Source organism: Raphanus sativus, chromosome 8, assembly GCF_000801105.2.
Source record: "Raphanus sativus cultivar WK10039 chromosome 8, ASM80110v3, whole genome shotgun sequence".
Taxonomy (NCBI): Eukaryota; Viridiplantae; Streptophyta; class Magnoliopsida; order Brassicales; family Brassicaceae; genus Raphanus; species Raphanus sativus.
Genome location: NC_079518.1, coordinates 23745746 through 23799983, shown reverse-complemented (window position 1 = coordinate 23799983; position 54238 = coordinate 23745746). Strand labels below are relative to the sequence as shown.

General features: G+C 31.7%; 5 protein-coding genes and 1 long non-coding RNA gene across 6 annotated transcripts; 3 read left to right on the top strand and 3 right to left on the bottom strand.

Moving 5' to 3' along the window:
* Window positions 1–5440: 5440 nt before the first annotated feature.
* On the bottom strand, window positions 5441–7266 carry LOC130498641 (uncharacterized). Its single transcript, XM_056992170.1, has 3 exons — window positions 6452–7266; window positions 6319–6364; window positions 5441–6202 (listed from the first exon to the last, which is right to left on the bottom strand). Exons 1-3 carry the CDS (start codon window positions 6624–6626, stop codon window positions 6070–6072), a joined length of 354 nt encoding a protein of 117 aa, XP_056848150.1. The 5' UTR covers window positions 6627–7266; the 3' UTR covers window positions 5441–6069.
* Window positions 7267–28228: 20962 nt separating this feature from the next.
* Window positions 28229–28895, bottom strand: LOC130498433 (uncharacterized). The gene has a single exon (XM_056991788.1). The coding sequence runs from the start codon at window positions 28873–28875 to the stop codon at window positions 28495–28497; it is 381 nt and encodes a 126-aa protein (XP_056847768.1). The 5' UTR covers window positions 28876–28895; the 3' UTR covers window positions 28229–28494.
* A 3704-nt stretch (window positions 28896–32599) lies between these two features.
* LOC130498460 (uncharacterized) lies at window positions 32600–33695 on the top strand. The gene is made up of 2 exons (XR_008937356.1): window positions 32600–32926; window positions 33386–33695. It is a non-coding gene; the product is annotated as an uncharacterized LOC130498460 (long non-coding RNA).
* A 283-nt stretch (window positions 33696–33978) lies between these two features.
* Window positions 33979–34455, top strand: LOC108820331 (receptor for activated C kinase 1A-like). The gene has a single exon (XM_018593286.1). It carries the CDS (start codon window positions 33979–33981, stop codon window positions 34453–34455), a length of 477 nt encoding a protein of 158 aa, XP_018448788.1.
* A 5012-nt stretch (window positions 34456–39467) lies between these two features.
* On the top strand, window positions 39468–43691 carry LOC108819543 (putative DNA-binding protein At1g48610). The gene is made up of 4 exons (XM_018592601.2): window positions 39468–39748; window positions 39891–40335; window positions 40794–40862; window positions 43304–43691. Exons 2-4 carry the CDS (start codon window positions 39898–39900, stop codon window positions 43388–43390), a joined length of 594 nt encoding a protein of 197 aa, XP_018448103.1. The 5' UTR covers window positions 39468–39748; window positions 39891–39897; the 3' UTR covers window positions 43391–43691.
* Window positions 43692–49389: 5698 nt separating this feature from the next.
* LOC108821312 (protein C2-DOMAIN ABA-RELATED 5) lies at window positions 49390–51115 on the bottom strand. Its single transcript, XM_018594355.2, has 4 exons — window positions 51027–51115; window positions 50538–50678; window positions 49892–49987; window positions 49390–49810 (listed from the first exon to the last, which is right to left on the bottom strand). The coding sequence occupies exons 2-4, from the start codon at window positions 50661–50663 to the stop codon at window positions 49520–49522; spliced, it is 513 nt and encodes a 170-aa protein (XP_018449857.1). The 5' UTR covers window positions 50664–50678; window positions 51027–51115; the 3' UTR covers window positions 49390–49519.
* Window positions 51116–54238: the final 3123 nt, after the last annotated feature.

The following is a 54238-nucleotide window of genomic DNA, read 5'->3' as shown; positions in this document are numbered from 1 at the left end:
GCTCGGATTCCAAGTCTAGGACCATGGATGTTGGGGCGGTCATAAGTGCCAATGGGGCGAGCTGGTCGCTGTTGAGGTCCATTGGGGTTCTGAGGATTTTGTTGTTCTTCCATTGCAGCTTCCAGTGGCTGCAGTTGAGCTTGTTGCTCTTCTTCTCTTCTTTTTCTAGCACACTCTCTCTCTAAAGCTCTGATGTCTGCGGCTCTTGGAACAAGGTTTGATGTACCCTTGCTCCTCAAGTTCATACACCTGAAAATCACAAAGAGGTGAAGAAGAGAATCAGTAACTTACAAAAATAAAAATGACTTAGTCTCAAGCAAATGACTAAATCTCAATGTTCAAATCAAACTCAGAATTTGGCAACGGCGCCAATTTGATGTTAGGAGTTTGGAGGCTCCTAAGTCAAATGATAGTATAGTGGTAGTAAGTTGTCGAACCAAATCTGAGGGATTCAAATACAGAGAGAATGCAAGTATTTGCCTAATCTAAGTGCAATCAGTGAAATTGATGGTTTTTAAACTAAGACTAGAATGCAAGTAATAGAAATGATACTTTTAAGCTATTGGAAATGAGAACTCATGGGTATAGGGATTTCAGACCTTGGGTGATCAAGTTTCGAACTAAGGATGACAAATGAATCAATCAAACTATTAACCTTAAGCCTAGACACAATTCTAAGCAAGCTCTATGTCTAGATGAATGCTCATTTGCTAACATGTCTCAAACATCAAATGTCTTTGGTTGAATAACATGCAAGCAATCATTACTAACAAGTCTATTAGCTATCTTAGCATCTTTAACAACAAATCTCTTTGGCAAAGTACACTAAAAGCCTAGGAGAGTTGACTCAGACATTTCATCAAACACCTTTTGGGTGGGAAATGCCTAGAGATCACCCTTTGAGTGGCCTACTCAAATGATGCATTAAGATCACTCTACTAGCAAGGAACAAGTATGATCTACACCTAAAACATCCTAGAACTAGCCTAATCACCCTTAATCACCCTAACCCATGAATCCAAAAGGTGATTACTCACTAATCTCCATGATTCCTCTTAAACCCATGATGGATTTCAGATGAATCATATAGAGAAATAGAAGAGAAATCACAAGAACAATCACAAATCAAGCCAAAAATAAATCTTTTCTTGAGAGAGTTTGTGTTCTTCAATAGATCAAAGATTATCTGCCAAAAGGTGGCTACAACATACTTAAACATTAGGTTTTTCAGTGCAAAAACGTGCACAATAAATTGCAAAAAGGTCCTTCAAAAATAATAAAATCGTGCAGCTGGTGACGCGGAGCGACCCCAGAGAATCGCTCCAGCACGTCGCTCTGGCTTCGGGAGCGACCTCGGGTGGTCGCTCCGAGGGGTCGCTCTGACTTTGTTTCTTCGTGTCTCCGAGTGATGAGAACGCGAGCGACTTGGAGTTATCGCTCTGGGAAGGTCGCTCTGAGAGGTGGGGCACAGCGACTCCGTAGGGTCGCTCCGGGAAGGTCGCTCCAGTGCTTTGCTCGTCCAATGATCACCTTTTTCACCTCTTTTGAGCTCCAAACACATCCAAATGTCTCCAATAACTTCACTTGGCACTCCAGTACCTAATAGAGACTTATGCATGCAAAATGCAACCTAGACATGTCTAAATCCTATTCTATATGATGAAAATGCATATGAAAGAATAGCTAAAACAATGCAAATATGCAAGATATCAGTCGTAATCGATGTGGTAGTCCTCTTCTGTGTACGACTTGTAGATGTTCTTGTAGTACATGTACAAAGAAAAAATCGATATCAGTAAGCGATATCATCACTTGAAGAGATGCGGTGGACACCGGGTGAAAAGTTCTCTTGTGTTTGATTCGTTTTGATTTGCATTGCACTTGTCAAGGTCAAGATCAGATCATACTCGTTAAGCAAGCCGTAGTCTTAAATCAAATCTGTAATGCGAACTTGGATCTATACCTTAACAAGTGGTATCAGAGCCATGTTCTCAGTGAAGAGAGCCTGAAGGTTTGATCGGAGGAGGTTCGAAGGTTATAAGATTGATATTGATCTGATTGCTTAAAAGTGTTGTTGCGGTTTGAGTTTGCTGATGATTGATCAGGATGGAATCAGTTCACGGCAAGTTTGAGATGGAAAAGTTCGATGGTTCCGGTGACTTTGGTATGTGGAAGTTTAAGATGTTAATGCAGCTAGAGCTGTAAGGTCTGGGACACATCTTAGGCTCAGAAAGTGAATATTCGAAGAAGGAAGTTGATGGTGACTCTTGTGTCACTGATCAGGATTTCAAGAAAGATTCTTTGGTTAAGGATACATATATAAGAGCTCGAAATCTTATTTGCTCTAGTTTGACAAATATTGTTGTGAGAAAAGTCATGAAGGAGACCACAGCCATTGGGCGTGTGGAGAGCTTCAGAAGGTGATTATCAAACAAAGACTCTGCCTAATTGCATCTATCTAAAACAAAGTTTCGCAAGCTATAAGATGGATGAGAACAAGAGCATTGAGGAAAATCTTGACAAGTTTCTAAAGCTGGTGGATGATCTTGCTATTCTAAACATCAATGTATCATATGACAATCAGGCAATTCAGATCCTAACCAGTCTACCTGCTCAGTACGATTCATTGGTTCATACTCTCAAGTATGGAAATGGAAAGGAGACGTTAACCATCAAAGAAGTGACAACAATAGCATATGTGAAAGAAGCAGAACTCAAGGAAAAAGGATTGGGTAAACGGCCTAATCCTAATGATGAGGGTTTAACAGTCTCAAGAGGAAGAACATACAAGGGTTCTGACAACCAAGGGAAGAATAGGTGAAAGAGTAAAGGCTTCAGGTCAAAATCAAGAGGAAAGTCTCAAGCTAAAACTAGAGAATGTTGGGTGTGCGGAAAGGAAGGTCACTTCAAACGTGATTGTCCAGAAAGGAAGGATCAAAGAGCTTCAAATTCTACAAATGTTGCCCAAGAGAAAGAATTTTCTATGATTTTAACATCTACTATGCAAGATACTAAGGAAGAGTGAATTTTGGACTCAGGCTGTACTTCCCATATAACACCCAACAAAGTTATTTGATCTAGAGGAGTTTGAAGGTGGTAAAGTGCTAATGGGAAACAACACTGTCAGTGAGGTTAAAAGGACTGTAAAGTTGAAGATTGTTAATCCAGACCAGTCAACTGTAGTGTTGACTGGTGTGAGGATGCATTAAATGGTAAGAAATTTGATTTCATATGGTCAGATGGAGAAGAATGGTTGCAAGTATACTGGTGAAGACTACAAGGTTACATTTTTCAAAGATGGCAAGAAAGTGTTTTCATGGGATTATAAAGACAGCTTGTACTACTTACAAGGTTAAGCTGAAGCTAATGTTTCTAGAGCTGATGTGAATCTCACAAATCGTTGGCACTCTAGACTTGGTCACATAAGTTTAAAAAACTTGAATGTGTTAGTGAAGAATGGTTATCTACATGGGAAAGAGGTTCATACATTGGATTTCTGTAAAATATGTGTTCTTAGTAAAGCTCACAAGTTATCATTTTCGAGTGCTAAACATGTTACGACAGAGATTATTGGTTATGTTCATAGCGATCGGTGGGGTTCAATGTCAAATGAAGAAAGATTATCTGGTTGTAAGTTTTTTCTAACGATGATTGATGATTTCTCAATGAAAGTTTGGATCAGGTTTCTGAGATCTAAGGATGAAGTCTATGAGAACATTTCAGAGTGGAAGAAATTAGTTGAAACTCAAACCGGTAAGATGATTAAGTGTCTGAGAACAGATAATGGGCTCAAGTGTTGTAACAATCAGATGGACACTATGTGTAAGGAAGCTGCAATCAAATAACACAAAACTTGTACTTATAATCAACAACAAATGGAGTTTCACAGAGGATGAATAGAACTATTGATGACAATATCAGATGTATGTTGGCTGAATCAGGTTTGGAAAAGAAGTTTTGGGCTTAAGCTTCTTCTACGGCTGTCTACTTGATTAACAAAACTCCTAATGTATCTATCGAGTTTAAGATACCAGAAGAGGTTTGATCTGGGGTTAAGGTGGAGTTCAGTCATCTACGAAGGTTTGGTTGTGTTACTTACGTGCACACGGTACAAGATAATATGAGTCCTACATCTGTGAAATGTATTTTCATGGGTTATCCGCAAGGCACCAAAGCTTATCGTGTCAGGTTACCAGAAGATGGTAAGTCTACAATCAGTATAAATGTTGTATTTGATGAAGACAACTTATACATGAAGTCTAAAGGAAAAGTAGTTTAAACTGCTCCGAAGACTAAGCGTGTTACGTTCAAGGCTGATCTTATTCAAGGTCCTACTAGAAGAGGTTCTACTGTTGAGTTTGGTTCTACCTCGAGTTCAGGGAACACCAGTGAAGGTGGAGTGTCTTCCAACAGAGAAGACAACTCTGATTCAGAAAGTGAGGAAGATGAAGCTGAACAATAAGTGGAAAAAACTGATGTGTCATTGAACGACTATCTTTTGGCCAGAGACAGAGTTAGAAGGCAAACAAAGCCTCTTTTTATCTTTGAAAGTGGAGACTTTGTTGTGTATCCTTTAACCAGTGCTGCAGATATTGAGGTTGATGAACCTCAAACGTATGCTGAGGCAAAGAAAAGCAAGGATTGGGAAAAGTGGAATGCTTCTATGGGTGAAGAAAATGACTCACTTGATAAGAATGATATGTGGGATATTGTGGATAGACCTCTTAGACACAGAGTTATTGGTTGCAGATGGATTTATAAGTATAAGGAGGGTATACCAGGAGTGGAGGATCCTAGATACAAATCACGGCTACTAGCAAAAGGTTATACTCAAGTTGAGGGAATTGATTTCAATGAGATTTTTGCTCTAATGGTTAAGCATCTATTCGCATCATCTTGTCCTATGTGGTAAATTTTGATTCTGAGCTAGAAAAAATGGATGTGAAAACAGTTTTTTTCTGCAAGGAAATCTTAATGAGACAATATACATGGAACAACTAGAGGGTTTTATCAAGAAAGGAGAAGAAGGAAAGGTGTGTCGTCTGAAGAAATCCTTATATGGATTGAAACAATCTCCTAGGAAGTGGAACTTGAGGTTTGATATGTTTATGAAAATTGCTGGTTTTAAAAGGCGTGCAAAGGATCCATGTGTCTACCTAAAGGAAGGAAAGTCAGGTGATAATGTCTATCTTCTGCTCTATGTGGATGATATGTTAATAGCAACAAAGAGAAAGAAAGAAATTTCAAAGCTCAAGGAAAGCTTGAAGTCTGAATTTGGAATGAAGGATCTCGGTCCAGCCGCAGGATTCTTGGAATGGATATCGTGCGAGATAGAAAGAATGGAGTGCTGAAACTATCTCAAGGGAAGTACATAGAACAGACTTTGAGAACGTTTTGGAATGGAGTTTTGAAAGCCAGTTGTGACTCCATCTAACCGTCAGTTTAAATTGAAAAGCTTAACTGATAAAGAATGGTTCGTGGAAGCTAAGCTGATGGATTCTATTCCTTATGCTAGCGCTGTTAGGAGTGTGATGTATGCAATGGTTGGTTCAAGACCTGACTTAGTTTTTGCGGTTGGTTTGGTTAGCAGGTTTATGTCCAAACCAAATCGTGAGCATTGGGAAGCAGTTAAGTGTATACTAAGGTATCTTCAAAGCGCTATGGATGTGTGTTTAACATTCTCTAAATCTGATCATTTTGGGATTGAAGGTTTCAGTGACCCGGATTATTCTACTGACCTTGATAAGCGAAGATCAATGACAGGGTATGTTTTTCAAGTTGGTGGTAATATAATGATTTGGAGATCGGCTTTACAACATGTTATAGCTTTATCTACAACAGAGGCTGAGTACATGACTTTATCTGAAGCAACTAAGGAAAGGTTACGGTTGAGAGAATTCTGCAGTGAGTTGGGTTTTAGTTCATAGTATTTTAAGCTCAAATTAATTCAGAGAATGCTATTTGTTTAGCAAAGAATCCAGTTCACCACGACATGACTAAACATGTTGCTAACATGATTCATTTTATCAGAGACATTGTTGATTTCAGGTTGGTTAAGATCCTAAAGATTCATTCTACCCTAAATCCAGCAGATATCATAACTAAGAGTTTACCTGGTGACGCATTCGAGAAGCATCTCGTGATGCTGGGGGTCGTTTCCTGATCGCTCACTGAAGTACTTCGAGATGGTTCTGTTGTTTGACTGTCTCATCAGGATTCATGAAACAAGAGAGCAAAATGGTTAGTGGTTTGTTCTTTCGAAAACAACGAGGTTACTAATAATAAAAAGGGTATTGAGTAAGAGTCTCAAAAGCTTACTCAATGGTTATTTGTTTGTCGTTGAAGAGGTTCAGGTGCTTGTTATCTGTTGAAGTTAGTTTGAAGGTTTTCTATCAGTTACTAGTTTTCTCAAATGGGATTTAATAAGTAATGAAGAAGAAAAGAGACTTACAGATTTCGAGGGCAAACTTCGTCTCTAATGACTTGTCTGGTTTGGGAAGAGGTTGATTCTTCGGTTCTTCTATAGTCAGGTTCTGAGAAGGTACATGAGGTTCTGGCATTTTGAAGCCTTCTAGAAGAGTAAGAGTCGGGGATCTTGTCGCTTCGGTTGAAGATGAGAAGGTCATGATTTGGGGGATTTCAAAAGGTCGCTCCGTGCTTCTGCTTTGAAAACTTTTCAATGTCTTCCTTCCACCTGAACTATATATCGTGTTGTAGGCTATCTGTGCATCCTAACGCGTCTGCACAGGTGAACACATCGAAGATAACCAAGGTTGAAACCCTCACAATTTGTGAGATCGTTACCTTCGTCAACAATGAATCCGCTCAGGTACAGCCACATTTCACTCCCGCCTGAATAGTATACTTACACCCTAAGTTTATCTTTTCTTTTTTTTTTGTTCTAAAAAATGTTGAATGCTTTTTCCTACTGCATAGTGACAGTTGACGATGTCAAGAGAAATCCCAGGTGGTATTACAGAGGTCAGAGGGCCAACATCGTTGATTTGAGAATGTTACCGGAGTTGTGAAGTAATGTCACTCACACAGTCGCACTGACGAACCTCAATCTACTATTCTGATGTTGTAAAGTATTTTTGGTTCACCAACTCTTCTCTGTTTTTTTTTGGGTATAACATTTCCGTTATAATTACAGTTTCCGTGCTGAGATGTCTGTGTACGACAGTGGTGACAAAGCCAGCTTCGTACTCCTGGGAGACGCAGGCAATGGACGGACCAGAAGACAAGCTTCTGACTTACTCGACAATTACTTGGAGGTATCTTAAGTTGTGTTTAATATTCACCTCCCCCACCTATTGAAACTTTAAGACAATTGTCCTAAGCGTAGCACCTAAGACCTCCCTGCCTCACGTGCCGCTTTATGTCACCATTGGAACATTTATGTCATCTGCTGCTATGAATTTTTTTTTACTTTTGGTTACACTTTAATTGCGTGTTACAAAAAAAAAGGTTACACTTTAATTGCTGTTGATTGGAAGTTCCCATCTTAATTTCCAAAATCATAATCAATAAATGACTTCATCAAATTAAACCACAAACCTCCTATGATCAGTATGTATGATTTATTTCTCTCTTTCCTATTCTATTCATAAGGTCCAATTCTAATTCACTTTTGTAAGATTTAGTTAATATTGAACTTACAAGAAAGCTGTTTTAAAATTTTATTAAGAGAAAGAATATTTTGTCAAAAAAAAAAAAGCTGTTTCTTTTAAGGATGTGATGTAAATCCAGCTCAGGGCAAAGGAGATCATCAAGAAAATATTAATAAAAGGGCAATAAATTTCCAGCTACTTTCTAAACTCAAATTTTATAGGTGTTTTTGGACAAAATTTCCAAACAATATCATATTTTTATACTAAATATAAAAGAAATCTTGGTTAGTTGAATTCCCATGAAAAGAAATCGCTAGGTTGGCAAATGTTTCAAAATTTATTGTGTTATTGTTCTGTCTATAAGTTGCAAAATTTATTGAACCGATATGTTTAATTATTGCATTATTAAATAATATTGTAATTAGGACTTTAGAGAACTATATTTTGAGTTGTTTAGTCAAAATTGGAAAATTTAAATATGAACTGAAATAATATATTAAACTTACTCTTACTTAACTCGAACACGACGTACATAAAAATATTTTGTGCTCAGTTCAGGAAGACCAAAATTTAGTCCACATCTTAACTTTGTCACAAAAACAAATAATCTATGCTTTTGCATATATCTCAATGTTCTCATAGACTTTCAAAGAATATATTAGCTTAGTCTAAGTCAGTTAATTTTTTTTTTGCGAAAACAAAGTATCAGAGACTTTGACAATTGAACTCATATTATTGTAACTGTACACAAGAGTTTGAATCTCCAATAGACACCAATAGATATTGATATCGATCTTCAGAATGAGGTTTGATCTAAAGAGTCTATCCAAGTTATAGCAGAAGATTATAAAAACTCAAAGAAAATATTGATTTTCCTCTTTAGTGATATAAAAATCTTCACAAGAATTGTCAAAACAAATAGAATAGAGAGATATATTATGGGCTCAGACTCTTTAGATCAAACTTATTCTGGATATTAATTAATACACAACAAATTTCAAATTCAATTAATTTCAAAATGTAATAATGTATCTTTCTGAAGTTACATAAAATATCTTTCTGTATTACACTAGCAATATATATAGATTATATATACGCAAATAAATATAAATAACAACATAAGTTTGCTTTTTAACATAATTTACGACTTTAAATTAAACTATTTATTTACATTTCTACGGGTAGCGCGGAGAAAGGCTCTAGTTAAGATAGTGCAGTGATATGATTTAAGTAACAAGACATTAAGCAATAAAATAACAAGCTTCATATTAATAAGATAAAATATGACTCATTGGATTTGACATTTGACTTCAAGTGAGGAATATCCACTCTAAAGTGGTAAGATTTCAATCAATAAGTTTCCTTAAGTTTAGACAACAATCATAAATAAGTTTTTTTGTCAGGATAAATGTTCATTTGCTTTCATAAATCAAACATCAATTTTTTTTTTAATTCACTCAAGCAATCATTAAGAACAAGTCTACTAGCTATCTAAGCTTTCTTAACACCAAATGTCTTTGGTTAAGCAAGCAAAAAGCAAGACAGAGTTGGTTCAGACATTTCATCAAACAATTTTTGGGCATGAAATGTCTAGAGCTCTAGTTTATAGGAATCACTCTAAACTAGCATTAAGAACACTCAACAAACAAGAAAGCTTCACTTAATCACCGTAATCACCCTAACTCATGAATCCAAAAGAAATCTACTCACTAATATTCATGATTAACCTTGCACGCATAGTTGATTTAAGATAAATCATTTTTAGAAACAAATTCAATCCAACAAACACAAAAAAAGATGAAAAATACTAAAGATTCAATCTTTCTTCAAGATATCAATGTGTTTAGAGAGAAACCAAGATAAATCTCAAATTTAAGTCTAAAATGTATTTATACTAGTCCTAATAATAAGCTGGACCAACTCAACAAACCTGGATTGACCTGAAAATAAAAAGATAAAAACTTGGTTCGGATGCAAATCGCGGACTGCTCTTGGCCGCATTCCTCGTCCGCAATGCGCCTCCCCTTCATGTCGAGTTCCTGGTCGTATATTGCGGACTGCTCTTGGTTTTTCTGAAACCTCTCTCTGGTCATCTTTACTACTTTTTGAGTATTATAATCATAGGAGTATTCATTTTCCATGAAGTTAACATATACCCTATATTAGTTTATAGTCAGAATTGTTGAATGACTCAATGCTCTGTTATTGATTTGTATTGAGTATTTTTTAGGTGACTTTCCAACGTCCAGAGGAAAGCATGTGTCAATCCAACACCTATTATTGATGGCAGATGTGTGAATTGTAATCTGCTTCCCTTGATTCCTATGCAATATGCGGTGATTCCTGGTCAGTCTTGATTTCAGTTTATCTGTTCTTATTTCTTGCACAACTTACTGAGACTTTTGTTTGCATTGTTTTGTTTATGTTACAACGGATCAAGATTTTCTTTCGCACGCAGAGCATTGGTCATCTCAGTGGCTCATTTTTTGTAGTTTTCTCCAGTTAAGGTCACCGACGTGATCATGAAAAAAATCTACTCCGATACCATGTAAACTAACATATTTTTGATAAACTGAAAGACTTTCTTATTGATTTAGGTTAATATTACAATGTATATATGCACGGGATATTGGTGATATGCCAAAAGAATTTAGGAAGTATCGTAAGTTATAATTGGAATTATCCTATTGTGATTTGTGGATAATGTACACATTATATTGTATCCTTATCTTGATGGATTCATAATACAAGCAACGTTAGAAGTTTATCTATACTATTATTTGGAAGTGATTTTTTTGTAAAGGAGCACTCACGTCGAAAGTTATAGTGGTTAATGTCAACCTGTAATGAATAAATAAATTTCTGATATATAAGTTTAAAATTAATGAATCATTTTTAAATAAATAGACGTAGAAAAAGTGAATTTATCTTGTAGTATATATATAATTATCTTTTCAACTAATATTTTATTATATTTTATTTTTACTGTAAATGATGCTACATATCTAATATCGTATATTATAATATATAGTATGTAATTATCTTTCTAACTTATATTTTTTATTGTGGATGGAAATACAAAATATTAAACCTACCGCATGTGTCTATATACAGAAAGTGCATGTTACGTTAATTTCTATGATGAGCCCATATTTTACATGATGATTTTTGTTTATTTGTTTGAACGTAAACCCATATGATATGATAAAAAAAATTACACTATTTTACAAAATATTTTCCTTATAAAGGAAAATTCCTAAATGAGATATTATGAATGGATCTACTTGGTAATATTTACAAATTATATATAGATATTTAAAAAATATGTATCACCAATACATTTTCTTTTTATTAAATTGTTAGAGTCAAACATTTCCAAAACTTTCAAAATGTATTCCTTTTTTATCTTATTTATATAAAGATCTTCTCAATTCTCAAATACAATAACTAATTTAAAAAATATATTTTCTTAAACTTGTAAAATATACTTGGTAATAATATATACAAAATATACCATACATTTTATCAACAACTACCAAATCTATTATTTTTAGAATAATATCTGACTCATTTAGTAACGTATCAATGGCTAAGATACCCCTTATATTTAAGGGAAGAAATCTATAGAAATTATATTGGCAATTGTTTCACTTTTTAAATTGATATCCGTTACTCTTTTTTTTTTGTCGGCAACCGTCACACTATTTAATACTCCTCTTAAGAGTAACTTTTAATCACAAACTTCAAACACAACAAAACATAAATCATGAAAGAATTCTTGATTCTTTCTCTGCCTGAAGTAATTCTAGCATTAGTGGTTGAACGTGTAGCAGCTAACTCTTTCGAAGATCTCTATAGACTGAGAACAACATGCAAGTCTATGAAGGCTTTAACAGAACTTCCTGGAGTTTACGCATCTGTTGATGTGTTTAACTTCCCTCGGTACGTACCTATGTCCCGCTTGTTGCAAACTTGCTATGTTGAAGGAAACCCGAGTACACTTTACATCAAGGGTGTACAGTTTTTCTTCACGTTCGGCCTCCAAGAAGAAGGACTTGCTTTGATGAAGAAAGCAGCGGATGCAGGATTCGAGCGTGCTTTGTACACCTACGCTATGACACGCAAGATATTTTGGGATGATGAGGAATATTTCTCTCGAATAACAAGGAAATCTGTTGAAATGATAGGCAGGGTGGTTAGATCTCTACATTGGGGTAGAGGTATGTCTGACAACGTTGCATTTGTTAAGAAGAGGGATGAGTTCATTTCATCTGTCATCCCCTTGTTCTATAGTTGCCAGTGTACTCCTTGTTCGTACATAGATTCATATCTTTGGTACATTGAGAACAGTAAGGGTAAAAATATGTGTAACCGTTGCTTTTGGATTAGAGAGGTTAGTCTTTTTTACCGTGATTTTGAGCCACTGATAGTTTTTCCGGACAGTAGGCTTTGGTGATTTCGACCTAATTTCAGTTTCAAGTTTTCTCCTTTTGTTTGTAAAACATACTAGTTTCCTCCTCTCATTTTTAAAATACAATAATATCTAGTTAACTATTTTCTATTTCGCTTATTTTGTGCAATTTACTCAGTAATTTTCAGTTACAATCTTCACTGTTTAACAAACATCAAAATTCTACAATCTTTTTCGCTGTTATAACAAAAAACATCCTGTCATATCCACTATCACAAAACTATACTCAACGCGACTGTGTAAACTGGGAACATATGTAACTGGTTAAAATTCTAGAATTCTTCCTAATTATCACCAAACCAAACTCGGCGAATGCTGCTGAAGGGAACCAGTGAGACTAAAATCACCAGCAAAGATTCCCCGAAATCGATCGTGTTCGAGTTTAAGAAACAAGCTGCTATGACGAGAAATTTGGATTTTTAATCGGTGTTCTTGATTTGAAACAATCATTAGTAGATTCTCATCTCAATTTGGTTTGATTCTCAAACTTTCTCATTTTTATTTTTTCACCTGTTTAAATCGGATATATCCGAATAGGTTGGGTCGGTCGGTTTGGTCGGCTCTTAACTCACATAAACGAGTGTTGATTTTATATAAAATTGAATGGGTTTGTTTTTGAATTTGGTTTACCAGTTTGGTTCATTTGTTGGTTAACTTAGGAAATTTCTTAAAATTTTGATATACAAAACTGTATTTTACTACTCATTTCAAATGTAATATAATTTTTTGTTTGGTTTTATTAATTACTGAATTAAGAATAAGAGCAAAATTGAATTCATTATATACATTGAAAATGTAATACAAGACTTATAATGAAACATAATTTATATGTTAAAAACACTTAAGGGGGGTGTATTCAACCGAGAGTTTCAAGTGATTTGTATTAAAATGACAAATCCACTGTTATTCAAACATGAATTTAAAAAACTCATTTAAAATCCACTGTTATTAAACTTGACATTTCGTAAAGTACTCTGAAATCCACTATTATTGAAAATATTTTAAGTTGTGGGATTTTAAAGTTTTGAGGTGATTTTAGGGTGTTTGGGTGGAGTTTCTTAGTTAAAAAAAAAATAAAACTCAAATCTCATTGTTTTAGGTGATATTCTAGAGTAGTTTAACAAAAATCACCTAAATCTTTGCAACTTATTAAAATCATCTGAAATTCCATTAAAACTCAAATCACATCAAATGCTAAATTGAATACATCCCCTTAATACGAAAGGAGAGAGTATCAAATATCAATTTTAGTTTAAAAACATTCCTGGTGATCATCCTCTTCCCAGTCATTGACTCTCGGCTTTCAATAGTCTGCTTGTGTCTTTTTAGGTTTCTTCCAATTTCTCCACCTGAGCGCCACCACCGAAACTTCCAATAGTCTACTTATGTCTTAGGTTCTGAAAACATATAACTAACTGAAGTATATATACATGAATTAATCTAGCTGGTTTTTTCCTGCATATAGTTTAAACTTTTAATGTATTGGTACTTAATTTTTAGTTAAATGTGTATGTTAGCAATTTTGTATATTAAAATTGTTGAAATCTGTGGAACCCACAAATTTGGGGGCCCCATTCTATTGTTTCGTCTGCAATCCCTCAGGCCAGGGCCTGCATGCACAGGCTGTCTCATGTACACATTCCACCTTTTCTATGAGACGGTGAGTTTCTCTGTTGTGAATAATTATCATATATAAGTATGAATAAGTGTATCTTATCTTTTTTTTTTTAGAACTCTAAGTGTATCTTGTCTTTTGTCTTTTTGGTATGAATTGGTTGTCTTCATGAAGAACATGAGCAAAAGATAACTATCTACTTGTTAGTCTGTTCTGAGAATGAGCTCATGTACTAACTGATAAAATGTTGTTCAAACGTTGGGAATGCTTGAAAGCTTAAAATTTCATTTTGAGCATTTATTTAATGCCGAAAGGAAATTCTAGAATCTGCAGTACTAGGCTAAACCTGTTAAGCCTTACCATCTGCAATCTGACTGAGTGAAATCTGTAGCCTTTCCTGTTTACTACAGAAGGCCAGAAGAAGAACCCTATGTGCAACTTACCATAAAAGTTTGCTCTTCCCAATTTCCCCGTCTCCAATTTTTTTTCTCTTCCCTCGTACAAGGACTTTTGATGTAGGTCAATTGCCATCAAGGACAAGATTCAAGATCAGGCAGAGGGTCCCAAGAGTAAATCCATGCCTACGAACATATAGGATCTAAAGTGAACAATATCGTACTAATCGGACAATAAAGAGTTAGACATGGGCTCTCACAAACCCAACATGATTGTTGAATGACTCAGTGCTTTATTGATTTGTCCGGAGGAATTTTAGGTGACTTTCCAACATCCAGCGGAGAGCATGTTTGGATCCAACACCTATTATAGATTGCAGATGAATTGTAATCTCGCTTCCCTTGGGCTTCCTATGCAATATGCGGTGATTCTTCAGTATCCATGTGTTCCTTTTTCTTGCACAACTTACTGAGACCTTTGTTTACATTGTTTTTTGTTATGTTAGGACGGTAAAACCATAATCTGGAAGTATGCAGGGTCCTTGCTGTTCACTCCTATCACCAACAAACTGCTTATAGCTACCAGCAAGTAGTGATTTATCCTGATGGTTGAGTTATGCAACTCTGCTACCCATATAACTGTTTCCGTAGGTCTCATTGTGATAACAAATGAAGTGGTTTGTTTTTTTGTGCAGGTGAGTTTAGCTGTGAGATTAAATCAGGTGGAAAAGTTATACTAGAGGGATCAACTACGAGAGGCATTCTTGTGTGTGTTTCAAGATGAACTAGAGCTGAACCTGGGCTGTATTCGGAATACTTTTGATAAAAAATACATTTTTTGATTTGATTTCTAATGAAAAGTATATTTATGTAATGTGTCAATATTATTTAATTAGGTAAGAAATCTTTAGGATTGGATACATTTTTTAAACCCAATAATTCATAGTTAGGATATAGAAGCTAACTAAATAATATTCTGTATTTAAAAATTGCTAGAATTGTTAAACAAAAAAAAAGTAGCCACCATTTGTTATAGTTTAAAATCTGAATATTTATAATTGAAATTTATAAACTAAATAAGATTGACAACTCAAACTTGTAACCTTTTGAAGTCAAAACTTAGTTTCAGATTTGTTATGGACTTGAAGATGATTTAAAACTAACAAATCAGTTTTGGATATAATTTAAGAAGAGATTCTTCGTCCAAAATTTAAAAACGTATATAAATTTTTCCATAACCAATCATAGCTAATATATTTTGCTAAAAGTCATTTTTTGAACTAGTATAGTAAACCCCAACTATAATAGAAAAAATAGTAAGCCAAAAACCGTAAATATATTGGATAATCCTACCCAACTATAAATTACCTTTCTAACTATGAATGAACATAAAACCAAAACAATTAAATCGGTTGGTTTGACTAAGACAAAACAGTTAAAACTGACGCAAAATCATATGCGCTGTGATAACCATTGCTCAAGATTTGGGAAAACTGATGAACTAATCAATTATGCCATCTTCAAATGTCCCCCTACATTGCAAACATGGGTCCTAGTTTGGACACTATCGTGTCCGAGTATTTTTCCAATAGCAAGCGTATACTCGAACTAAAAATCATCCAACCCCCTTTTGCCCACAGAAAACCTCAATCTTCCAATTAATTTTTTCTATTTATAAATGTTGACACCTGCAGTTTTTGCAACAATCTTTTAATTAGTTTATTTATTATTATTATTTTTTTCATCAACTTAAAAATAGACTCATACTGACTCTGTAAACCAAATCGGAAGATCCGCATCATGTGAATTACGACAGACGGTTGTTTCCTGACATTGAGTGTTAGACTGTCCGCCTTTAAGTTTTGCGTCTATGGTACATGACTGATCTCTGAGGTGGGGAACTTTCTTTCAGGGTCTTGCTATTTTCCAATAACTTGCAAAATGTAGTCATTCTTCTAGTTCCGAAACCATCTTCACCAATTGAAAATAATTTGTTGCAAACGTGACCTGAAACTAACGTAAGTTCCTCATATACTCTATTTCCCAAAGTAGCGCTTCAACCTCCGCATGAAGAGGGGAGAGACTAGCCATGACATTTCACACCATCGTCCTGGAATTGACGGTAGGGTCGTAACCTCTACATGTGGTGCTGCCCTCTTTATGTTCAAAATATGTGCCTCAGCCCAAAGTGTTGATATTGTATCTGCCAATTTAAGCGTTTCCCTAGGATCAACATACAGATTACTGAAAACTTTATCATTCCGTCATTTCCAAATGTACCATAGTATCCACGCGAACCAAGGACAATCCATCCGCGAGCGAATCCTCCAAAAGAGATGATCCATATTTTTGAAGAGGGAACTAGTTGGAAAATAGTTGGATTTGATGGTATCTTCGAGAGCACCAAAACATGAAGTGTTGGAGGGCATTCAAAAAACACATGGTTTATCGATTCCTCGGAAGCCCCGCATCTGGCACAACAAATGTCACCTTGTATTCCTCTTGCTCGCATATTTTTCTTAACTACTATACACCCTGACACCAATTGCCATTAAAATGTTTTATCTTCGGTTGGCACCGTACTTTACAGCATAACGCCTTCAATAAAGCAAATGTGGCTCCAAACAATAGTGGTAGTTTGTCTTTATCTGGGTAAACCCATTCTGCCTGATATCCTTATTTAACCTTGTATTTCCCATTTTGTGTGAAATTTCATCCATCTTTATCTACCATCTGAGTCTTGCTCAGTGGTATACTTTATATGATTTTCACATCTGGGGATCCACCAAAGCCCGAATTTCCTGCAAGTTCCAAGTTCGCGAAGCTGAATCAATGAGAGAGTCCACTGTAATGTCTGGGTAAAGATTATGTTTGTTTTTATTTGCTGATCTCGGGAGAGTGGTTGGGAGCCATGGATCGTTCCATACGGATATAGATGATCTCGATCCCCCATTTTTATTAGTCTTTTCTTTATCAGATATTTAGCATATACAATACTCCACCAGCCATATGACGGACAATATTATCATTTTATTAGTCTTCTTCTATTTTCTTTTCTTTTTCTTAAATGGTTAGATAATCTATGAGTATCACCATTGGAGATGCTCTTAGGCAGGTTGCTGATGATGGATCATTTGCTGACCGGGTGAAGGTAACTTTCAAAGAAATTGTGAGTGATTTCTTTGACTTAATTGTTTCCCATCTGAAATCTTACTACATCACAGAACTCCTTTGACCAGAGCCATGCTTATACAATTACCAAAAAAGTATTAGCCTCAGGCCTCACTTGATTTGTCAAAATTTGGGGTCTAAAATCTCTAAAATTTAATTTTTGTTTAATCTCAATGAAACTCCAACTAGAAATATCATTTTTCTTATTTACTTATTCCAGTTCAGAAGTTTACTAAAGTTTTTTCTTTTTCAAAATTTTTACACAAAATCTTCTTACATTTGCATTTTATAACTAGATTTTTTCATATCTAGTGGTATGAATGGTAATGGTTAAGATGTTATTTTTTAGGGGCTCACAGTTATTTCAGATATGATTCATTAGGCTTAGGATCCTAAATGCGGGTGGTTTTGCTGAAACCTCTCTCCGGTCATATTTGCTATTTTGAGCATTATAACATAGGATTGTTGAACAACTCAGTGCTCAGTTATTGGGAAAAAAAGAACCAGCGTTTTAATATATTTTTATTGACCAATTAGAATTGCCACACAGAATCTATAATCAATAACAGTGCTCCAATGATTTGTATGGAGGATATTTTAGGTGACTTTCCAACGTCCAGAGGAAAGCATGTGTCGATCCAACACCTATTATAGATGGCAGAAGTGTGAATTGTAATCTGCTTCCCTTGGGATTTCTATGCAATATGCGGTGATTCCTGGTCAGTCTTGCTTTCAGTATCTATCTGTTCTTTTTTCTTGCACAACTTACTAAGACTTTTTTTACATTTTTTTTTGTTATGCTATGACGGATAAAGCTTTTCTTTCGGACACAGAGAATTTGGTCATCTCAGTGGCCCATTTGTTATAGTTTTCTCCTGTCAAGGTCACCGATGTGATAATGGCTCCGGATTGTCCGAGGCATACAAGGAATAAGGTGTTGTGCTGTGAAACTTCTGCTATCTGTCGTCCCTGACTTGGATGCCGGAGAAACTTCTCCATCACCCATGGTTACTGTAACTCACCCAGATCTTAACAACACACTTCTCAGAACTCTGAACTTCAAAGCTCAAAACTATGACAAATATTTATTTAGGTCTCAGAAAAATTCTGCTCTTATACCATGTAAACTAACATATTTTTGATAAACTGGAAGACTTTCTTATTGATTTAGGTTATGCACGAGATATTGGTGATACGGCTAAAGAATTTAGGAAATGTCGTAAGTTATAACTGGAATTATCCTATTGAGGATAGTGTAAACATTATATTGTATCCTTATCTTGACGAAGTCATAATACAAGCAACATTAGAAGTTTATCTATACTATTATTTGGAGGTGATTTTTGGTAACGAAGCTTTCATGTTAAAAGTTGTAGTGGTTAATGTCGTTGTTGCCCTTAATGAATTATTAAATTTCTGATATATAAGTTTAAAATTAATGAATCATCTTTAAATAAATCAATAAACGTAGAAAAAGTGAATTTATCTTGTATTATATATAGCATGTAATTATCTTTTCAAATAATATTTTATTTATTACTGTAAATCAAGTTACATATATATCTAATATTGTATAATATATATAGTATGTAATTATCTTTCTAACTTATATTTTTATTGTGGATGGAAATACAAAATATTAAACCTACCACATGTGTGTATATACCAAAAGTGCATATATAATCCATTAAATTTTGGACCTATTCATATTTCACTAGAAATAAATATTAATAAGATCTTTTGAAGTCTCTTAATTTACTTCAGTATTTCAAAATTTTCCCTCCTATTTTATGGCTAACAACATTAATTAGTTTTATCCTAATTACTTTATATTCATAAAACTTTCACCATTTATATTCATTTGAAACTATCGACATTTTATTGTATTTAACTGTTTCTTTTTTTTCTTAGTTATTCTTGCATTTAAACTTTTCAAATCCTAATATAGCTGATGTATTTAGTTGTGGTGCGTCATAAATATAGAACTACATTGCTTCCATTTTGACAACTAATATAATTTTAAGATTGGTAAATTATATTTTATACAACTATATAATTTTTTAATAAAAATAACTTTTAGTATTTTTATAGCTATGGTGCTATATAAATATATAAGTGCTATAATAAGTGATTTTAATTAAGGATAATTTTCAAAAATACCACTTTGATGGTACCACCACTAAAAACACATTTTCAAAAATATCTTATTCATTAAAAGGTTAAAGACTCTTATATCCTTATTTTTATATGTTTTTCAAAATTATAACCCCACACTCTAAATCCTAAATCCCAAACTCTAAGCCCTAAAACCTAAATCCTCAACTCTAAACCCTAAACCCTAAACTCTATATATAAAATATATCACTTTATATTAATAATGTCGAATAAGAAATCTAAACAATAAGATTATAAAGTTACACAATATAAAACAATTAAATGTAGATCATATATTTAAACCGTTTACGATAATATCAAAGTTGTACATTTATAAAAGAAAAAAAATATCCGCACAGACGTGCGGGTTCAAATTCTAGTGTTACGTTAATTTCCATGTTGAGCCCATATTTCACATGTCGATTTTGGTTTATTTGTTTGAACCTAAACCCATATGATATGATCAAAACAATTTCCACTATTTTACAAAATATTTTTCCTTATAAAGAAAATTTCCTAAATGAGGTATTATGAATGGATCTACTTGGCAATATTTACAAATTATATATAGTGAATGCCAACTTTTATCACCAATACATTTTCTTTCTATTAAATTGTTAGAGTCAAACTTTTCCAAAACTTTCAAAATGTCTTCCTTATGTATCTTATTTATATAAAGATCATCTCAAATCACAAATACAATAACTAATTTAAAAAAGATATTTTCTAAAAACTTTGAAAATATACTTGGTAATAATATATACAAAATATACCATACATTTTGTCAGCAACTGCCAAAATTATTTTTTTTAGAATAAAATCTGACTCGTTTAATAACATACTAGAGCTTGATCCGTGTGACCGCATGGATATTTATTTTCATTTTTATAAATAAATTTTATTTTATATAGACTAATATTTTACACGTATTTTATAATGGTATAATATAACATTTTAAACATAATAATTATGTTTATTACAGCGAGTGATTATATTTTGCTTTTAACTGTAAATTATATCACCCATATTTTTATCATATAAATTTATTGTATTTGATTTTCAATGGATTATTATTTATATGAAAATATGCGCCAATAATGCATTAACAAAAACATATTTTTTATATATTATACAGATAATATTTATGTAGTTTTTACTTTTTAGTTATTACTAATAAATAATGAAAATATATATTTATATAGTTTTAAAATAATATCATATTTAAAATTTAGCAAACGGATACCTAAATCGATATACGTGACCTTTACATGTAATTTTACGTTTATGTAAATAAATTATTATTTTATGTTTAAAATTATTCAATATATCATAGTTTCTTTATTTTACTATGTCATCAAAGTATATATTATAATGGTTTATAACAATTCATATTTTTATTATATAGTGAAATTTATTTTTGAGAAAATTTGTTACAAAGTAAAATTTTGGGAAAGTATATGACTATAAAGCAGATTTATTACTATATATGTTAAAAGTTTTTTGTAATGTTTTATTATTATTGAGACTTACCAATTACGACTATCCTAAGTATAAGGAATCTGAATTGTGAGATATTAGTTAAGTTTAAGATTTAAATGAAATTGTTGTGAATTGAGTTTAGATAATTATGTATTAAATTAAGAAAAGACAATTAATGCTTACAGTTAGGATCATTTATTACTTTAGTGCTATTGAGATGTAAATAAATTGAAATTCTAAGGGGTAAATATAAGTGTATTTCTATTTTAATAATATAGATGAATGGCTAAGATACCCTTTATATTTAAGGGAATAAATCAATTGAAAATATACCTCTAATTGACAATCGTTACACTTTTTAAATTGGTATCCGTTATATTTTTTTTCTTTTTTTTTGTCGGCAACCGTCACACTCTTTAATCCTCTTAAGAATAATTTTTAACCACAAACTTTAAACACAACAAAACAGAAATCATGAAAGAATTCTTGGTTCTTTCTCTGCCTGAAGTAAGTCAAGCATTAGTGGTGGAACGTGTAGCAGCTAACTCCTTTGAAGATATCTATAGAGTGAGAACAACATGCAAGTCTATGAAGGCACTAACAGAACTTCCTGGAGTTTACGCATCTTTTGATGTGTTTAACTTCCCTTGGTACGTACCTATGTCCCGCTTGTTGTTGCAAACTTGCTATGTTGAAGGAAACCCGACTACACTTTACATCAATGATGTACCGTTTTTCATCATGTTCGGCCTTCAAGAAGAAGGACTTGCTTTGATGAAGAGAGCAGCGGATGCATGATTCGAGTGTGCTATGTACACCAATGCTATGACACGCAAGATATTTTGGGATGATGAGGAATATTTCTCTCGTTTAACAAGGAAATCTGTTGAAATGATAGGCAGGGTAGTTAGATCTCTGCATTGGTGTAGAGGTATGTCTAACATCATAGTGTTTGCTACGAAGAGGGATGAGTTCATCCCCTTTTTCTATAGTTACCAGTGTACTCCTTGTTTGGACATAGATTGGTATTTTTGACACATTGAGAACAGTAAGGGTAAAAATATGTGTAACCGTTGCTTTTGGATCAGAGATGTTGGCCTTTTTTACCGTGAATTTGTGCCACTGATAGTTTTTCCGGACAGTAGGCTTTGGTGATTTCGACCTAATTTCAGTTTCAAGTTCAATCCTTTTGTTCGTAAAATATTTTAGTTTCCTCTTTTCGTTTGTAAAATAAAATAATATCTAGCTAACTATTTTATATTTCTTTTATTTTATGCAATTTACTCAGTAATTCTCTGTTCCAATCTTCACTGTTTAACAAACAATAGAATTTTACAAAAAAAAATCACTGTTATAACAAAAAAAACACCCTGTTATATCCACTATCACAAAACTATACTCCATGCGACTGTGTGAACTGAGAACATATGTAACTGGTTAAAATTCTAGAATTCTTCCTAATTATCATCGAACCAAACTCGACGAATGCTGCCGAAGGGAACCGGTGAGACTAACATCACCAGCAAAGATTCCACAAAATCGATAGAGTTCGAGTATAAAAAAACAAGCTGAGATGCCGAGAAATCTAGATTTTTAATTTGTGTTCTTGATTTGAAACAATCTTTAGTAGATTCTCATCTCAATTTGATTTAATTCTCAAACTTCATTTTAAGTTTTTCACCTGTTTAATCGGATATATCCGAATAGGTTGGGTCGGTCGGTTTGGTCGGCTCTAAACTCACATAAACGAGTCTTGGTTTTATATCAAATAACTGAATGGTTTTGTTTTCGAAGTTGGTTTACCAGTTTGGTTCAATTGTTGGTTTACTTAGGAAATTTCTTAAAATTTTGATGGACAAAACTGTCTTTAATAATTTCAAACTGTCTTCAGAAAGTGAGTACTTGAAGAATTTACAATGTAGATACTCCTCAGGGACTCCATTTAATCTGATATCAGAAACTAAATCCTTGAATCTCTCCAAATGGTCCATCGGATGCTCGTGTGGTAAACCACAGCAGGGTGTCTGTCCACGAGTGTAAAATATTGGAGCTTCAGCTCGAAATTGTGCCTCTGGATAGCTGGAGGACGAATAGCAGATATGTTGAGGTAGTATTGGTCTAGACGGTTATAATCAGCCAACATTCCTGGTCGAGCAGCCTCATCTACAGCATTAACAGCAGCTGTAGCTATATCAATAGGATCAGGGATTTCAGCCCCCTGATCATCTATCCTCTGACATGCTGCATTACGCAGATGACCATCCTGGTCATGCAGGTTTCCATTCTCGTCCCGTGTGAGAATAAGAGTCGCAACCATGTCTCGCGGCTGAGTATCGATCGGTGTAAGAGATGTAGTATCAATCGATGTCGAGTGGACGATGTCGGTCGACGGAATAGTAGTTTTGGTCGACGGTGAATGGCGAGTGTCAGTCAACAGTCGTATGCAAATGTCGGTCGACGATGTGGTGAGAGAATCAGTCGATGGTAGAGTGTTACTGTTGATCGATGCAGAACGTTTCCTCTTACGAATTGTGTGTTCCAAGATTACGGGATCTGATAAAAGTAGTGGTGATTTCCTATTTCTTCTGGTACTGCTTGGCATGCACATGCAAGACAAGAAAAAAAATTATGAGATTTTGCAGAATAAAAGAAAACCTAGACGAAATCAGACTAAACAGGATCTAACGGCGAACAAAGCTCCCCGTCAACACCGCCAAGTTTGATCTTACTCAAATTACCCTAAGGAGTAAATTACTCTCTCAAATAAGAGGATCAGTTGTAATACTTAGGAATCAAATCAACAGAGAGTTAGGGCACACAATAAATCCTAAAAGTAGTGATTAAACTATGTCGAATATGATTAATGAAAACAAGCAGTGATTGAACAAGTAATTGTTCAGAGGAATTGATTGGGGTTTAAGACAATGTTAATAAATAGTTAAGCCTAGGGTTTCTATTCAGGAAATCCGGATTATAGATATATAGATACAAATCATGCATGCAAGATATGTGAGAACACAACAAAAGCAAAAGTCGATCAATTTCCGTATTTTTAGACTATCTATTGTCTAGATCCTCAAACCCCAGCTTCCGCTTGTTGGTCTGAAGAAAGTGTCGATCGATTATTCTATAGGAATATCGATTGATAAACCTTTCATCACGTCGATCGATAGGACTATCGATCGATACGCTTCTAGAGAAACTTTAAGAATGGGTTCAATAATGTCCACTAGTCTTATTAGATCAACTTCCGCATGTTTCTAGCAATCCTAGCTCAAAGAATCTCTTCTGGTGAAAGACTAGGCATCCGCTTGCGTCTTACTATCCTATTACCAGGGTTCTAGTTAGCTACTCTATAACACAAGCATTAAACATAATTCTCAAGATGAATATCTCTAGCAACTTAGAAATTTTATAGTTTGGGCTAATCCTTCATATCTTATTTGAACCCTAAACTTCACAAGGTGAGTTACTCAGACATAGCAAAGCAAAACATAGCAATAGATAAATAAAACTGCATAGATAAATAAAACTGCATAGATAAATAGGTAACAAATCTGGAGTTTCAAGACAATCTATGAAGGAGTTATGTTCTTCTCTCCAACTCTAAACCTAAAAACTTTTGCTGTGAAATTATTAGAAAATAAGAAAGCGTGTATTACCCAATACAATGGCATTGTACATAAATATTATGTTAAAACTCGTCAGGGGCATTCTTGTAATTTTGTGAAGTCTTCGGCTTTAAGTCGGTTGTGACCAAAGTGGGTTTCTGCGCGCTCTTTATTGATCGATATCACTAGGTCTGAATCGATCGATTATAAACTCTCCTTGTCGATCCATATGTGTTGGTCGACGGTCTGCTTGAGTGAAATCTCTAAAATACTCTGAAATGCTCCAAAATCTCCATTTTACTTCGAATGACTCATGAATCTGTAAACATACTAAATAAACTCCAAAACAAAATAATTATATCTCAAAACACTTATATAACATGATTGAAATCAGGTAAATTTCATGGTATATCATTCACAAACCCAATAGAATTGTTGAATGACTCAGTGCTCTATTATTGATTTGTCTCGAGGAACTTTAGGTGACTTCCAACATCCAGTGGAGAGCACAAAAGTCCTTCTCGATTCCATATCTTTCCGATCTTATCATTATGATAGAGAACTTATCGATTCAATATTTTTTCGTAGATACCCGGATCCCATCCTTGAAGCAGCATCGAAACCCTAGAGGAGGAAAGTCGTCGTCGCCATGTTTAGTTTGGACATGGCCTGCGGGAGAAAATGTGATTTCTAACTAGTTTATTATTGTGTTAGGTTTAGACTTTAGAGAGCTTCATTTTCATTATCCTTATAAATATTGGCCTCCTATTATTGTGATATTCCCTAAACATTTTTTGTAAAGTGATTTGCATATATGTAAATATGTAATCACCACATTCAATATCAACAAAAAAATGATGACACCTTTTTGAAAAATGATAACATGGTATTAACCTAATTATGACATGTACAATTAACTCATATATCACCATTAATAAATTTTATTATATAAATATTTGTTTTGGAAAAATTACTTAAATATATTATTAATTAATAACTCATACGTCATATATATATGATATATCAGTTAGTGTGAAAAATGTATTTGTAATTATATTTAAGTTTTAATGTGATATATATATATATATATATTAAACTAACTTATATATCACATATATATTATAAAAACACATTTTTACACTAACTTATATATCATATATATGTTTTAATGTGATATATATATTACAAATACATTTTTACACTAACTTATATATCATATATGTATTATAAAAATTAGTTGTAAGTGTTGCATCAACATATACAAAACTATAGCAACACTAATCAAATAAATTTTTGAAACATTTTTGAAATACGAGAAGTTGAATTCCACTTTTCAGAAATACATTCAATAAAAATATATAACATTTGGAATTAAATTTTAGTGATTGTTGTTTAGGTTTTAGTAGTATTTAGGAGCTGGGGTTGAGTTTATAAACTTTAATAAATAATTATTAATCATTTATAAATAATTTAGGAAGGTTAATTTTATTTTATTTATACTAAACTTAAGGTATTTATGAAAATACTATCATTTAAATGTAAACTTGAAAAGTAATATCAATTTCAAGAAAAGTTAGAATTTTCCCTAAATTTTTTGACAGTTCAATGACTAGAATTTTATTTATTTATTGCTTCATTACGTTAATAATGTATTTTAAATAAAACCAAAAAAATAAAAGTTTATTAAAAATTATATATATATATACCTTTAAAATAAATAAACATTAAATAAAATGTAATATAGATTAAAATTTATTTTTTATAATATTTTACCTTAACTCTATTGAAATTTAAATAAAAAAAATTGAAATAGTTAAATGAAATCGAAAGAAATAAGACTACCAAAGAATACATTTATGGTTTTATTTTTCCCCAAACTGATGAAGTTTAAAATATTAAATAATAATGTCCAATGTAAACTAAATTTTATTTTAAAATAATATTCTATTTAAGATTAATGTTTATGTGCATGGTGCATGAATATTATATATATAATTAGGTGATAAGAAACATATAAAAATATTTTTTATAAAATGTAATTACTAGACCAAATCAAAAGGAATAAATCTACAAAAACAAATTATGGTTTTATATTTTCCAAACCAATCAAGATAAAATAAAAAACGATAATATCCCAATATAAACTAAAATTTATTTTGAAATAAATAATTATATTCACAATTTTATTTATGCTCAGGAAAACTCCTAATTAGTAATGATAAACACAATAAATTTTATTGTTTTATTGTTTTTGAAAAAAAAGCATAATAAATTTTGTCTTTTTGAAAGGAAATTCCTTACGTATAAACTTTTTAACTGGTTTCATATAATTGTTAGTTTATTTAAAGTATAAGAACTATAAGAACAATTTTGATACTGATTTTATCTACATCATAATTATGATATACAACTTGGGTGATTACTATGTAGGACCACTAACGATGGAAATTTTCTTTAAATCTGCCTCAAATTGCTAACTAAATAAAAAGCTTCGGCAATGAGTACCTGATCTCAGGTCTGACCGATCAATCTGGTCCGGTTGTCCTAATCATTTTCCATTGGCTTCCGGGCTATTATGCTGTTTTGATTAAGTAGTTAGGGTTAAACCAATTTTAGTTAGGGGCCTTACTGGATCATGGATTTGGAAAGACATGTTTCATAATTTCGTTAGTTAGGTGTCTGACACCATTTCTTTAATTAAGATGCTTAAGGGTGTCATTTCCTTATGCAATATGTCACGTTCGTACCGCGTCCATGATTAATGGGTCACCCTCACCTTTTCACTCGATTTATTAACTCTATCCCATTTGACAGGCGATGCGTCAATTTTTCGTCAATTTTTCTGAATGATCAAAGTCTTGTTTACTGACTTTTTAATCATCACATGACTTTTCTCTTTGCTTTGGCCTCACTCGCACGATATCGTGAATCACTTCTCGATAGATCACCCACCATTCTACTACTTCAGCCCAAACACATTTAATGCTAAAGTTCTAAATATATATGTATCCGAAAAGGTAAATGTACTTTGTTGACATATATAGTCAAATCTATTCTTAAGCTTTCTCATATACCAGAAACAAGGATCAACATTTTCAAAGAACGCAATTTACTCGTTGGACCCCAAGATTGTTATCCATGTTAGTGTAATTCCTCAGTCTTCACTGACTACACACTCGTCTAGGTCTGGATCTGATACCACCTGTAACGTTCTGACTATCAACGACTAATAGACCACCCACGCCCGCTCACTCGGTTCATAGACCCGATCCGTCTGACGGACGGTGTGTTAATTTTTCCAAAAACACAAATCTTATTTATTAAACCGGAAATCATCACATAACATTTTCCCGTGTTTTGGCTTCACTCGTACGATATCACGAATCACTTCTCGATAGATCATCTTCTTTCCACTACTCCAGCCCAAACCCAAACACGCTTAACTTTAGAGTTTTAAATAGAAATGTATCTGGAAAGATAAGTGCACATTGACAACACTGATAACCAAAATGAATTCCGTCGAGCCTTTGCATATAACACAAACCGGGAATCTATAAATTAAATCTATCTTTATCTTACTATAATATCTAAAAGATCTACATTTTTAGGTGATCATAGTTATTGTATCCAGTGAATTCTCTGTTATGTTATTTCCTACTTTTTATACAAATATCTGAAGAAGAAAAAGGGACAATCACAGCTTTGTTCCTTACTTCAGGCAATTTAAAAGAAGGAATTTAAGCCATACCAACTAATATAATTTATTTTATATAACAACCAAGTAATATCTCCATACATCTTTTTAAACCACCACAACAACATCTTCAAACTCTAAATTATCAAATAATATATGCAAAATACATCGTTGGAAAATCAGAACGTCTTCATCTACTCGTCATTAAGAAGTCAACTCCAACGTTTAGCGTCCGCGTTTAGGACAATCAAGTAGCAGATCAGAGAAAAAGGTATGAGAGAAAGTTTGGGAAATTCAGCCATTTCGTTTTAACCGACTATGAGCTTTGTATTTCACTTCGTCTGAATCAATATCCGAAAATGACGAATAATCTGCAGCCTTAATCTTCATGCTCAAGCTTCTGCCACAGCCGCTGCATCCGCTTAAGTGGCGTCCTGCTTTTTGGATGGCTCGCCATCCGATTGCACAAGGCAGTTTGATGCAGCACCAGAGAATGCAAAGAGGACAATAGACGCATAAGCAACAAACGTTAAACGCGACCTCTGATGGACCTGTTAGATCTACGTTTGAGTTTGCTATCACGAGTTGAGACCTTGTAGGCGAAGCGGAGATCGGTTTCCTTGCTCGATTTTCTTCTTGCATTCCTCTCTGGAGTAGAGTTCTGTGGTCGTTCATCGAGTTCTTGAAAAGAAAACTCAAAGATTCTTGATGGTATTAAATGTTAATGAGTTATTTCTTAGTGAGGACGGTTCTCGTTTTATAAATTATATATAATTTTAGCACTTGTTATTTTATTGGTTTCTTATTTGATACTTTCTTCTGTCGCTTTACAAACTACTAGATGATAACCCGCGCCTTGCACGGAGTGAACTTTTTTTTTAAATATGTTGTATCTAAATAAATAATACATTTTTTGTTATCAATAATTTTTTTTTACATTTGATTAGGGATGACATGTGGGTAGGTATCATTTGGTTTGGTTAGGTTCGGTTTGGATCTTTGCAAATTTGGTTCGAATCTTTATATGTTCGGTTTAGTTTTAGATTCAGATAACCCATTTAATTTTTTAAAAACTTAAAGTTCATATATACTTTAAATTTCTCAAAACATAAAAATAAAAATAATATGTTACATATAAATTTGAATAATGTATACCAAAATACTTAAATTTAACATAAAAATTGGTTTAACTTAAATATTTGGATAGAAAATGAATAGATATTTTCAGTATTTTGGTATTTTGAGTAATGTTTAGTTATTTTAAATATATAATTTTTACTATTTTTATATATTTCTAAATATTTTGGACAATTTAAAAACATCTTAAGTATTTTGTATATTTCTTTGAGATATTAATTTTTTAAATAATATATTTAAGTATATAAATTTGATTCGAATATACTCGGATACCCAAAATATTTTGGTCCGAATCGGGTTCGGTTCTGGTTTTTAGATACCAAAATTTTAAACATGTTCAGATATCTAACCAAATTGATTAAAGTTATATACTATTTTGTAGATTGGATTTGGTTCGGGTATTTGGATTCGGATTTTTTTTCCAACCATATATTTTTTATTGTAACCAAATTTTAAATGAAAGTGACGATGGTTCATACTGATTTTGGGTATGCAACAATTTTTAAACCAAAACACTTTCTTTTATGTACGTGATTTATTTAGTTAATCATTAAAAAATGTTTAAGACCATTAAAAACGATAGGCTGAACTGAAAAAAAGTTACCATTGATCACAAAATTTTCAATGTGAGGCTTGTACCATTTTTAGTAATTTATAATCGTTTAAAAAAATTCAAAATACAACATATAAGAAAAAATATAATTTTTTTTATTATATGCTTAATGTGATTGTTTAATTTATTTTAACAAATAAAATTAAACGAAATATAGAGGATAAAAAATTATTATCAAATCTTTATTATTCATAATCATTAATGGTGATATATATGTCAATCATATTAGGAAGATCCGTAGCTTTTATTTAAGGAAACAATAGAGAATATTCTTTTGTATATTAATAATTGATTTAATAGTTATTTAATAAAAACTATAATATATGTGTAGATGGACCAACTTATTTCTCTAACAATCCTCAGAATAATTCTCATGATGACACATGGCTACCAAACAATGTTGCAATGTTCCATGATTAATATATAGGGGATATAAAATTGCAGACGGTTTTACGTGGAAAGACTGACGAATTAGCTGACATAAATAAAAGGTCTCTTATAATATATACATTGAAGTCATGTCGCTATTATCCCCAATATTGATATAAATTTTTTGAATCATTCAAAACCACTTGAATTAAAAGAAAAGAAAAAAATCACTTGAATTGAAAATTATAATAATATAAACATAAACGAGAATCTGCAAAACCGTGGCGGCAAAGAAAACTTTTAATAAATCACTAACTTTCTCTACCTTTCGTTTTAGAGAAATTCCTTTTTACATCAACTTGGTAAATACCAAATGGAATAAATATGCGCAACACCTTTCACCGGTGCAGGTCCAGATTTAAGGACCTTTCGGTTTGGATTTTCGTAAAATCCTTAATCCGTAACTATATATACATATATAATATATACATACACATATATATGTATTAAGGACCCAAGAGTAAGGACCACCAATAATCTTGCTCTAAGATGCGTGGAATAAGCATCGTATATATAAATTACTTTAAGTACTATTACTTATTTTATTTTGTGTGTTTTACATCTTATAAAAATAATAAAAATAAATATATCTTATAACTATTATGTATATCATTAAATTAGTACGGGTATATAAGTTAAAACATTTACTCTTATTTATTTACAATTGCTTTTCTGGTAAATAGATTCACACAATCACTTTATCTATTTTATATAGTACATAATTAAATTTAAATGATACTAACATAGATATATAATATGTTCTAGTATAAATATCTCTTAAATGATGCTTTATACTTATATATTTTTATGGTCATTTTTATAAAAATGAATTATTGATAACAAAATTTTCAGTGTGGATTTTTAATAGTTTTAGTAATTTATAATCATTTAAAAAATTAATGCAACTTTGAAGTTAAAAATTAAGTTCTCAATACTTTTTAATACAAATTTTGAAAATAAAATATTTATGAATTTTATATGGAATATAATTAATTTAAGTGATATTAAAATAGATATATTTTTTACTTTGAATATCTGTTAAATGAAATTTTATATTCATCATGTTTTATGATTATTTTGCATTTTTTTATAACAAATTTTAAATCAATAATCACAATTTTTTTACTGTAGAAATTTTAACACTTTTAGAAATTTATATCATTTAAAAATTAAAATATAGCATATATGGAAAAATCTAAATTCTTATTATATGGTTAATGTAATTATCTACATTATTTAATAATATTAAAAAAATATGTATAAATTGTTATCATATATATATACTGTATTACATATTTCGTAGCTTTTATTTAAATAAGGAATAAAGAACATTTCTTATATATTGTAATTTAATTCTATGGTTTGTTTAGGGAGAAGTATAATATATACTTTTATGGATGAAATTAATTCTCTAATGAGGCATTTTAGTAATGACATGTGTTATATCTAAAATGGTTTAATGCTTATCAAATAATATATAAGGGAAATTTGAAACATTAAATAATTCGAAACGAAGAGAAAAAATAATAATAATAATTTTAAACAAAAAGACGAAAAAATCAAATCTATAAAATTAGTAAACACATAAGTTGGTGTAAACAAAAAAAAATTCTTATTCAAATCAATTAAAAAAAAAGCAAAGTCGAGAAAGAATTTATTTGTAATACATTATAGTTCTTACCATTATTTATTATTTTTAGTTTTAACCTTTTTGTTGATAATGTAAGAAAATTTCTTTAAAGCCCATAAACACTTTGGGTAGTATAATCCGGCCATAACATTGGGCCAAACTACAGAAGCCTATTAAAACCCTAATTACATCTATTTTCAGAGTAAGTAGCCTCGTTCCTTGTTACTTCCATCTTAGAGCATGATTATCGGCGTATATATTCCCGTATCTTAGCTAATAAAACGCGAAATTTAAATCGAAAATAGTTAAAAAACGTCGAAGACGTATGTTAATTAAGAAACGAAATAAACGTCTTTTAAAGACACGTGTTATTATCTTGGCTCCTCTCTCTCTCTCTCTCTCTCTCTCTCTCTCTCTCTCTCTCTCTCTCTCTCTCTCTCTCTCTCTCTCTCTCTCTCTCTCTCTCTCTCTCTCTTCTCTCTCTCTCTCTCTCTCTCTCTCTCTCTCTCTCTCTCTCTCTCTCTCTCTCTCTCTCTCTCTCTCTCTCTCTCTCTCTCTCTCTCTCTCTCTCTCTCTCTCAACGCCTCTCCTTCTTCTTCTTCTTCGTTAATTCTGCTGGAAGTTGAAATCGGTGTTTCGATGCATCGGAAATAAAATTGGAGTTTGAGTCAGGAGGAATAACCCCTAATTTCGTGATTCCAATCTGGAAGTAGGTGATTCGGAATTCCGATTGCGTCTGGGACGAGATTCCTTCACTGCCCTCCCCCGCACACACTCTCCTCATTCAAAGTTCAAGACTGTCACTTCGTCTCTTCACTCCCTCTTCCACTCCTCCGAAACTCCTCGTTGAGGTCGCTAGTTAGCAGAAGCAGAAGCGTGGTGGTTCATTCAATTGAATCTTCTAGGGATTTTTCTGGGTCTTTCTTCTTCCTTTGAAAAAAAATATATTTTTACTGTAATTGAATTGATTTTCTCTGATATTGTTGATGTTTTGAGGATGCTTTTGCCTCTGTTTGTCTATTATGATGACTTACGATTAATAAGAAGAAAAAAACTGAGCTTTCTCGCAAATGTGGGAAAGGTTATGACTTCTGCTTGATTGATCAATAGACTCTACTTGATTGATCGATAGATAATTGAAAATTATGATAGAATATTTGTAAAAGTTTGGTATCTGTTTCGAATTAGAATCACTATAATTCTTATACTTTTGGATTCTTGCTCGAGAGAGATTTCCAGGTTTGGATTACAATATTTGGTTCAAACATATGAAAACTTTATTTGTTTGATTGCTTCGGTTTGATGTCTGGTATGAGTTTCCAACATGCTGTTTTGTTTTTTGCTTATAGGTTTCTCTGTTTCATTATTGCTTATAGGTTTCTTTGTGCTTGAGGATTGGTGTCAAGCAAGGAGGTTGCTTGGGGATGTTTTACAGCATGGACTTTGAGATGGATGTCTGGTATGAGTTTCCACCATTAAGTACCAAAGCTTCGCTATAGGTTAGATTCTTCCCTTCGTTTGGTTGGTGTTATCAAAGCAGTAAACTTCACTGTATTAAACTGTGTATCAAGTAAGGAGATTGCTTTTACTTGTTTCTGTCTTAGTCGTGAGATGGATGAAATGAAATGAATTGATTATTGCTTCTGTTACTCTTTGAAATGCATTTAGCTCCTGTTCATCTATACATTTCTCAAGTTTTCAACTTGTGTTCTTGTAGATTGATCAAAGTTATGATTGATTCAGTTTGAGGTTCATATCTTTATGTGATTCTCATGGTTTAATTTATTAAGAAACAACAAAAGTATTTACCAATAATCTACACTTTTACTATTGTATCTTAGCTTTGTCTCTTAAACTTCAAATATTAATAAAGAATGCTAAGAGACATAATTTTTGTCCCAGCAATAATGATGCTCTTACTCTTCCACGGTGTCGCGTCTCTCTGAAGACGAAGAACAAACCTTAAACCATGGCTAAAGAACTCGTGGTGAAAGGCACAATGTGCGGCCACACGGATATGGTCACCGCCATCGCCACTCCCGTCGACAACTCCGACATGATAGTCACTTCGTCGCGCGACAAGTCAATCATCCTCTGGAAACTCAACATGGACGAGAAATCCTACGGCCTCGCTCAGCGCCGCCTCACAGGTCACACTCACTTCGTCGAGGACGTTGTTCTCTCCTCCGACGGACAGTTCGCACTCTCCGGAAGCTGGGACGGTGAGCTTCGTCTCTGGGATCTTTCCGCGGGAGTCACCACTCAACGTTTCGTGGGGCACACGAAATACGTTCTCTCCGTTGCTTTCTCCACAGATAACCGTCAGATCGTGTCTGCTTCTCGTGACGGTACGATTAAGCTGTGGAACATACTTGGCGAGTGTAAGTACATGATCTCCGACCAAGGTGAGGGACATAAGGATGTAGAAGCCGGAAAATCGAATTGAAATAACCATAATAAATAAACGTGATGTTAAGGAAAGAAACGGATGTAAAGACGAAATGAAGCCCGATAATAAAACGTTTTCACAAACGATCATGGAGTCGAGATATGATATCTCTTTCCTTAACTCTTTATATTCGCTTCGTAGTGAGACGGGACTGTACGAATATAGAGTCCCAGGATAAAACCATGGCGACAATTCACGCTTCACTCGTGAACGCCCTATCGAACTATAAATTCTAGGAAACACTCTCGAAACTAAAGACTTACGCTAAGGTATTTTGCTGTGATATCGATGTGAAAGTAGTGAGTAATGAATGAAGAGAAGAGACGATATTTAAAGAGAAGGAGACGAGCCACTTCCCGCAACAGCAGCTGCACGTGGACGGAAATCTCGCGGAGATCGAGGGAAGTTGAGTTGCGAACTTCCTCCGCAAGACTCTCTCTCTCTTATCTCTTATAAAATATCTGAAAGAACAAACTGCATGACGTTTTTATTTCCTAGACACACTATTTGTCGTTTCAAAATAAAATGCATGTTGTTTTTCGAAAAATTAAAAGGCAAAATGTTGAGCTTAACTTGGGCCTGAGGCCAAGACTAAGACCGCGCCGGCCGGCGGCGGCGGCGCGCGCGTTGGGAGCCTTTCCTTTCCCTGTCTCGTTTAAACATTTAATTAATAAATAGATATTATGGAAAATTTCCCGAATATGACTTAAAATTTGATTTTAACCCCAAAAGTATACATAAACTTGAATCAAATGCAAAAATAACCTAAAAGGTAAGTGAAATTACAACCAACCTCTTATGACTAAATAAAAACCAGATTTCGTTTTACGAATATGACCCCGTTAAGTTTTCTGAGTTTCTGTAAGTTTTCTGAGATTCTGTAAATCTTCTGGAAGATTTCTAGGAAACTTTCTCATATATTAGATCTTAAAAGTAATTTATAAATTTTATAGAAAAAATATTTTGATGTAAAAAGAATTGAAATCATGTAACTATAAATATTTATATATGATATAACTTAAGATCTAGTAAAATTGAATTGTTTTTAACATAGATGAGTGAATGTGTGTTATGGTATTCTTTGATTAAGTGATTGGTAATATATATTGTAGTATTGTATGTATTCTAAGGGTTATATTTCGGAAGCTTAACTTTTTTTTTGAAAAAGTAAATTTTGACTTATATGTGTTTAGTTTTGTATATATTAAACACTTTTAACGGATTTTAATTTTTATAAAGTGTTTGATTCTAGTTAGTTAGTTATTTTGAGTTTAGGGTTTATGTGAATTAAGTCTTCTAACAAATAATACACTAGAAAACTTCCGCGGAAGCCTTCTGGTCGAATAATAAATTTAGGAGGTCTTGAAAACACCGACCTTTATATCAATGCTTCTTATTTTAAAACTCTCCAACCTCAGCTCTCTCTAGTCTCTTTGAACTTAAAAACACCAAATTTTATATCAATTTCTAATTTTTATCTCATGTCTTTCTCATTGATTTATTGTGTTTTTGCAAATTTTTCATTACATGGTTTTCATATTTCACTCTTTCATTACGAACTTGCTGTTCATCTTGAGCTGCATGTTAAGTCGCAGAATTTGATGCCTCAGTGGTTTCCTTCGTTGATGGCAACAGTGTCATTCTTCCCGAAGAGTCCTGCAGTGAACACGCTGATGATTGATTCCAGCCTGACGATCTTGACTGTTGCTCAAACGACAAAGAAAGCCGATGAACTTCTCCGGTTGTGGCAGAATGAATTGTGCCATTGATGTCTGGAGTTCTGGCCGTAAGTCTCCAATGAAGCGTGATACCAGCTGAACTTGACTGTCATGGATCTTGTTGTGAGTCAATAACATGGGAAATTCCTCCGCATACTCATCGACACTGTAATTTCGCTGTCGGTGATTTTGTAATCTTTTATACATCAGGCGGTCGTAAATGTTGGGCAAGAAAGTAAGCCTGAGATGTTTTGGTAGTTTATCCCATGACTCGACTGGTGTATTCCCATTACGAGTACGTGTAGTCTTGAGTTGTTTCCACCATGTCGCTATATGTCAACGAAAACGCATGGCCACGAGAGAACTCGTCGAGCGGGAGGAACCCGTTTTAACTCGAGGAATATGGTTATGTTTAAACTTCAGAGAACACTAATTTTTTTTTTGTCGGGTTTATTATGCTATTAGAAATAATGAGAAACATTACATAGAAGATATTACAGTTGACCATTCTACCTGCCTTATTAGAATTCATGTCTGACTGCATCATCCTGAGCCGCCCTATGAGATCCATTCCTGACGGTATTCCTTGCGTCATGCTGAAGATCCCTTGTAAGACTTATCTCCAATATTCTGCATAATTTGTCTTCTCCGGGAATTGAAACCCAGACCTCCTGGTGTAGAAATTGTGTCGCCTGGGATCCGAACCCCAGACTTGGGTGTAGAAGCCTTTAAACCTTGACCACTAGGCCACGGTGCTTCCACATGAGAGAACACTAATTTGTATATGAAAAATACATATAATAGAACATTTATATCTACTAATTGAAAAATAAACACAAAAAACTTGTGATTGTAAGGGTACTATAACAACTATATATACATGTGTGATTGAGTTATATGGTTATGTTTTAGTGTTGGTAACAAAAGAATAATTAATCAACACACACATAAAATAATTATAGAAGAGACAATATGTGATGTCTTCCATCAATGATCACTTACGGATATAGAAGGCATAAGAGGAAGAAAAAATCAAGTTCATGATTTAAGTCTTCAATTTCAATTAAGCAAGATCGAAAGATTATTGTTTCTTTCTTCTTCTCTAAGAAGGTTCAATTCAACTAAATTTATATTATGGCTTGGATATATTTCATAATTGAAATTATTAAAGTATTCTAAAAGTTTAGTTTCATACAAAATTTTGTTTTTCCAGTGTAATCTTGCACTCAAATTTGTTTAATACAATGTAAACCTCAAAGAGAGAAAACTTACGAAAAACAATAAAGTGATAATATCTAAATGTGAGGACCAAAATACAATGAAAAATATAAAAATTCAAATTTGAAGTTATGCAATGAAAAATATAAAATTCAAATTTGAAATATTGAGTAGTGAAACTCTATATTTAAAGTTTCACTACTCAAAAACTTCAATTGAAGTTTCTTTTTGTAGAGTAAAAAAATTCATATTTGAAGTTACAAAGTGTCTTTTGGAGATGCTCTAAGTATTATCTTAAAACATCTCCAAAAGCATACTCTATTTTGAAGTTTGCAAAACTTCATATTTGAAGTTTTAAGCTATTTTTCTCCAAAAAAAAATTTCATACTTAACTTCAAAAAAAATTATATTTTATATTATGATCCTTATATTTATGATTCTTAATTTAAAATCATAGAAATTTATAAATAAATAGCACATATATAAAAATATTAAAGAAATATTACTTAATAGAATGATACAGTAAAAATATATAATTTTACATAGAAATACTTAGTCTTCTCTATTAAAAGAGAAGTACAGATTTTATCTACCATTTAAAAGTCACATTGTACCATTTTCTAGAAATCACAACTGATATTTATCTATTTGCATAATAATATCATAACAATAATTGTTATTGTAATTTATTATTTTCTTTCCATAACAACTAATTAAAAGTATTAAAATTTTAATTTTGTTTCTCCTTTAAATGGGTCAATTGTTAACAATTTTTTATATCTTTCTTATAAGATATACTATATTATGCTATATACATATATATAATTCTCCATTAGTGGTAATTTTATTAATAATGTTTTCTATATTTCTATGTTTTGTAAAAAAAAATCGATAAAATAACATTTATAAAAGAATGTCAATAAGATAACACAATATAATGTGATTAAAATGAAAATCCAAAAACTAATATAAATTTGTATTTTAGATATATTTTTATTGTGGTCATTTAGATAATCATACAAGTTAATAAATTGTATTAATAAATTTAATAGAATAGATGATCCGTTTAAAAAAGGATGTCGCTATCTATTATATATCAAACAAGGATACAAAATGAACACACTCTAACATATAGAAACACGTACTAAATAGTTTTACGATATATCCAAAACAGAAGAAATTATAAAGGGTATATTGTTGAAAAAAAATAACACCCGCCCAGTCGGGCGGGTTAGAATCTAGTTAAATATTAAATTACAAGTAAAATACTACATTATTCTACAAAATTTCGTAATACTTTCATATATGATCAATTAGTGCATTTGTTAAGTCTCTTTTCTAATGTTGTTATCTAAATCTAGTTTTGAAAAAAAACTTATTCTAAAGTTTTTATTTAGTTTTATTTGTAAAAATTAAAATTGTAAAACGAAATTTGAAATATTTATGAGTTATAAAATTTTTTAAAGATTAAAAAACTTAAAGAACAAAGTATTTAAGAATCAAAAGTATAATATGTAAATGTGAGGACCAAAATGCAATGAAAAATATAAAAGTTCAATTTGAAATTTTATGTAGTGACACTCTATATTTGAAGTTTCGCTACTCAAAACTCTAAATTTGAAGTTTTGAAGTTTTTTTTGTAGAGAAAAAATTTCATATTTAAAATTATATAGTGTCTTTTAGAAATACTCTTAAGACATAAGATTTTAACGTTGGTTATGTCAGTTAACTGATTTAACATCCGGTTTAAGTAATTATTGAAAAATTAGGTAGGAGGTAGACCGGTATTGTCTTCACTCACTTTAACAAGCTTTTTTTTTAACAACTAATTTTTTCCTCCAAAACAATTTGAATTTGAAAAAAAAGTTGGGTCATTTTCAGTTCTTTTTTGTTTTGTTCTTTTTCTGAAAAGTTAAAAGAATACGCAAAACTATGTATTTATAGTACACAAAATATTAGCACAGCTTTACAAGTACTTTTTTGTTGTCAATAAAGTACTTTAAAACATCACAGAACCAAAAATTAAATTAAAATTTCTTGTTATTTTGGTGACTAATTTGTTTGACCAAAACTTTTAGTTTCTTCTAAAACTGAATATTAAACAGATTATTGAAAGAAAACAAGATTTGCCGATAACATAAAAGAACGTCTCGAAGTGGACCCGTATCGGTTAGCACAACTGATTCTGAACCTTTCGGTCGTCGTCGTTTAGCTCTCTCCAAGCTCCAGACATGGTCTTGTAACCGCGAATCCATCTCTCTCTCTCTCAACTTTCGTCTCCGCCAAGTTTCTCAAGCCTTCTTCAGTATCTCATTTCGCAAAAATCTCACCTCCCTTAAGCTGAACAAACAAAGGTACGTACGCATTGCGAACCCTAGCTTCACCTCAAGATTCTTGTTTTTGCAACATTCAAATTTTGTTACTAGTTTAGTCTCTGTCCGTTATTTTAGGGCTTCGACATTTTCACAAGAGCTTTTCTTCTTAATCGAATCTTAGATTTCTCATGGCGACAACATCTGAAACTTCTCCCACGACTCACGGAACTGGTCTCGAACCTCCAAGATCCGATACACCCGGAGACGCGTCTGAAAACAAACTTCCTTCTGACCTCACCGCCGTCTCAGCCGCGACTGGCTCTCAGAAACGCGGCCGTGGTCGTCCGCCGAAACCCAAATTCGACGACTCTCAGCCAAACGGTGCCGTTCCAGCTAGGAAACCAAGAGGTCGCCCGAAGAGAAACAGAGATCCAGCGGCAGCTGTGAAGAGGGGCCGTGGTAGACCAAAGAGGTCGAACACTCTGTCTGTGGCGGAGTCTCTGGTTGAGAGATCTAGAAAGCGTGGGAGGCCAAAGAAAGATGACGTGGCGGCTCCAGCTAAGAAACGTGGGCGGAAACCTAAAAGTGAACAAGTTGCTAAGAGGACTGTGGGTAGGCCGAGGAAGGTAACTTCCTTCTCTTACTAATATGTTATTTGTCTCTGGTCTTGAATGTCGCATGTTTATCAGTGTGTAACAGCTATGAAACATGAGCATGTTTGGTCAGTATAACTTATCTGAATTTTTGCTGTAATAATTTAGAAATATAGATAGTTAGTCTAGTTTCAAAAAAAAAAAAAGAAAAAAAAAGAAAAGATAGTTAGTCTATATGGTAAGTCGTTATCATCTCGTGTGTTTAACAGTGTGTAATAATTTTGAAAAAAAATGTGCATGTTTGCTTGTCTTATCAAAGTTTTGTTGTAATAATGTGGAAATTTAAATGGTTGGTCTATTTGGTAAGTCGTTATTATCTCTCATATGAATCAATTGATACAAGTATCTAATTCATTTAACACATAACTATTGCTTATATACATACACCTGTGTATACTTAAAAGTGAAAAATCTGTTTTGCTCGCATGAAGGGAACAGAAGGTAGTACTGGGCAGGGAGCTGCAGACCCGAGAGAGCTCAAGAAGAAAGCTGCATTCTTAGTAAGTCAACACTCTCCTGTTTGCTTCTCTATACTGATATTAGTTTACATCAATTTGGTTTAGACTTATGTTGTGTGGGATAATGTAGATTATGTAGTTTCTTTTACTTCACTACAAGAAAACAGGCTCATACTGAGGGCATAAATCGTCGGTATATCGTCGGAATAAGCGAATTCGACACCATACCGAGGAAACATGTCTTCGGAAAAAACTCCTCGGAATTTTATTTTTCCTCGAAATTTCCTCGGAATTTTCTGACGGAATTTCGAAGAAACAAAATTCCGAGAAAACTGTGAGGACGAGAGTTCGTCGCACATTTCCTCAGAATTTTCCGAGGGATGTGGTCGTCGGAATATTCCGAGGGACCACCTTCCTCGGAATTTTCAAAAAAAATAATTAAAAAAAAAATTAAAATTATTTTTTTTATGAAATTCGAAAATATAAAATATAAAATAAAAATTGAAATTGAAAATATATTAGATAATATTATTCAAAGTTGTACAAACTAAAATATATTAAAAATTAGTTTTAATAAATAAAAATTTTAAAATTCAAAAACTAGTTCTTAATCACAAAAAATATAAATATATAAAAAAATAGTTTAATAATTACTAAAAATAGTTTTTAATCACAAAAATATAAATATAAAAAAATAGTTTAATAATTACAAAAAAAAATTAATCAAAAATATAAATATAAAAAATAGTTTAATAATTACTAAAAATAGTTTTTAATCACAAAAATATAAAATATATAAAAATAAATAGTTTAATAATTAAAAAAATACTTTTTAATCACAAAAAATATATATATAAAAAGTATATATAAAATAGTTTTTAAAATTCCAAAAATAGTTTTTAATCACAAAATATAAATATATTTTAAAAATATATATAAATAGTTTTAAAATTCCAAAAATAGGTTTTTAATCACAAAAATATAAATATATCTTTTAAAAATATATATAAATAGTTTTAAAATTCCAAAATAGTATAATATTTACAAAAAACGTTTCATAAATATTAAAAAAGTTTGATAAATATAGAAATGATTTTATATACAAAAACGTTTCATTTATAATTCATAAAATAGATTTTATATACAAAAAACGTTTTCAAAATTATTTATAAACACCAAACTATTATAAACTTAAAAAAAAATTCTACACAATCAAATAATCACAATCCTCAATAGAAAACCACAATCAAACTTCCATTATATAATCCTACCAATCACCCTAACAAAAATCTATCAAAAAACTTCTAAAATCATCAAATCTAACCTAACAAATAGATTGGGAAGGTTCTTACATGATTTGGGAATCAAATAGAGGAGGAATAGGTCGGATTGGCCGGAAATCGTCGAGAGAGAAGGGGATGTCGGCGGAGATGGCAAGGAAGAAGAAGAGAGAAATGAGGAAGAAGAAGAGATCTGTGTTTATAATTCCGAAGTTTCTGACGGAAACTATCCGTCGGAATTTCCTCAGTTTCGAAAATTTAATTTTCGCAAAATATTTCGCGAAAATTATGGCGGTTAAATGAAAAAATTCCGAGGGAAATTCAAATTCCTCAGAATTTCCTCGGTATATTCCGAGAAAATTCCGAGGGATATATGTTTGGGGTTTCAAAACTTCAATTTGTTTTGCCCAATATCATTTCTTATACTAATGTAATGATAAAATTGAATATTCTTTGTATAGATGATCATAAACCATGAAATAACAAAATTCCAAAATAAATTGTAAGTATTCCTTTTAACATTCATTAAAGTGTATAAGTGTTTGATCTTATGTTGTGGGAAATTCGTTCATACAATCGGAAAGTGTTTATTATCGGGTAACACATCTATTTTTGGTTTAAGACACTTAATAATCAGTTTAAGACACTTAATAAGATTTATATACGTGTTATTCAAACCGCAAAACGTTTTTTTCGGTTACAAAACCTTGTTCCTCGGAAAAGCTTCAGAATATTCCGAGGAAATTCTGAGGAAGCTAAACCTTATAGTAAAATCCCTAAATCACTCGGAATTTCCTCGGTAAATTCCGAGGAAATTCCGAAGAACCTAAACCCTAAAAGTTAAATCCCTAAATCCCTCGGAATTTCGTCGGTTTTTTTCGAAGAAAACTCTTTCTTCGGGATTTCCTCGGAAAATACCGACGGAAAGTGAATTCCTCGGAATTTCCTAGGTATTTTCCGAGGAAATCCCGAGGAAACGTAAAATATATGTTTCCTCGGAATTTCCTCGGAAATTCCTCGGAATATTCCGAGGAATTCACTTTCCGTCAGTATGTCCGTCAGTATTTCCCTGTTTTCTTGTAGTGCTTGAATTATTAGTTGCAAAGATGGGGTTTGGGTTTTCATTAGTTGAAAAGGGGATTTGCGCAAGAGAAAGATGCAGATACTCATTCTCATTTTCTGATGAAAATATATTTATTGCAGCAAAAGAAAGTGAAGCAAGCTGCAGAGAAGTTGAAGATAGCAGTTTCAGCAATCGAGGAGGTCCAAGAGCTAGCGGCAGGAATGTAGAACCTGCGATTTGACTTTTCTACATAACGGATAATGGAGAATAATCTTTATGCTGGTTTTAAGGGAAAATTGGGAAACATTCATTGGAGAATTTAAGACTGATTGTTTGATTTTCATTTAGGTTTGTCTGTTCGTTCGTAGGTATGGTACACCGTACCAGAAGAGAGAATAGTTAGTGGCAGGTGCTACTGGTTCGTAAAGCTTTTATGACAATATCTTGTGTAGCTATGAGATGGGAGCAAGTTACACTTTTGCATTAAAACTCTTGGTTATGAATTGAATTTCTTTGTCGTCAAGGATATATTATTAGTGTATCGATATGGCTGATTGTGTAGTCTGGATTCTAGAATAGCTCTTTTGGCTCATAGTCAATCAACAATCATATGGAACGTAGCTAAAGCTATAGATTGTTTTGCATTCTCATGATATAAACTAGGCATGGACATTAAGGTATTAAATTAAAGTGAGCATTTTCTTGAATGAATGTTAAATTATAATCACCAAAAAACATGTTTTGTACATCAAGCACAAACATAATCTGAAACTCTAGAAACTAAAAAAGCTTTACAATTTAGCGCCAAACCAAACTTGTAGAAGACATTCATGTTTCTTGTTGTCCATAGACCTCAGTAGGACAAGACGATTTCACACATTCTTATCCAACAGCTTGTGTAGAATTTGAGCAGATCAGGAAGCTTCACCAAGAAGCCAATTATTTAGTTCACTCTAAATCATGTGGATGGGCAGCCTGCAGAGCATACCTAACACACGCCTTCATATCTAACATACCTAAAAGTCGAGCATTTCATATCTAGGGAAGTACCGATCGGAAAATTAAAATTTTGGGCCGTATTCAGTTTGCACCGTTCAGGCTCGGGTTAGTCACATCCAGTTTGAATCCACTTGAAAATCAGATATCAATTTAGCGGAAATTGGCAAAATATGTCATAATAAGAATGTTTTTGTCCTTTTATACCTTTGCATTAACTGATCAGTTTTGGAAATAATTGCGCTCATAATAACGAAAATAACTATATATATATATATATATATATATATATGAATCAGAAATTATGAAAAACAATATCATCATGAGAATATTTACCTCTTTTGACATACAAAAATTAAAATCAAAAAACAATTTAGATATGTTGATCTAGATTTGTTATGATGTATATTTTAACCATTTTTACAAAGATAAAATAGTCTTTCTAACTTATGTTATATGTTTTATAAAAGTTATAATTTGTATTGTAAAGTCTTCTCTATGATCTATCCAAATACAGAATATGCATGCCTCAATTTTACCCAAGAGTTTTTTGTTATTTATAAAGTACAATGTATATTATACACTTTTTACTTCATTGTAGGAAAATCTAGAAGACACTAACTTGTGTTATATCTTTTAATCTATACTAGATCTTGATCCGCCCAACCGGACGGGTATTTATTTTATATTTTAATTTTTTTATTTATAAATGATATATTTGTAATATTTAAACATAAATTTAGATTGAAAATTAACATTTGTAGTTATAATAAAAATTAAAAGTTAAAAAAAATATTTTGATATAAATTTAAATTCCTAATTAAAATAATATAGAGATGGGTCATAATTTTTTTCCAATTCCAAAATCTTAGCATTAGTAATAAAAAATAAAATAATTTATAAATAAATAAAATATATAAACATATTTGAAATTAAAATAAATTTGTTAAAAAAAAAATCTTACGACATTGTTGTTTATTTCTATATTTTGACTCGTGCCCGTATAAATATTTGCTTTCACTTCAATTTTATTCTTTGTTCTAATGATAATATCTATATATATATATATATATATGTAAATTAATATGTATTACATAATTGTTAGTATAACATTTTAAAACTAAAATTTTATTTATTACTTTAAATAATTATATTATGTGATTTTAATCGTCTATTATATCACAGTGTATCATATTAAAATTTAATATTTATAACTAATTGGACTTATATTATAAAAGTGTTATACTAACAATTTATAAATAAAATATTTTATATTTATTTATATGATATATAAATGAATTTTGATGTGTGATTTATTTTATTAATAAATATTGAAAAATATTTAATGTTAACAAAAAATCTACAGGGGAATTTATTTTGGTTAAGATTCATTCTATTAAGGAAATCTACTATTTAAATTAAGAAAATACATTAAATACTTAAATCTATCATTTAAATAAGGAAAAGACAAAATTCTCTACTATCTTTGTTACCAAACAAAATTTTTTTTTTCAAAAACTCTCATCCCTGTTACCAAACAAAAGCTTAAAGTACTTCTACTTTAATAAGATAGATATCACAAATAAAACAACAAGTTCTTACATGTAAGATATATTTTACACGTTGGAGAATTCAAAATAATTTTTTCTCTCTGCGTTCTATTTTTTATATTATGTATTCTAACCTTTTGTCTTATATTCGATCTTTTTGAATAGTATTCCATATTTTCATATATTCTATGTTTCTAAATCTGAGAAAATCTAGGAAACAATCCTAAATAGTTTTATTCTTACTTGTTAGGAATTTATCGAACATTTGATTGCTTAATAAATAACGACACAAGATTTTTAACCCAGTTCCTTTGCGGTACCTCTGGGGTGGGAACCGTCTCCCACAACATCCACTATCAATCAAAGGGTTTACACAAACGCTCTAAGCGCTCAATAGGAAAAACACAACAAAGAATATAAGAGATCAAAGAAACTCTATCCCGGAGCGACATGACTCGAACAATGTCTCCTAAGTTTCTTTTACCCGATCTCTCTCCCGGCTCCCTCTTTGTTCTACTTTTTTGTGTTTCGGATAATACTTTGACGTGAGCTCCCATTCCTTTATATAATGCAGTACACCGATTTTACAATTTCCTTTAACTCATGTGCTTTCCTTTTTGCCTTATGCTTTCCTTTTCCTAATTGACGTACGAACCCAAATACTAACCGACTTGTCTTTGTGCGCAGGTATCTTGAAGATGGGTTTTGGAGTGGGCTGCTGTGCTATTGTTAGAATTGAGGCCCAATTGCAACATTACTTATCTGTTCTTGACATTGAGTTACATTGAATCACATTAAATTCAAGTTTTTGATTCAGTGATCTTCTTCCTTTTACTTCTTCCATATTTATTTTTTTTGTGAGAGAAAACCCGGATGAAGACGAAGAAGGAGTTGTGATACCTGAAAAAGCGTACGCTAGAGAGATGCCGGAGAATCGCCTTGGTCTACTTTTTTGTGAGGAGACATATTGTAAAGAAACATAGTAAAGATGGACGAATATTCTTAGTTTCTAGGGTTTAAATGAGAAATTAAAGAGCAGAAATATTATTAATATTTAAGGTTATTAAAATTATGATATAGGTTAAGTATAGTTAATATTTAAGGTTATTAAAATTGTGATATTGGTTAAGAACAGAAATATTTTTTTTGTGTTTCAAAAAAAAGGGTTAAATATAGGGTTCATTTCATATTTATAAGAGCAAAGGTTGTGACAAAAGCAATAAAATCAGAGGTATAAAAGGACAAATCCTTTCTCAATATGGTACAGTTAGCTAATTTTTCTAAATGATTTTTGGTCACATAAATTTTAAAAATTTATTTAGTGTAGTGTTGAATATTATGAAGAGAGTCCCAAATCAAACACCTAATTTGATTCTTCACAGCTGCAAATGACATCAAAAGAGTTATAAGGATATGTTTTTGTGGTGCAATCCGCGACCTCAAAATATGATCTAAACTAGGCATGGACATTAATATATTGAATTTGAGTCAGGTACTTCATATCTAGAGAAATAGGCACATGTAGGACAATTTAGAATTTTTGGCGCTGGATTCAGTTCGGTAGAATTTTAGGTTCAGGTTAATTACATCTAAAAGAACCAAATTATAGATCCCAAATCAATTCAACTTGTTAAAATCTAAATATATCCTAAAATAACTGAGTTTATTCGAAAAGTCTAGTTACTCAAATACAATCCTAAGACAAATTAAACAAGTCCAGAAAAATCATGTAACTTTTATTTGTTCTAGTTTGGATCATGTTTTTTTTACCCAAACATATTCAAGAATATCTGAAAGGGCAAAAGGGCATATACAGCCTTATCATAATATAATTTATAAGGGTCAAAATGACCAAAATATTTCATTAAATAGGTAAATGACCAAAAATACTTAGGGTTTTCTGTCATTTTTTGCTTTGTGTGATATTTTTTAGTAAAAAAAAAACAATTTTAGGGTCTTTTGAGAGAATTCCACTTAAAATTATTTGATTATCGAAATGATAATTAATATATTAAAATTTATAAATATAATATTAAGTATTTGAATTATTATAAGTTTTAGTGTACTTAAAATAATTTATTTATATTTTTTATATTTTGGAAAATTGTAATTTTTGGTTAGGATGTGGTTCCGTTCCGTACTTTAAAAATCAGATCAGTTCGGTCAAAAATTTGGATCCAGATATTTTTCTTAGGCTTAATATAAACACAGAGCCGGCTTTTCCAAATGATTATCTAATAATTATTTTGGTCACAAAATTAAGGAAACTGTTTAGTGTTGAATCTTATGAAGAGAGTCCTCAATACAACACCTAAGTTCGATTCTTCAGGGATGTAAATAACGTCAAAAAGCTAACTGCGATCCTCGACTTCAAACTTGACAGAGAATTTGAGTCAAATAGCATGCTCCAAAGAGAAAAGAATCATGTCGACCGTTGATACCAACAACATCGACACTGAAATTCTCAACCATGTAGAAGTCGCCTCCACCGATAATACAACCAATATCTAGGACTTCTTGTCACAAATTCCATTTTCGCCACAAATATCTTGGTGGTCTCTGGTAAGTAAGAATATAACATAGAAACGAAATTTACCGAATCCACCTGCTCACATATCTTTGCCGAAAGACACGCAAGATCCCATTGGACTTATATTGAACATTTTCCAAGAAACACTGGAAGTCGTCCTTGGAATTTTCAAGCTGACCTTTTGCCAAATCCAGCCAATCTGCCATCACATGGATAATAAAGTTTTGTAAAACCACGTTCGAGAATATGGCAAAACTGAATAATTAAAAATTATACTGATATAAAAAAAATTAAAAACAACAATAGATATCAACGATACTATGAATAAAGAAGTGTTTGTGAAGAAGTGAGAACTCTTCTTTTATAAAAATATCTATTGTCCATAATGTGACATTTGATGGAATCAAGAAATCCAGGATGCAACCACATCCACACTGATCTATTTTGCATCACTCAAAATAAAAACTAATGAATCTTTTCTTGTGTCGAGCATACGACAACAAAAATAAAAACAAAGACACATGATATAGATTAAACAATTATTCTTTATTACGTGGAGTATACCTATAAGTTAACTGTGACATATGATACCTGATAACATTATTTCGTGATGACATATATGGAACTAAAAATTCTTGTCTTTTTGGATAATCCGAATCAACGACATAATATTTTTCCACTCGAGAAAAAATAAATTCTGAATTTATTTCTTGTATTATTGTGAGAACGGCTGTATCATGACAATATTCGGATGCTCCATCCAATATATATGCGAATTAATGATATCACAAATTGCCATGATATTCGACAATTTATTATCGTGTTGATTCCAATACATTCTTTATAATTCTGGTAATACTTTTACGCAAACATGAATCTTATAAAAACTAAGTAAACTACAAATTACAAATAAATACTTTAAGCTTCAAATATAAAAAATACATTATTCTTGATTGAAAACAAAAATATGTTTACACCCAAAACGAAGGTATCTAACTTTGTTCGAACTACTCCACAATATCCAGATATACATTTTCTGTATCACATATAAACTTTGACGTTCTTGTAATGCCCATTGACACTTTCATTCTATAACACTTAATCCATTAACGATTGAGTATTAACACATTTTATATACTAAAGAAAAAGAAGAGTAAAGTGAATAATATTTGCTCATCATGTTCAATAACATATATACAACATCAGTTTGTGAGGTTTAACTTAAAGTCTATATAGTGTCCATAACATGACGGATATTACAAATAAAAAAAATAAACAAATCATAGACCCTTGGAGCCAGGAAGATCTATCCATTGAAGTTGAACCTCAACCTCACCGCACTCTACATGTTTCAGTCTAAGGACTATTTCCTGAACAAGCTTACCATCAGACCAAATGATCCGAGAACCCTCCGCTAAGCAATTGTCTCGGCTAGGCTGGACTGTGGTCACTATTGTCCCATATGGGAGATCTTGCAAGTGCATAGTCAATGCATTGATGTACGGCTTAATCTCAAATTCTGCATCTCCCATTTTGTCGTCTTTGGTGAATGTATCGTGATCATACACCGTCTTGGAAAAACGACAATCGATCAAAGGGTTATTATTTAACATATGCTTAAACGAGAGTATTTTTATATGGATGTTGCTTACCAAGAAGACTTTGAGATTGGGATCGGTTACTGAGAGAGTCAAATCTTCATTCCACTCAGGATTCACATCATTGTAAATAACTCGAGTCTTCAATTTCTGCTTATTCAATTTACTCATTCGTTTAGTCATGAAAAACAAAATTCTCATTCGTTTCAATATATTGAGGTAGTATATACATATATTCGTCTATAATGATTTTCATATTTCTTGAATTCATAGAAAATGTGAATTTGTCCATATGTAAATTCGAATTACTATAAAATATTGAACCATGCACATGGTCTATCATGAGATTTTAGTGGATATGCAATTTAGTAAGATATATATATATATATATATATATGTTTACAAATTTTGGGACCTTTATTTATGCTTTTTTATAAAAAGAACTGAAGACCCATAGGCCAATGTTTCACGTACATATATATACCCAAAACTGGTTCTGACTATGAACTCCAAAATACATGTAATATGCAACCCATACGTAAATGAAATATCATGTTTTCTTTATTTGACGATCAAACTAACTTAGCTATATGTATCACAAATTGTCTTCATCAGACACCTTTTTTTTTTTTCAATCAGACACCTTTAATCCTTGTAATTATATAAGATATGAATACACTTGAGTATATAAGTTGGTTACCTGTTTACCCATTTTGACGACGACGTAAGGATCACTACTGTTGAGATCGCGGACGGCGAGATTCACACCGCGCTTGACACGAATACGAAGAAGACCTAATAGACTATCCATCATAGAAGGCTTCATCGTTATGCTTCTCCCCTGAAACAATATTAGTTTTCTTCGATTCTGAAAATTTTCTCATGAAAGTCTAACAGCTTAAAAGGATAAACTGGACCCAAATTAAATTACTCGAGTTAAAAGCAACATTGTTGATAATTACTGCAAAACTAAGATTTAAGATCATTGACAACCAAATGGCCTTAAAGAAAAGTAGCTAAACCTAAGGTTCATCCAAGAGTAATATTCTATATGTTGAAGCTTTAACCCAATGATGAAAAGTATTTAGGTAAGAAACAAAAAGGGGGGAACATAGTTAACAAGATATATACAGTCCTCTACACAATCAAGCCAACGTTAATCTTGATCGGAGAAACCGGTTAAACTCACCGTCGCAGATATTACGTTTACCTTTTTCGTCTTCACCAATGTTTTTTATATTTTCATTTTATTGAATTTTCTTACCAAAATTAGAGTTCAGATTTTGTGGGAGGAAGAAACGAAATCAAATCAGCAAAGCAGGGAACACACATTATTTTAGGTTTGGTCTTTCAGGATGGAGTTAGTTTTCCTGTTTTTCAATGGAGGAAAAATAAAAGCTAATTCATTTACTTGAAAATAAGAAAGTCTATTTCAGTGATTACATAAAATCTTCCTAATTTATTTTTCATATTTTTTTTTAACTAGCTTCTAATTTTATTGCAGTTCTAAAAGAGTTTCACTTAATTCAGAGTTTTTCTATATTAAGCAAATATGATTTGAGAAAAGTATGAATAATGTATTTTAGATATCGTCACATTTTCCTGAGAGAAATATTTTTAAAATAAAAATATGTATCTAAAGTATTTTTTGAGAAGATATTAAATTTTTTAAGAAAAAATAAAATTTTCGTGGTTTGAATTTTATATTTGAGATTATATGGTTAAGTAACCGGATTAGATTTATAATCACATGATCAGATGGTAATTAAGGGTCAGAATGGTGACATCAGATTTGATAATAAAAACGGTATAGAACTAGTGCGGTATGGAACAACTGTAGTTTAATCAGAACTAAAGTGCAGTACGATATAATTGCAGTTTTATGTAAAAAGCCATTTGAAATATTGTTTGATTAGTGACAATATCTATTTGCAGTATTGAATAATTATGTAAGTTATAAAATAATAATAGTACATAATATAAAATATATTTGAATATATAAATAATGTATCAATATAATAAATATACTTTAAAATTAAAAATTTCTTAAATATTCATATTTTAAAAACGAAAATATAATTATATTGAAACATTAAATAACAAAATAGCTAAACACAACACAATAAGTACATTATTTAAATATTATTAATCATAATAAACTTTTAAAAATTCAAACTAAAAATATACACAAAATTTACATAAGTAAATATTCTTTAAGTAATTAGTTTTTATAAATATGGAGATCCCTTAGGGATTTTAGGCCCAAAGACTAATCTCACGAGGCCTTGCATCTGGGTACGCGTTATCCTATCGTTAAAGGCTCGGCTAGGTGGCCAATGCAAATCGAACCAAAGTGGCAGTAGTTCTTTACCACTTGGACCAACACGTCTTCATTAATTCTTTAAATAGTATTAATAATATAGAATAATATGTGATTAGTGAGAATGTTATACAATGATATTAAAAAATCATTTTTATCATATTTTAAAATAATAGATTTAAAACAGGAATATAATAAAATTTGTTAAAATTTGAAGAACATACCTGAAAGTTAGAAAATAAAATGGATATTTACTATTTTATTAGAATTATTATTAACTATAATTAGTAATTACAGTGAGAAAGTTTACAATTTTTTAAAAAAATATGTGTTGATGTTTTAGTAAAAAAATTGTATAACAAGATTTTATTACTTAAAGGAAGATATTTATTTTGCATAACACAATCCCCTATATATTATTTTAGGAGCACTAAAAGAAAATAACCTTTACTTGATGTGTTATTTACACAATGCCATTTTCTAGGTGGCACTCTCACATTCATTCTCACCTCTATTTTGATAAAACCCTTAACTTACTAGATTTATTACTTAGTGTGCCATTGATATATTCTAACTTATTTTTTGTTATTGACCTACTTCTTTCTCGTATATTATTTATCTGTATTAATTGAAAGACGTGATGGTCTCTGATCTGGAAAGTATGTTTTCAAAATCGTTATATATTTCAATTAGTGCCAAATCCTACATTCTATATAACTGCGTATTAATCATTCAATTTTTTAAGCAAACGCAAATATGATATTAATATCAAAGTAATATCAATATCAAAGTAAGAAGTCATGGATCAAACATTACACTACGTAAATATGATAACAAAACCCTTTTTCACCTAGAGGAATTACAAAAAATGCCATTGACCATTACACTATTATACTATATATCTCGCATAATATGTCTTGTATAAGTGGACTATGAAATTATATTGCTGAACCAATCTCCCGTATCCAACCGGCTATCTCACATGAACCTGATTTTTATTATAATTATACTATATGTCTCGCACTAAATGGAAAAAGTGGAACTATCTTTTTTTATTTATATAACATGGATATTATTTTGCATGTTGCATTGTATATCATATACATAATATTTATTATCATTAGAGAATCATATTACAAAACAAATATATACATGGTCATTTAGCCATTTATAATTACTGTATAAATATGACAATTTTGAACTTTTAACTCCAAATAATATTTTTTGATAAATATATTTCCTCATTATTTGTTGCATACTATTTTTTTTATATGTAGAGTAAAGTTTAAAGTTCAAGATTATATATATGTTTATTATACTTAATATGACATACAATACAACCAATTTTAATATTTATTGAATATTTATAAAGGGGATATTACATTTTCAAACTTTGAGATAAATAATATTTATCGAAAAAATATTATTTGTTGCATACTATTTTTTATATATAGAGTAAAGTTTAAAGTTCAAACTTTTATGATTTACTGTATGTTTATTAGTAAAGAAACTTTTATTATGATATTTTCACTATTGTTTGTATTGTATGTCATAGACATAGACATCATGATTGTCAAATCGCAACATTGACAATCTCCGATATTCCTGAAATCGAGATTGACGTTTAACAAACGTATATAAGGTAACAGGATATTCAATGTTTTATTTATTTTTAAATCCAATTAAAAGCCGACTATGATTGATATATTTTTTTCTCTAGAATTGATTCAATTCACTATAAATGATAATATCTATGTCTTACGGAAATCAAATTGTATATTTTAGGGATTCCTGATATTTGTTTTCAAACTCATTTGTTCGATAATTAATGTACGATTTGAAAGGAGACATTGACTAATAGACATATTACCTTAACTATGGTAACTATATATTTCGAATTATGGCTGATTTATTTGTCTTTAAAGTGATCAATATAATTGCATTAATAATATATCGCATTATGGAAACTTATTAACAGCATTAGAGCGCAAGTTATGTCGCCCCATTAATTTTTCAAAATTTGTTATTAATTCGATATTTCATTCTTTCTAAACCCTGATCAATATTTTCACTATATAAGA

Excerpts from the sequence above, each read along its gene's own strand:
- LOC130498641 (XM_056992170.1), bottom strand. The coding sequence starts at position 6,626 with ATGACCTTCTCATCTTCAACCGAAGCGACAAGATCCCCGACTCTTACT. Across the intron at positions 6,365-6,451 it reads GAAGTTTGCCCTCGAAATCT|ATAACAAGCACCTGAACCTC; the intron begins GTAAGTCTCTTT and ends TAACTTCAACAG. Across the intron at positions 6,203-6,318 it reads GACAAACAAATAACCATTGA|TCAAACAACAGAACCATCTC; the intron begins GTAAGCTTTTGA and ends CTGATGAGACAG.
- LOC130498433 (XM_056991788.1), bottom strand. The coding sequence starts at position 28,875 with ATGAACGACCACAGAACTCTACTCCAGAGAGGAATGCAAGAAGAAAAT.
- LOC108820331 (XM_018593286.1), top strand. The coding sequence starts at position 33,979 with ATGGCTAAAGAACTCGTGGTGAAAGGCACAATGTGCGGCCACACGGAT.
- LOC108819543 (XM_018592601.2), top strand. The coding sequence starts at position 39,898 with ATGGCGACAACATCTGAAACTTCTCCCACGACTCACGGAACTGGTCTC. Across the intron at positions 40,336-40,793 it reads CTGTGGGTAGGCCGAGGAAG|GGAACAGAAGGTAGTACTGG; the intron begins GTAACTTCCTTC and ends GCTCGCATGAAG. Across the intron at positions 40,863-43,303 it reads AGAAGAAAGCTGCATTCTTA|CAAAAGAAAGTGAAGCAAGC; the intron begins GTAAGTCAACAC and ends TATTTATTGCAG.
- LOC108821312 (XM_018594355.2), bottom strand. The coding sequence starts at position 50,663 with ATGAAGCCTTCTATGATGGATAGTCTATTAGGTCTTCTTCGTATTCGT. Across the intron at positions 49,988-50,537 it reads TCGTCAAAATGGGTAAACAG|AAATTGAAGACTCGAGTTAT; the intron begins GTAACCAACTTA and ends TTGAATAAGCAG. Across the intron at positions 49,811-49,891 it reads CCAATCTCAAAGTCTTCTTG|ACGGTGTATGATCACGATAC; the intron begins GTAAGCAACATC and ends CGTTTTTCCAAG.